The 71,298-nt window shown below is 38.0% G+C and overlaps 4 protein-coding genes, 1 long non-coding RNA gene and 4 pseudogenes across 7 annotated transcripts in view; 3 read left to right on the top strand and 6 right to left on the bottom strand.

Moving 5' to 3' along the window:
* Window positions 1-9,812: 9,812 nt before the first annotated feature.
* Window positions 9,813-12,005, bottom strand: LOC147530736 (silicon efflux transporter LSI2-like; annotated as a pseudogene).
* An 11,503-nt stretch (window positions 12,006-23,508) lies between these two features.
* On the top strand, window positions 23,509-25,701 carry LOC147530735 (uncharacterized). The gene is made up of 5 exons (XM_086647002.1): window positions 23,509-23,602; window positions 24,798-24,850; window positions 24,982-25,038; window positions 25,118-25,267; window positions 25,354-25,701. Exons 1-5 carry the CDS (start codon window positions 23,509-23,511, stop codon window positions 25,699-25,701), a joined length of 702 nt encoding a protein of 233 aa, XP_086503128.1.
* A 217-nt stretch (window positions 25,702-25,918) lies between these two features.
* LOC147530734 (uncharacterized) lies at window positions 25,919-31,333 on the bottom strand (annotated as a pseudogene).
* Window positions 31,334-34,339: 3,006 nt separating this feature from the next.
* LOC147530733 (uncharacterized) lies at window positions 34,340-35,371 on the bottom strand. The gene is made up of 2 exons (XR_015228237.1): window positions 34,540-35,371; window positions 34,340-34,483 (listed from the first exon to the last, which is right to left on the bottom strand). It is a non-coding gene; the product is annotated as an uncharacterized LOC147530733 (long non-coding RNA).
* Window positions 35,372-36,121: 750 nt separating this feature from the next.
* LOC147530732 (uncharacterized) lies at window positions 36,122-38,625 on the top strand. The gene is made up of 3 exons (XM_086646999.1): window positions 36,122-36,247; window positions 37,400-38,136; window positions 38,329-38,625. Exons 1-3 carry the CDS (start codon window positions 36,238-36,240, stop codon window positions 38,623-38,625), a joined length of 1,044 nt encoding a protein of 347 aa, XP_086503125.1. The 5' UTR covers window positions 36,122-36,237.
* A 1,400-nt stretch (window positions 38,626-40,025) lies between these two features.
* Window positions 40,026-46,414, bottom strand: LOC147530731 (putative L-ascorbate peroxidase 6, chloroplastic/mitochondrial; annotated as a pseudogene). Its single transcript, XR_015227449.1, has 10 exons — window positions 46,322-46,414; window positions 44,983-45,133; window positions 44,536-44,652; window positions 44,372-44,472; window positions 44,193-44,280; window positions 42,405-42,472; window positions 42,176-42,262; window positions 40,514-40,588; window positions 40,359-40,436; window positions 40,026-40,265 (listed from the first exon to the last, which is right to left on the bottom strand). The product of XR_015227449.1 is annotated as a putative L-ascorbate peroxidase 6, chloroplastic/mitochondrial (transcript).
* A 169-nt stretch (window positions 46,415-46,583) lies between these two features.
* LOC147530730 (uncharacterized) lies at window positions 46,584-48,816 on the bottom strand. The gene is made up of 2 exons (XM_086646997.1): window positions 47,524-48,816; window positions 46,584-47,437 (listed from the first exon to the last, which is right to left on the bottom strand). Exons 1-2 carry the CDS (start codon window positions 48,814-48,816, stop codon window positions 47,249-47,251), a joined length of 1,482 nt encoding a protein of 493 aa, XP_086503123.1. The 3' UTR covers window positions 46,584-47,248.
* Window positions 48,817-54,814: 5,998 nt separating this feature from the next.
* Window positions 54,815-57,227, bottom strand: LOC147530729 (uncharacterized). The gene is made up of 2 exons (XM_086646994.1): window positions 57,182-57,227; window positions 54,815-55,245 (listed from the first exon to the last, which is right to left on the bottom strand). Exons 1-2 carry the CDS (start codon window positions 57,225-57,227, stop codon window positions 54,815-54,817), a joined length of 477 nt encoding a protein of 158 aa, XP_086503120.1.
* Window positions 57,228-71,002: 13,775 nt separating this feature from the next.
* LOC147530728 (protein CELLULOSE SYNTHASE INTERACTIVE 3 pseudogene) overlaps window positions 71,003-71,298 on the top strand; it is a 4,645-nt pseudogene continuing 4,349 nt past the window's right edge. Inside the window, exon 1 of the transcript XR_015227447.1 lies at window positions 71,003-71,069. The product of XR_015227447.1 is annotated as a protein CELLULOSE SYNTHASE INTERACTIVE 3 pseudogene (transcript). The remainder of the gene's footprint in view (window positions 71,070-71,298) is intronic.

Below are 71,298 nucleotides of genomic sequence, written 5' to 3'. Positions count from 1 at the left end.
TACATAATGATGTATCTCAAAGATCAATGTTTTGTAGTAACCATATTAGTTATGTTGGAACAAAAGGTTGGTTGGGTTTCATTCAGCTTGCAACTAGTTATTCTTGTTTAACATTGATAAGTGATTCATTTATCTTGTCAATACTAATATTAATTTTCCATATTAATATTTATGATAAACTAGGCATTACTCAAAATTCTAGAAAGGAGGCTAGGCAGGTAACCCGTCAAAAAGTTGGGGGGCTATTTATTTTCAATAAAGGATATTGTCTAGAAGTCCTTCTCAAAATTGAAAATATAGTCCTTCGTAGAGATAAAGTTACCTATTTAAAAAATAATAACAGTATCTTTCTTAGAAATAAAATAACCAATTTAAGAAAAAAAAGAAACAAAATAAATTTTAAGGTTTAAAAAAAGAAATTAAAATCTCTATCTCTCAATAAAATAATAACTAATTGAAGGAAAATGAAAAAAAAAAAAATTATCATACAAAAAAATGTGGGTATCCGAATATAACAATAAAATTTTGTCACATTCGATTTGATGGGCCAAAGCATACCGTCCCTAAGGTAAACTACCTACCTTTTATTTTCCTGGTCTTCAGCTCTCTAGATTGGGTAACTTTCTAATTGCGAAAAATAAATAAATTTGGGAAACTTTCTTAAATTTATTTTTTTTAGTTACCCACCTTTTTTGGAAACACAAATCCTACTTAAACTCTGTTTCTCTATTTCACTAGGCAAAAAATCCCGATACCCTTAGAAGGATCTCTCAGAAAACCAACCAACAGGACAAAGGAGTTGCAATGGCACGATGGCCATGAGAGGAGCTAAATGTCTTTGAAGAGTTCGTGAGGCTAGCTTTTCAAAATAGCGACCATGGTTTCATCGATTATAAGGACTACTGTCTGTTCTTGCAAGCTTCTAATCTTCCAAAGCACACTGTCGATCAGGTAGTTGTCTTTATTTTTTAGGGTTTGCTATCTGACTCAATTTTATCTCTAATTTTTATTCTTCATGTAAATAATTACTTTGTCAGTCTAAACAAGTAAGATTTTAGAATAAGTAATTATATTATATACTTGAAGAAGAAAAAAACTCAAATGTTACACCTAAATTGAAGTCAGATTCAGATTCAGACATTAAAATAGATCATCAACATTTTATACACTGCTTCAATCCTGTTTTATCTAGAATCAATTAGACACATAGTAATATTATCAAAGTTTTATTTTATTAGTTTGGTTGGTACTTGGAGCAGTTTCTAACCCTAATTTGAACATATGTGTAGATATGGTTGGTGGTTAATCGAAAGAAGCCAGAGGAAGAGGGAGTTGTCATTGGACGGGAAGAATTTCTCGAGGCTCTTCAACTTGCAAGTGTGGCACAACGATATCAAAAAGAATATAGACTTTATATGTTTGGCATCAAAGTAGGTTACCTTGACGTTTATGACGAGGAAGTATTACCCAAGTTTGATTTACCTAATGTCCCACCACCTAATATTGATTTTTTTTCTGATCACACGACATGGGAAATAACATGTACTCCAAAACGTCCTAAGATATTGCGTCCACCAGAGTATGTACCACAGATTGATGGTCAGAGGCTTGCTCAAAAGGCTTTTGATCTTTATATACGCATAGGCGGTGATCCTATTAAATCGTTCCCTGGGTTTGGCTGCAAAGGTACTTTAAGTCGTTGTACGATACATATACCTGCAGAATGTGAGCCAGTTCAGAATGTGGTATATATACCTCCACTCGGAGATGACATCAATCATGGTGATTGGAAATGCTGGGAGGATGTGCATGAAAACGTAAAAGCAATAGTGCTGAAAGAGATACCTTCACTACCAATACCACCACCAAAACCAAAACTATCACCGATGGAAGAAGAGCGGTTGAGGGAAGAAAAGCGTCTGAGGGAAGAAGAGATGTTGAAGGAAGATCAGATTATTCAAGAGCTGATCAGGGAAGAGTGGTTGAGGACCGAACAAAGAAGACTAGGATTCTTTTAGTAGCAGCTCAAGTATGTATTAATATTTACTAGGTTTGTACTTCTGGTACTATATATATGTGAAGGTATCTAAGGATTCCAAGCAGACTAAGTTTGCTATGAGTTTTAAGAAAACCTATGAGGGTGAGGGTTGTTCACCTTTAAAAACACTTTCTGATCTCGTCTGTTGCTTTTCTCTCTAACAATGCTCTCTTGTTTTATTAAATTTTGTGTCTTGTTATGTTTTTGTGAGAGTAAGGGTTCCCTAACTTCGTTATGAAACATCTCATAAAAAAAAAAAAAAAAAAACTTCGCAATGAAAGATACTACATATTAGTTATTTTGGAACATAAGATGTACATAATGATGTATCTCAAAGATCAATGTTTTGTAGTAACCATATTAGTTATGTTGGAACAAAAGGTTGGTTGGGTTTCATTCAGCTTGCAACTAGTTATTCTTGTTTAACATTGATAAGTGATTCATTTATCTTGTCAATACTAATATTAATTTTCCATGTTAATATTTATGATAAACTAGGCATTACTCAAAATTCTAGAAAGGAGGCTAGGCAGGTAACCCGTCAAAAAGTTGGGGGGCTATTTATTTTCAATAAAGGATATTGTCGAGAAGTCCTTCTCAAAATTGAAAATATAGTCCTTCGTAGAGATAAAGTTACCTATTTAAAAAATAATAACAGTATCTTTCTTAGAAATAAAATAACCAATTTAAGAAAAAAAGAAACAAAATAAATTTTAAGGTTTAAAAAAAGAAATTAAAATATCTATCTCTCAATAAAATAATAACTAATTGAAGGAAAATGAAACAAAAAAATAATCATACAAAAAAATGAGGGTATCCGAATATAACAATAAAATTTTGTCACATTCGATTTGATGGGCCAAAGCATACCGTCCCTAAGGTAAACTACCTACCTTTTATTTTCCTGGTCTTCAGCTCTCTAGATTGGGTAACTTTCTAATTGCGAAAAATAAATAAATTTGGGAAACTTTCTTAAATTTTTTTTTTTTAGTTACCCACCTTTTTTGGAAACACAAATCCTACTTAAACTCTGTTTCTCTATTTCACTAGGCAAAAAATCCCGATACCCTTAGAAGGATCTCTCAGAAAACCAACCAACAGGACAAAGGAGTTGCAATGGCACGATGGCCATGAGAGGAGCTAAATGTCTTTGAAGAGTTCGTGAGGCTAGCTTTTCAAAATAGCGACCATGGTTTCATCGATTATAAGGACTACTGTCTGTTCTTGCAAGCTTCTAATCTTCCAAAGCACACTGTCGATCAGGTAGTTGTCTTTATTTTTTAGGGTTTGCTATCTGACTCAATTTTATCTCTAATTTTTATTCTTCATGTAAATAAATACTTTGTCAGTCTAATCAAGTAAGATTTTAGAATAAGTAATTATATTATATACTTGAAGAAGAAAAAAACTCAAATGTTACACCTAAATTGAAGTCAGATTCAGATTCAGACATTAAAATAGATCATCAACATTTTATACACTGCTTCAATCCTGTTTTATCTAGAATCAATTAGACACATAGTAATATTATCAAAGTTTTATTTTATTAGTTTGTTTGGTACTTGGAGCAGTTTCTAACCCTAATTTGAACATATGTGTAGATATGGTTGGTGGTTAATCGAAAGAAGCCAGAGGAAGAGGGAGTTGTCATTGCACGGGAAGAATTTCTCGAGGCTCTTCAACTTGCAAGTGTGGCACAACGATATCAAAAAGAATATAGACTTTATATGTTTGGCATCAAAGGAGGTTACCTTGACGTTTATGACGAGGAAGTATTACCCAAGTTTGATTTACCTAATGTCCCACCACCTAATATTGATTTTTTTTTTCTGATCACACGACATGGGAAATAACATGTACTCCAAAACGTCCTAAGATATTGCGTCCACCAGAGTATGTACCACAGATTGATGGTCAGAGGCTTGCTCAAAAGGCTTTTGATCTTTATATACGCATAGGCGGTGATCCTATTAAATCGTTCCCTGGGTTTGGCTGCAAAGGTACTTTAAGTCGTTGTACGATACATATACCTGCAGAATGTGAGCCAGTTCAGAATGTGGTATATATACCTCCACTCGGAGATGACATCAATCATGGTGATTGGAAATGATGGGAGGATGTGCATGAAAACGTAAAAGCAATAGTGCTGAAAGAGATACCTTCACTACCAATACCACCACCAAAACCAAAACTATCACCGATGGAAGAAGAGCGGTTGAGGGAAGAAAAGCGTCTGAGGGAAGAAGAGATGTTGAAGGAAGATCAGATTATTCAAGAGCTGATCAGGGAAGAGTGGTTGAGGACCGAACAAAGAAGACTAGGATTCTTTTAGTAGCAGCTCAAGTATGTCTTAATATTTACTAGGTTTGTACTTCTGGTACTATATATATGTGAAGGTATCTAAGGATTCCAAGCAGACTAAGTTTGCTATGAGTTTTAAGAAAACCTATGAGGGTGAGGGTTGTTCACCTTTAAAAACACTTTCTGATCTCGTCTGTTGCTTTTCTCTCTAACAATGCCCTCTTGTTTTTATAAATTTTGTGTCTTGTTATGTTTTTGTGAGAGTAAGGGTTCCCTAACTTCGTTATGAAACATCTCATAAAAAAAAAAAAAAACTTCGCAATGAAAGATACTACATATTAGTTATTTTGGAACATAAGATGTACATAATGATGTATCTCAAAGATCAATGTTTTGTAGTAACCATATTAGTTATGTTGGAACAAAAGGTTGGTTGGGTTTCATTCAGCTTGCAACTAGTTATTCTTGTTTAACATTGATAAGTGATTCATTTATCTTGTCAATACTAATATTAATTTTCCATGTTAATATTTATGATAAACTAGGCATTACTCAAAATTCTAGAAAGGAGGCTAGGCAGGTAACCCGTCAAAAAGTTGGGGGGCTATTTATTTTCAATAAAGGATATTGTCTAGAAGTCCTTCTCAAAATTGAAAATATAGTCCTTCGTAGAGATAAAGTTACCTATTTAAAAAATAATAACAGTATCTTTCTTAGAAATAAAATAACCAATTTAAGAAAAAAAAAGAAACAAAATAAATTTTAAGGTTTAAAAAAAGAAATTAAAATCTCTATCTCTCAATAAAATAATAACTAATTGAAGGAAAATGAAACAAAAAATAATCATACAAAAAAATGAGGGTATCCGAATATAACAATAAAATTTTGTCACATTCGATTTGATGGGCCAAAGCATACCGTCCCTAAGGTAAACTACCTACCTTTTATTTTCCTGGTCTTCAGCTCTCTAGATTGGGTAACTTTCTAATTGCGAAAAATAAATAAATTTGGGAAATTTTCTTAAATTTATTTTTTTTAGTTACCCACCTTTTTTGGAAACACAAATCCTACTTAAACTCTGTTTCTCTATTTCACTAGGCAAAAAATCCGATACCCTTAGAAGGATCTCTCAGAAAACCAACCAACAGGACAAAGGAGTTGCAATGGCACGATGGCCATGGGAGGAGGTAAATGTCTTTGAAGAGTTCGTGAGGCTAGCTTTTCAAAATAGCGACCATGGTTTCATCGATTATAAGGACTACTGTCTGTTCTTGCAAGCTTCTAATCTTCCAAAGCACACTGTCGATCAGGTAGTTGTCTTTATTGTTTAGGGTTTGCTATCTGACTCAATTTTATCTCTAATTTTTATTCTTCATGTAAATAAATACTTTGTAAGTCTAATCAAGTAAGATTTTAGAATAAGTAATTATATTATATACTTGAAGAAGAAAAAAACTCAAATGTTACACCTAAATTGAAGTCAGATTCAGATTCAGACATTAAAATAGATCATCAACATTTTATACACTGCTTCAATCCTGTTTTATCTAGAATCAATTAGACACATAGTAATATTATCAATGTTTTATTTTATTAGTTTGGTTGGTACTTGGAGCAGTTTCTAACCCTAGTTTGAACATATGTGTAGATATGGTTGGTGGTTAATCGAAAGAAGCCAGAGGAAGAGGGAGTTGTCATTGGACGGGAAGAATTTCTCGAGGCTCTTCAACTTGCAAGTGTGGCACAACGATATCAAAAAGAATATAGACTTTATATGTTTGGCATCAAAGTAGGTTACCTTGACGTTTATGACGAGGAAGTATTACCCAAGTTTGATTTACCTAATGTCCCACCACCTAATATTGATTTTTTTTTTCTGATCACACGACATGGGAAATAACATGTACTCCAAAACGTCCTAAGATATTGCGTCCACCAGAGTATGTACCACAGATTGATGGTCAGAGGCTTGCTCAAAAGGCTTTTGATCTTTATATACGCATAGGCGGTGATCCTATTAAATCGTTCCCTGGGTTTGGCTGCAAAGGTACTTTAAGTCGTTGTACGATACATATACCTGCAGAATGTGAGCCAGTTCAGAATGTGGTATATATACCTCCACTCGGAGATGACATCAATCATGGTGATTGGAAATGATGGGAGGATGTGCATGAAAACGTAAAAGCAATAGTGCTGAAAGAGATACCTTCACTACCAATACCACCACCAAAACCAAAACTATCACCGATGGAAGAAGAGCGGTTGAGGGAAGAAAAGCGTCTGAGGGAAGAAGAGATGTTGAAGGAAGATCAGATTATTCAAGAGCTGATCAGGGAAGAGTGGTTGAGGACCGAACAAAGAAGACTAGGATTCTTTTAGTAGCAGCTCAAGTATGTCTTAATATTTACTAGGTTTGTACTTCTGGTACTATATATATGTGAAGGTATCTAAGGATTCCAAGCAGACTAAGTTTGCTATGAGTTTTAAGAAAACCTATGAGGGTGAGGGTTGTTCACCTTTAAAAACACTTTCTGATCTCGTCTGTTGCTTTTCTCTCTAACAATGCCCTCTTGTTTTTATAAATTTTGTGTCTTGTTATGTTTTTGTGAGAGTAAGGGTTCCCTAACTTCGTTATGAAACATCTCATAAAAAAAAAAAAAAAACTTCGCAATGAAAGATACTACATATTAGTTATTTTGGAACATAAGATGTACATAATGATGTATCTCAAAGATCAATGTTTTGTAGTAACCATATTAGTTATGTTGGAACAAAAGGTTGGTTGGGTTTCATTCAGCTTGCAACTAGTTATTCTTGTTTAACATTGATAAGTGATTCATTTATCTTGTCAATACTAATATTAATTTTCCATGTTAATATTTATGATAAACTAGGCATTACTCAAAATTCTAGAAAGGAGGCTAGGCAGGTAACCCGTCAAAAAGTTGGGGGGCTATTTATTTGGGTTGTTACTTGCTAAACAAGTTAGGTTAATGTAGGAACATCTTTAAATCGGCAACACCCACTAGTTGAAGTTGCAAGAGGTTTAGTCTTCTATCTTAGAAGTCAAGACTTTAAACCCTTAGATAAACATCTTTAAATTGAATTAATGGTGCAATAGGGTCGATCATAATGGCCTATCTAAATAGGTTTTTTTCCCACATATAATTTTCATATTTTGATAAATCAAAGCTCAAGATGGTGTCTTCTCTTACTCTTTATATACATTTATATTATTAATGCATTTATCATGTTTTTGTAGTTAGACGAAATTAAGCTTTTAGTCTAACATTAGTATAACAAGTGCTACAACACGTATTAGGTAGAGAAGAAAGACCATGGCTCGATTAGGAAGTATAGGTTTGATGATGAAATATTGAAATTGAATTTTCTTTTGAGATAAACCAGAGTTTCATTAGTTCGATTAGGACGTACAGGTTTGATGATGAAAGATTGAAAGTTTGAAACTGTTAAGAGTATGTTTTAGTGGGAGGGTTGGCCCTCCAAAGTGATGGTTTTATCCCTATTTTTTTCTTCATAAAATGAGCATTCTTAAGGGATGAGATTTTAAACAACTCCCGACTAAGTGTTTGATTTTTTAGCACTTACAAGTGCTACCACTTACTAAGTGATAATCACTTAGTAAGTGATATCACTCGTAAGTGATATGGCGTTTGTTTTCTATCACTTCTAAGTGTTTGATTTTTGTTTTTATATTAATTTTAAATGTCATAAAAATGAAAAATTGTCTATTTTGACCTTAAAGTATTTACATATTAGCATTTCATACTAATTCATTATGCTCGCGAGTTTGGATACAAGAAAATTACGACTTATGAATATTTTATGTTGAAAATATTAACCTCAAGTAATTAAAAATTATGAAGGAAAAAAGAACTTACGTTGCATGATGGAGTTTGGGTGATTCCGTGATTAATGAAGGAAGAGATGTGAAAAAATTTAAGAGAAAAACTTAGGTGAAGGATGAGTAAAGAAGGAAAAGGGTCATTGATAAAGTCATAAAAAAAATTTTACTTATCAATTGTTTAAGTTTTTTTGTTTAGTTATAATTATATTGGTAATTATTATATTCGGTAGGGGTAAAAATATCTTTTTTAGCACTTAGAAAGTAAGTGTAGAAAAATAAGCTCCAAATTGGAGCTTACTTTTTTGCACTTACTTTGACCCCACTTACAAGTGATTTTCACTTAATAAGTGAAAATCACTTTTTTTTTTACTCTAATAATACTCACTATTTTTCACTTATAATTCTTTTCATTGGGTAAGTGAAAAGACAAACGTCCTAAAATGAGCTTCACTAAAAAAACACTTAACAAGGGCAAAAATTGAACAATATTGTCCCAAAGTCTCATGTGTGAACAACTCTCATGGAGAATATGAGGACAATCAATCAATTGTCTAATCTTTTCCTTTATATTCACATAAACAAATACCACAACTCTCTTGATGCTCATGAGTTACTAATAATTCTTCAAATTTCATAATAGGTAATATTCTTTATGGAATCAGCAGCTCCTAAATGAGATTGCTGATAGGGTGGTACTGGTAATTGGAGGGTGTTACCAATTTCTTTTGAATCTGAATCTGAAAATGAAATCAGATCCATCTTTCTTAAGATGAAGAAGATGAATCTGTTGATTATATTCAAGATGAAAAGTAAATGGAGAATAAATCTTGGAAGTTTTGGGATTCTTGAATTGTATAACATTTTGGCTGATGAGGATGAGTTTGTAAGGAAATGGTGGAGGGGATGAGAGAGAAATTGATTTTTTTTTCAAAAGAAGAGAGAAGTTGATTTGGGAAGTAGTGATGGAAATTGGAACGAAAGATATAAATAATTTAGAATTCACACAAGTGAAATGTGAGTAGTTCTCCTAAAATGATTCCTAAAAGTGGCTTTGAATCTGTCAACAACAAAAAAAGTGGTTTCGAATGCGATAAGCACATAGGTGGGAGTCATGGGACCTAGGTAGGTATATTATATGGTTCCAAACTAATAAGACTTTAAAGATATAAGTTGACTCCAAAAGTACGGAGAGACATACTATCTTAAACTTCATCGCTTACCTCATCTAAAAGTGGTTACTACTATTAAGTTTGTAGTCACTTCGCCAACAACCCTTGGTTAGAGTAGTAAAATGTATAGTCTTCCACCTTTGAGGTCAAGAGTTCGAGGCACGCTAAATAATTCAAAAAAATAAAAAGTTTGTTGTCAATTCAACTGGAAGTGTGAGAATTAATTTTACAATGAATATCTAAACTTATTCAAATTCACCGAGTAATGTTAGTTTGAAGATATTTGAGATTTACCCAATAAACTGTCCATGCTACCGAATAAATTATTCAAATTCATTTGATTTTTCATATACGCAAAAATACAAACTATAAAATAACAATAAAAGGAATAGCTAAGCTACTTCTCCACTAACCCTAAATTCTAAATCCATAAGTATCAACCCCTTATCATTAACAAACCAATTGCAGTGACAATAAGAGTAGAGGGAAGTCCAAACTGAAGATGGCTCCAAAAAGAAAGATTGTAACCAAATAACTGAGCTGGCCGAGCTTGCTCACACACTATCAAGTTTGTAGCTGATCCTAAGAGTGATAAATTTCCTGCAACTGTACTTACCCAAGCCAATATTAGCCATGCTTTCTTTTCCTCTGACACAGATATCGCCCCGACCAGGCCGCAACTCTGGCATTCTATTAATTCAAGAAACGGTACAAAACATTAGCATTCTATTAATTCAACGGAAAGAACAAAATAGTTCAATTGTGGTGACCAGAAGCAAGTATTACATTTACAACTTGAAGTAGTGTTGGGGGTGACGAGTGGAGCACTAAAAATGGTGAATCTAGACTTGTTTCAAGTCTTAGAACTCTTACCTACAACGACATATAGTAGCTTTCAAGCACAATAACAACAGATGGTGGGACAATTGTGATCTCAAACCTATTAGAGGCAAAGGCCTGCAACTAATAGGAAGAAAATTAATATAGTTCAAATCAAAATTTTTGTTCTTTTTCTGTTCGAATTAATGATGTTCTTTTGTGCAACTTTGAGTAGTTCACAATGTACACTTGCCTACGTATTAAATACGTTATTGACATCTTAAGCTCGTTAATCATTCTTAAATGGGCTAATAACTAACGAAACCATTTATATTGACAATAGAGCAAGAATGATGATTAGAATTACTAACCAGTAGGTACATTTGAAGCCACATTTGAGAGGACAAGTACAACAAGAGAAAGCACTACAATTCCACTGACGTGATCAATTCGTGCATGTGGCTCCATAAAATCCTAAATAGTGTTTGGAATCCCTGTTCTGTTGAAGCCATCACTCGTGATAAACATTCCACAGAAAAACAGCAAGAAGAATACGAAACCTGATTAATGGCTACAGACAATTCATAGTTGTATCTCTATTATGATATGGAGAACGAATTGAAACCAACAATCTACTACGTTTCTTATATAAACATTCACACACATACATGTAGATAGGTAGACAGATCGACAAATATTCTTTTGGTGCAAACGGAGTAAGGGAGGTTTATGTTTGAAAATGTTACCTTGTCAAGGCTTGCTCCGACATCTTTAAAATCAAGAACCACAAGAGCGAGGGAAGCAGTTAATGCTGTCCATGACATGTTTAGACCCATGAGAAGAGCGAGTAGCATTCCGACAATAACAATGTAAACTGATGTCTTCCATAATAATCTCTCCCATCTCATAATAAGAATCTCCTTCTCATCCAATGTTTGCAAAGTAGATGGAACATTGAGAGAATGATTAACGATTAGATTTTTGGTCCTTCCTTCACTACTCCCGCCCCTTCTAATCGTAGATGCAAGTTTTCCCCACGATGAGAAGAATCCGTTCTACCATCCTCTTTTGATGTGTTTGAAACTCTTCCAGACTCAGTATCTGCACCAATTGAGGCTCTTAGCTGTGAATTGATCTCACTGCTCAAATTTATTCGCTTTCTAATTTCCATATGCCTAGATTCCGCCAAGTGCTATTGATGATCTGCTTATCACTTCTCTAACCAATGTGAGGTTTCCTTCGGGAGAATTTAAAGATGTGACGTGTGATAATGTGGTAGGTGAGAAACAATGAGGACTCACATCTTCCTTGACATATTTAATTTCCAATAGGGATGCGTCTTCTTCATCCTTTTCAACAGATAATAGTCTCCAAAACATGCATAGAAGTAAAAATGGTATTCACAACTACACAAACAAGCATTGCAGGGAGAATACCCAATAAGAATTTACCGAAAAAAAATCTTGCTCAGAACTGTTATAACTAAATTCTGTGGATTACTGATTGGAGTAGCGGAAGACCCAACCCAATTTTTTAACTAGACGCCAAGGCTAGTAATGACGGACGAGGTGGAAGATTGTTTCGTCTTGCAATCTTCAAAACAAATTCCGTAAGAACGACACAACAAGTATCATTTGTGAATAAAACACTCGAAATAGCAGAAATGAAACAAAGTAAGACAAAGTAAATCTTTAGGACCCAAGCTTTTCCACGTTAACAACTTACCCAAGTACTTGAACATATCGATCGGCTTTTTCCAGGTAGAAATTTTTACAGTTGAGCCTAGAACTACTTTTACAGTTGGAGCCATGACCATTTACTTTACTCTAAAATTCACAAAGTTTACCAATTCCTTCTCTTTTACAAAAGAAAATTTAGATATACAGGTTTTGATTTCAAACCTTACTTGGTTCTGTTTTATAGATTTGACGAGGGTGACAGGTTCTATAATCTCAACAGTTTGGAATGTAACCTGATGGATGTTGGGTTTATACAATGGTTGGACCCATTACCATCTAATAATTAATTGAGAGTGAGCCTCACCCACTCACTACTAGTCAAAACTATTTGTCTTCTAATTAGCACATGGGTGGGGTCCACCTCTAGAAGGAAGATGACATTCAAAGCTTTCTTTCTCTAGACAATTAATGTCCCACATCTCTCAACTAGTGAAACTAAAGGTGTCTCATAATAAGTTGCTTGACAACTCATTGTAAAGCACATGGTGGTGTAGAGAAGGCTCCCACACGCGCCGCACACACGTGAGGCATTTGGGCTTTTAACTAATTTGAACTCTTTGGCTATTTGGGCTATTTGGGCTTATGGGCCTTTGGGTCGTGGCCCGTGAGCCCGTGAGCTCGGGTGCTCGGGAGCTAATAGTGAAAAGACTCTTTTGCCACGAAGAGTAGTTTTGCTTAAACTCGGAATTTGACTAAGTCGTGGGATTAACTTAATCAGTATTTGAGTATATCTGTAACTGATCTCGTAGGGTTAATCAGTTTCCGAGTTTATCTCCCATTCCCTTAACTTCTCTACCACGCTTCCTAGGCGGTTAGGGTTTTCTCAGAGGCTATATATACTGGCCGAAATCAAGAGAGAAACACACACAACTCAATTTCGACTATCTTCCTCTTTCTGACTGTTTAAGTTTTTCGAGTTCCGTTATCTCCATTACTATCTCTGTTAGTGCAGACAGAGGAAGTAAGCTGTGGTCAATCCATGGGGAGTGATCGGAATCAAGTAATTAGCACCCCGGTTACTCCGAAATCACTTTCAAGGCAGTGTGACCTCCATACCACGACACAGTGAATAAGTTATTTTCTACCCGACAGTTCCATTGATCTACCCCATATTTTCAACAATTTGAAAGTGATTTTCTGATCAATGGCTGCTGTTAATCTCAAAACCCTACCTGATATGTCAAAGATGATCCCTCTTGATGGAACTAACTACAAGAGGTGGTCACACAAGCTGCTTATCTTCTTCGAACAACTCGAAGTTGATTATATTATGTTCGAAGATTTATCCACTGGTTCTTCAATCGACATCGATATTACCCCTGTTAAGGATAGGTCATCTACTTCGAATGATGATGTTGTCAAACAACAAAATCGTTCGAGGACATCAGCTGAATCATATGGACAACAAGTTATTCAACTTGTTTGTAACCTACAAATCTGCTAAGGATATCTGGGATACCCTTCAAAAGAAATATGGAGCTGACAATGCTGGAAGGAAGAAGTACATCGTGGGAAAGTGGTTACAGCTCCAAATCAACGATGACTCTTCAATCATGGAGCAGGTTCATGTCTATGAGAACCTGGTTGCTGAAATACTTGCTGAAGGCATGAAGATGTGTGAAATCCTTCAAGCCAATGTTCTGCTGAAAAAGTTTCCTCAATCCTGGAGTGACTACAGAAACCATCTGAAGCACAAGAAGAAGGACATGTCTCTTTAGGAGCTGATCAGTCACATGAGGACTGAAGAGGCAAATCACCTCAAGGATAAGTTTGCTAACCTCTCTTTGAATTCCCTACTGCTAACTTGGTTGAATATGTTCCCTCTGGAAACAAAGACAGGTAAAAACTAATAAGAAGAAGAAGAAGTTGAAGGATATAATGCCTAAAGTCTGAAGGAATGGTATCCTTCCGAAGGAGTGTCCTTCGACCAAGGATGCAATGCGTACAATTTGGCGAATAGGATTTTAATGACCTTACTCGGAAGATCATTAGTCCGGTTTAATTAGGGGTCGTAATGCTTAGCTAGAAGCCAACTACGATCGTCGAATCAAGAGTTGATTCGCGGCTAACATAGACCGGATCCTACAAGGGTTACACATCAGAGTAGTGATTTTAACGGAGAGAATTTACTAGATGGATAATGGCAAATAAGTGGATTGGATCCATTATTGGTAAGTCCTGAAAGATTCGGAGAAGTCCGAAGAGATAAAGATGTCCGGGCCCAAAAGGGAGGCCCGGAAAGGCTTTAGGAAGGCCGGCCATGTGATGGCCGACCTAGGCAATAGGGCCGGCCATGTGATGGCCGGCTAGGCCCTAAGTGGGCCGACCAAGGAAGCCCATAAAGGGCTATGTTGGCCGGCCACTTTAAGTGACCCAAAGGAGGGTATTTTGGGTGTTGCCTTATAATTAGGTTTATGGAATCCTAGTTTGAGTCTAATACCTCTTCTAGGGATTTCTATATATACCTAATTATACAACCTAAAGGAAGAGACAATTTTCAAGGAGTTGAAAATTTTCTCAGAGTGTCTGAAAGAGTTTCAGAATATACATCTTAGAGAGAGAGAGAAAAAAGGAGTTTTCTCAAGTATCTAGTCAAGAAGAAGGAGTTCTTCATCTCAACCTTCAAGAAGGTCCTAGCTGACTGAAAGGAGGGAGTTCAAGTCATTACTCGGTGTCTCAAGTAGAGGAGCTACACTTGGAGCTCTTATCTTCCGAATACTGGTCGGGATTTAGTTCGTGGGCAAGCGATTAAGAGGTAATCATCTTTCCAATCTAGTTCATTGGTATGTTCATGTATAGATCCTGGAAACTAGTGTTAAACATATAGATGTTTGAGATTCCGCTACCAACACTAGACAATTAGGTGTATGAGATACCCTAGTACAATCCCCTTCAGAAGTCTGGAAAGAGTAAGACTGGAGGAGTCAAGTCCAACTCGAAGATCCAGAAATCGAAAGGTCTCTGCTATGTCTGTGGAAAATCAGGACATAAGGCATACCAGTGCAACCACAAGAAGGACCAACGCTCAAACGTTGTTGTACTGAATATTGTTGAACCTGAAGAGATCATTGCTGCAGTAGCCGAGACTTGTTTGGTGGAAACCAAACATGAATGGGTGCTAGACACAGGATCTTCCAAGCATATGTGTGCAAACAGAGAGATGTTTCAAACCTTCCAAGAGATGAACGATGGATCCAGCGTCTACATGGGCATCTCTGCAAAAGCTGGAATCACGGGCAAAGGAAAGGTTCTTCTGAAACTCACCTCTGGAAAGAATCTATCTCTAAACGATGTTCTCTACGTGCCCACCCTAAGAAGGAATCTGATCTCGGGATCTTTTCTCAACAAAGCTGGTTTAAAATTAGTTTTTGAGTCTAATAAAATGTAATTTCTAAGAGTGGGGTCTTTGTCGGGAAGGGATATTTGAGTGGGGGGATTTTTGTAGTGAACGTCGATTCAGAAATTAATAATACTTCTAGTTCTGATTATACCGTTGAGTCTTGTAATTTATGACATGGTAGATTAGGACACGTTAATTACGCTTCTATTAAGAAACTTAAAGAGAATGGAATCATCAGTGCAGACGATCTTGATGATCACACTAGATGTCCCATATGTGTAGAAGCTAAACATGCGAAACTGTCCTTTAAGAATGTCACAATTAGAACTACAACTAGTACACTCAGACTTAGCTGACTTCAGAAACCTAGCTAGCAGAGGAGGTCTGAGATACTACATTACCTACATAGATGACTACTCTAGGTACACGAAAGTTTACCTCCTGAAGTCTAAGGATGAAGCTGAAGAAGCTTTTCTGAATTATAAGGCTGAAATAGAAAACCAACTAGACAGAAAAATAAAGAGGTTTAGGTCTGACAGGGGAGGAGAGTATAACTCTAACACCCTTAAATCCTTCTGTGAAAAACATGGAATCATCCATGAATTTAGTGCTCCTTATACGCCACAACAGAATGGTGTTGCTGAGAGGAAAAATAGAACACTCAAAAACATGATGAACGCCATGCTTCTAAGCTCAGGCTTACCCGATGAACTGTGGGGGGAGGCGATCTTATCTGCCTGCCACATACTCAACAGAGTACCTCACAAAGGGCTAGACAAAACACCTTACGAATTATGGAAAGGCTATGCACCTAATCTAAAATTTCTAAGAGTGTGGGGGTGTCTGGCCAAAGTGGGTATACCTGACTTTAGGAAAGTCAGTGTCGGACCAAAGACAGTTGATTCTGTATTTATTGGTTATGCTCAAAATAGTGCAGCATATAGATTCATGTTATTGGAAGATGAAACAATAACAAAATCTAGAGATGCTGAATTCTTTGAACATGAGTTTCCTTTGAAACTACCTGTTGAAAATATCTCCATGAATGATTCGTCACTTACTTACTTACCCACAAATGAAGAAGTGCCTAACAGTATGCTCCCATCTAGCTCTACCACTGATAGTGTAGAAGATGGAACACAATTTAGGAAAAGTAAGAGACGTAGGATAGAGAAAACTTTTGGTCCCGATTTCATTACTGCTTTTCTATCTGAAGGTGTAGACTGGCTTAACGATCAATTTGTATCTAGTTTCTTAATTGAGACTGATCCAAAGACTTATCATGAAGCCATAACTTCAGTAGATGCAAGCTTATGGAAAGAGGCCATAAAAAGTGAGCTAGACTCTATCCTAGTCAATCATACGTGGGAGCTGGCTGACTTACCTAAAGGGTGTAAACCCATTAGCAGTAAGTGGATCTTTAAGAAAAAGATTAGGCCAGATGGGACCATAGATAAGTATAAAGCCAGACTGGTGATCAGAGGCTTTACACAGAGAGAGGGACTTGACTACTTTGACACCTACTCCCCCGTGACTAAAATCGCCACAATTAGGTCTCTTATCGCGTTGGCTGCCATGCATGACCTGGTAATACATCAAATGGATGTTAAAACGGCCTTCCTGAATGGAGATCTAGATGAGGAGATTTATATGTCTCAACTAGAGGAATTCGTAATCTCTGGTTAGGAGAGCAAGGTATGTAGACTGAAGAAGTCCCTCTATGGTCTAAAACAGGCACCCAAGAAATGGTATGAGAAATTCGATGATACCATGTTGAGCAATGACTTCACTGTGAATAATCAGACTCATGTGTATATTCTAAACAGTGTACGTCTGGATATGTCATCATATGTTTGTATGTTGATGACATGGTCATCTTTGGTGCCAACGAAGATGATGTGAATGAGGTAAAAACCTTTCTGTCATCTAAGTTTGAGATGAAGGACTTAGGAGAGGCAGATGTCATATTAGGGGTCAAAATCAAGAGAACTCGAGATGGCATCTCTCTAAGTCAAACCTCATTATGTTGAACAGATACTGAGAAAGTTCAACTCCTATTATGTGAATCCTGTGAGAACCCCCTATGACCCTAGCACAACTCTAATGAAGTATGAAAGACCAGGTGTCTCACAATCTGAGTATGCTAAGATCATAGGAAGTGTGATGTTTCTGATGAATCACACCAGACCTGACATTGCTTTCGCAGTAAATAGACTCAGTAGATACACACATAACCCTAGTGAGGAACACTGGAGAGCACTTCATCGCCTGCTTAAGTATTTAAGAGGCACAATTGATCTAGGCTTGCATTATGGAAAGTTCCCAGCAGTGCTGGAAGGCTACTGTGATGCTAACTGGGTCACTGACAATGATGAAGTCAGTTCAACTAGTGGTTATGTTTTTGTGTTGGGTGGAGGTGCTGTATCATGGAAGTCTTCCAAACAGACATGCATAGCACGTTCCACTATGGAGTCTGAGTTTATCGCTCTTGAACTGGCAAGTCAGGAAGCAGAGTGGTTGAGGAGTCTCTTGGGAGACACACCACAATGGGGAAGGGAAACTACACCAATTTCCCTTCATTGTGACTCACAGGCTGCCATTGCAGTTGCAAAGAATAATGTGTTCAATGGCAAGAAGAGACACATCAGGATAAGGCATGTTGCAGTTAAGCATATGCTGAAAAATGGTGTAATAGCCTTGGATTATGTGAGGTCAGAACAGAATCTGGCAGACCCACTTACTAAAGGCTTAACGAGGAGACTAGTTCTCGAGACGTCTAAGGGAATGGGGTTGAAGCCTCTGTGCTGATTTTCCATTCTTGTGACGTGGAGCGGAGTCAGCGAGAGTAAAACTAGTAGAGCTCCATTGAGGGGTCAGAATTTGACCTAAGGATGAGCCTAAGGCTCTGATGTAGAAACGCAGCGGAATTAAAAGAGATGAATAATTAAATAAGAACGATGAAAATAAAGATCAAATAACTCTAAATAATAAACTTGATTAAAACTTCAATGGGGTTTTTCTCTCAATCTGAGAATAATAGACAAACTAGATATCCTTTTATAGGATTCTGGACCTTCCTAGATAGACTTGAATTAGACTTTCCTAAATAATTAAAATACTGCAACTGCCTAAATAACTAGACTCAAATCTGGACCTTTCCAATTATTGAAATATTAAAATAGCATAATTATCTAAACCTAATTTATCTAATAATCATACTAAAATACGGACTTCCTAAATCTACTCTCTCTGGCCGGTTGGTCCATGACCGGGTTCGGTCATGGAAAAAGTCTCCACGCCGGGTGCCCCTGCATCAGCACCCCCTTCCTTCAAGAGGTTCGTCCCGAACCGTTTGTGAAGAAAATGTAGTTCCTCCGATCCATCCTCAATTGGCAATAACGTCACCATCTTCTTCTTCCATGGAAATTCATAAACATTCAAACGACCACGGTAAGTGGCATCAACATCAGATTGCCATGGTCGTCCTAATATGATGTGGCATAAATCCATATCGGTGACATCACAATTAACTGTAGACAAATAAGAAGAACCAATAGAAAGATTAATAGTACACATGCGATCAACCCGAGTAGTAGTACCCGATTGAATCCAAGCGGTCTTATACGGGTTTGACTTAATCATTGTAGGAATACCCAAGAAATTAACAAGTTTTGTAGAAATTAAATTTTCTACACAACCATTGTCAATTACTATAGTACACACTTTATTCAGTACTGTTCCCCGTGTAACGAACAAATTCTTTCGTTGAGATAAATTCCTTTTTAACGGTGTGAAAAGAACTCTCCTAGTAAGTAACATAACCCGGTCACCGTTGTCTGGAATAGTGTTAATTCGTTCCAATTGATCTTCATCCGAATCTGAATCTGATTTCTTTTCTACAATATTTGCTTTACCGCGAGAGGGGCAAGCATTAGAATAGTGGCCTGTTTCAAAGCAACGATAACACTTAACTGGTGGAGGTTTTTTATAAGGATTATCTGACAGTGATTTAGAACCGTCCTCCGCCTGTTTGGATTGATCTAATTCATCCGGTACAGTTCGAACTGCTTGACTTCTCGTACTGTGTCCTCGGAAAATAGAACGTGAATCTGATTCAAAAGATCGGGCTACACTAATACATTCAGAAACCGAAGTAAAAGATCTTAAATTAACCAAATCTTTAATATCATTCCGAAGTCTGTCCTTGAATTTCTCTACTTTCATTGATTCTGAATCTGGGAGATTAAGTCTCGTAATTAGTCTTTGGAATTCTGAAGCATATTCCTCCACTGAACGTCTTCCTTGGCGGCAACGTAAATAATCAACACATAATTAGTTCTCATAATCCGGAGGGAGGAAACGAGAGAACATTAATGGTTTCAATTCTAACCAAGAAGAAATAGGTGGAAGGTTTAATAAACGACGATTTTCAGATTCCTGTTTCCACCAAGTAAGAGCAGTTTTAGATAAATAACCAGTTACACAACGTACCTGTTCAGGACCTTCAACTTGCATAACATCAAAAAAAATCTCGAGTCGTGAGACGTAATCTAAGAAATCCTCAATATTAATCGAACCATCATATGATGGTACTTCCATTCGAATACGGTACGATGAACTAGGGTTTGGATATTCGATGTCCGTTGGTGTAGTGTGGTGTTCACGTTCGGTTTGTGTTGGTTGGACCACCAAGGGGGGTCGTTGGGGTATGATGATTGGACGGTTGATAGGAGTGGTAGGGTCTCGGGTTTGTGAATGGGTGAAGTTGTGTTCTCGGTTTCGGTTTAATGGGTCTCGGTGACGTGAGTGTGTGGTGTTGTCGGGTTGTAGAGGTATGTTGATGGTCGACTCGGGTTCATGTGGACGGCGGTGTTGTAGAGGTGGTGTAACCGGATCATGACCCGTGGGGTTGTAGCGTGGTTCGGTTTGGAGGTTGTGGTGGGTTTGGTATGGTGAGTGGGTTTCGGTTTGGGTGGTAGGGTGTGAAGAGTATCGGGTATACGGGTTAAGGATACGGGGGTCTTGGTAGGTTGTAATGGTTCCTAAAGGGATGATTGGTTGAGGTTGGATGGTGATGTTTTGGTTAGTGTTGATATCGATGTTGGTGGGGAAGTGATGGTCGGCCGAGAAGTGGCTTTCGTGTGGTGGTCGATGTGGTGTTGTAATTGGCTCGGGGAATGAGAACGATTGAGGTGTGGACGTGTGGGTATAGGAGGGGTACGTAGGTGTTTGAAAAGGTGTGTTTTGGGAAGGGTGGCTAATGGTGTGACCAAATAGTGGTGTCGTGGGTTCGGGAGGGAAACCGAGAGGAGGAACTCGGGTAGTGTTGGTGGTAGTCGTTAGTTGTGAGGGTTGTTGATGTGTGATAGTGGTGGGAGATGGAGTTTGGTTTTTACACATACCTTCTAGTTGTTTGGAGATGATGGTGATGGAGTCATTGAGTTGATTGAATCGTTGATCGATTTTATTGAATTTTTCTGTTGTTTCCTTCTTGTACTCATTGAACCCTTCTTCCAACTTTTTACCTGCAGATAGCCCTTCTTTAATGTTGTCCTATTCAGAGGAGAAGGTTGGTGTTTTCTCCTTAGTTGGTGTAGCTGAGATAGTAGTATTAACCATGATGATAAAAGTGATGAAGACCGGAAAGAAGTAAAAAAAAAAAATTTATGGCTCTAGATACCACTTGATGTAGAAACGCAACGGAATTAAAAGAGATGAATAATTAAATAAGAACGATGAAAATAAAGATCAAATAACTCTAAATAATAAACTTGATTAAAACTTCAATGGGGTTTTTCTCTCAATCTGAGAATAATAGACAAACTAGATATCCTTTTATAGGATTCTGGACCTTCCTAGATAGACTTGAATTAGACTTTCCTAAATAATTAAAATACTGCAACTGCCTAAATAACTAGAATCAAATCTGGACCTTTCCAATTATTGAAATATTAAAATAGCATAATTACCTAAACCTAATTTATCTAATAATCATACCAAAATAAGGACTTCCTAAATCTACTCTCTCTGGCCGGTTGGTCCATGACCGGGTTCGGTCATGGAAAAAGTCTCCACGCCGGGTGCCCCTGCATCAGGCTCTTAATGTATTCATAGCCCTTTGTGGTGGTTCTAATGAGACGGACTTCATGAATACACCGATAGCTGATGTGACACGAAAATGTCACATTTGGAGAGCCTAACTAAGCCTAGTTAGTTTGTTTTGAGTATTATAATAATATTTTATGTGTTTTTAATGTTAGGTACCTATTTTGGAGTTAAACATGTAAATCGGAATAAAGGGAATAAATTGTCACTATCATTTCATGTGCCGAAAACGAGAGAAAAAGACTTCAAAAAAATCAAATGACAAGAGGAGTTAATGACGAGTCTGACGGTGAAAACGGAATTCAATTCGGAGTTCGGACGGGGAAGATGTGAAAGATAGAAGCCAAGGTGTTTTCTTGAAGGTTGGTTCTAAATGTAGAGACAAGATGAAGGCACTCCCTTGATTTTTAATTAAAGCCCAAAGCCAAGTCCAAGCCCACAAAAGAAAAGAAGAAGAACAAGACAAGGAAGAATCTTTGAGGCACTCTCTTTATGGATCCAAGTCTGAGTCAAAGTCAAAGTCTTGACCTAGGGTTTTAGTAGTTTAGGCTACTATTCATCATCTTCTTCATTCATCAACCAAAGAAGAGAGAAAAGAGGCAAAAACTTTTCTAGGGTTTGGTTCTTAGAGTTTGAAAGAGAGGGTTTGAAGAGAAAGACAACAGAGAAGAAGGAGGATCCGACCAAGCTAGGTCGGCCTAGTTAGGCCGGCCAAAGCTTGGCCGGAATAGCAACTCGGGAAGGCACAAGTAATAGCCCACGGGATGCAACCACAGCAGCTCCAGCGAACGCGACCTGCAGCACGGGCGCAACAACAGAGCACGGCAACAGCAACAACACGGGCTGTGCTTCACGGGAGCTGCTGTTCGGGCGGCCATTAACAGCAGCTCGGACCAGCAGTTGTGGAGCACGCTCGGGAAGCTTCCCGAGCTCGGACAGTGCACGGATGGATGCGCATGCTCGGGACAGGGAAGCCTTTGGCCCGGACCTATGCTTTTTGGGCGGAATTCATGCATACTTTGGCCGAATTTTTATGAGTCTTCCGGCAACCTTTTTTATCCGAAACCTTAAGGCTTTTACTCCCCATCATCTTGGCTAGCTTCCCATATGGTTTGATTTGATTTTGGGTTACAAATTTCTAGAGAGAGAAAGCTAGGGTTAGCTTTAATGGAGGTTGTGTTCTAAATGGAGAAGATGATGGTGGTCGCTATGGGGAACCCATAATTTGCTAATGGGAGATCGACTGAACCTTAAAGACTCATATTTTCCGACGATCTTAGCCTCGAACCACATCGAAAAAGGGGGATTCTCTTACCATTTTCTTTCCATTTCTTATTCAATAACCATATTTAGCTAACTTTAGTGTGTCGATTATATGAGATGAAATGTGATGAATTCGTGATTATGTTTAATATGATTTGATATTTTGATTATAAATTGATGTTCATTAATTTCGATTATCGTTTCGATCGTATTTTCATGTGTCTTGTCATACACTTCGCATAGTTAATAGACGAAACGAAGTATTCGATATCGATCGTAGTCTAAGTCATAATTTCATGTGTCTTGTCATGCACTTCACATAGTTAGGCGACTAGACGACACTTAAATGACTCGGGATTAACCGAATTAGGCGTTTGTTTGACTAAGTATGATCTCCGGATATACGTAGTACTTAGAAACATCTACTTTAGGAGTCGAACATTCGATTATACTTTGAAACATTAGATCGGACTACATATAGTCGTAGGTTTATCATTATGGATTCCCGGACTTCGACACCTCTCTCACTTATTTGTTGCCCGAATCGAGTCTTACCGTCTCCTGACTCTTGTTCCTCCGACACTTCTCTCGAATCTCTCTCGCCCGTTTACATACATTGTTTAGTTAGTTTTATTTGTTTTCTTTTATTTCTTATGCAACATCATAACCCCTCATTTATCCTTGTTTCTCTCCTTTTTAGTCTAAGTTAGCTTTTAATATCTAGACCGAGGAATAAAACCCTTCGATATCCAAACTACCTTCCTATTCTTGGATCGATCGCGGTTTTGCCGGATTACTACTTGATACCTCCGCTTGGGTGTGCAACCTTTTCGGGTTCATCAATAGCTAATATATCCATTACCGTAATGGTGGTCCTATTGAGACGGACTATATGGTGTTTAGCTGTTGATGATGATGAGGATGAACTTCCCAAAGTTCCTAATGATTTCAGACCCAAAAGTTCTTAATGGTGGCCCAATTTCCACCCCTATTTACAGGCCTAGGCTCAAGAGAGGCCCAAGACCCAAAAAAAAAAATAAGGGGCGCCTATAGAGGAGAGGAAGCTTTCAAGTTACAACCCTTGGTCCCTCGTCTTTCATTTTGATTGGTGGGGACGTCACTCACCTTCTACCTCTGTACGTCCTAACATAAAGCTCAAAAACTTTTTCTTCAAGTTCTCCATTCCAGTGAAAACCCTAACCACTATAGCATTATCTCTTCTTCCTCTGATCCTTTTCTTCGTTATCCTATTATATCTTCTTTACAAGTAAGTTATTCGACTCTTTCTCTCTCTTTACATTCATATATTTGTATTTCTTGTACTAACAGATATCTAAGGTTTTAGGGGTTTTTTTTTTTTTTTTAATAGTTTTTCAAGTTTTAAATACTAGAGAATGTCAATAATGTAATCTACATTGATGGTTTTAGGGTTTGAGTAAGTAAACCAACTACTAGAACCATTAAAGTAGTTAGATTTGATTGATGCTAAAACCTTGCCCTCTCTGACTCTCATTTAGAATAATAGTTCATATTGTTTATAGGAACAGATCCTTAATTTGTTTTTATTTATATGCAGTTGGCTTTTCGAAATGATTTATCCCGATGGGAAGGTGCATTTGGTAATTTTTCTTCTGTTCTAATTACAAAAAAAAAAAAAAAAAAAAGTTACTGGGGAAAAAATTATTGAGATTTTACTAACCAAAAAACTTTGTAGCATGCGGTCCTAGAACAAACGGGTAGTCTATATACTGGCACAAGCGGAACAGTTGGAATATGGAAGCCACGAGTATTTCACAAGGAGCAGTTTTCGTTATGCCAGGCCTGGATTACGAGCGAGCAGGGACCCAACTTCACGTCCATCGAGGCCGGCTGGCACGTAGGCGATTTTTCTTTTATTTTTTTTCTATCTTTTCTTTTTTTAATAATTTAGTTGAATTAAAAAGAAGAGGAAGATACTACTTCTAACCAAAGTGTGTTTCACCATATTTTTCACAAATGTTTATCTTTTTCTGAACCAAGTCTCTAAAGCCATTTGGAGATCGATCTTAAAGGTTGATCCGAGATCCAAACATACGTCTAGAAACACGTCTAGTTGCCTTTACCAACCTTCAATTTAGTCTGTATTTTAAACTTTGTCCTTATATATCCTCTCCAGTCTCCACACTGAAAAGTTGTAAACCCATTTCGTTGTTTAGTGATCCAACCAAAGTATGTTTCACCATATTCTTCAGAAATGATCTTTGGCCAAATTTTATTATTTTTTGAACCAAATCTCTAGAGGCATTTCGAGATTAGAGAGTTGTTCACAATTCTCAAAACAAATGTCATTTTTATTGCAGGTGATGCCAAGAGAATACGGAGGAGACCGTATGACCCACCTTTTTGTGGGATCAACAGTAAGCGAGTTACTTAAAACATTATTTACGATAAAAATCGATTTATTACCATATTAATTCTGCTCTTATAATTTTTTAGGCTAAAAATTATGATGATTTCTGCTATAACTATGAGGCTCCCGGTTATATTCCTATTCCATATGCTCCAGTCAAACCGGGAGATCCAATACAACTCACATCTCTTCCCGATGATCCACGTGAAGTTCAATGCAAGATTGAAATAAAACTGGTACCATAACTGCTTTTACATTTTATTGTTGAGTTAGTTTAGTTCTTTGTAAAACTAATACCTTTCTTTGTTTTGTTTGTCTGTAGGACGACTCAAAGAGAGTTTGGTGTGTGTATTATAACGATGTCATGGTGTGTGGATTTCGTGCGAGCATGTTTCCAGAAATCCAAAATGGTGCCACCAAAGTTCAATGGGGGGGAGAAGTTTGTATGAAGGTACGTACACCACTTGAAAAATACCCAGAAATGGGAAGTGGATCTTTTTTAAGTAGAAAAAAACTCACTTGTAGCATGCAAGAAGTTACAGTGAAGGAGTTCGGAGATGAGGAATATAAACCACTTAAACCAACAAAAAGGTATACAACACCTGAGTACCAAATTGCGACGGGAAAAAAATGGGAAGGCTACACGTACATTGGAGGAAGGGTTTGTTAGGATACTACTTAGATTATGTAGAATTGTAGAAGAAGGGTAGGAAGGGTTTCAAAGGATACTGTTTAGATTACGTAGAATTGTAGAAGAAGGGTTGAAATGATACTATTTAGATTATCTGGATTTATAAAGACATCTTTGGAAGTACTATTATTATGAATTTTGAATTGATTGAATCTGTGAATTTTTGAGTTGAATTGATATATAGGTCACCAAATTTTTGAATCTTTAAAGTCAGAGGAACATCGTTCCTTTTGTTCATTCAGGTTCAACCTGAGCAGTAAAAAACTCAGTCATGCTATTCTCTTACTTTCTGCTTTCTACATAATCATGCATATAATCTCTATCGACTTCTTCAGTCAATGGCTAGTGGGGTCAGGTTGACACAGCAGTCGGGTTGTACCAAAACTGGAAGTAGGCTCCTAACATGGCCTCTCCGGTGTATTGTATTCTGACTTGCTCGTAAGCTTCCACGGTCTCAGCTGTAAAATTCTCCAAGGTTTCGAAAATTGGAATAAGACTTGCTTGTAAACTACTACAGTCATGAACTTGTTTTGCAGTTTCTTCATGCCTGCCTTTTTCATCCTCAAGTCTCTTCCTCATGGAATCTAGATCCACCTTGAGATCAACCAAAGCTGACACACCACTTTCAGTGAGAACAACCGATTTGCTTGACTTGTCCGATACCGTATCGACCTCTTTTGGGATTTTGTTTTGCTTATTCTGCAGAGTTCTTAGCCGTTTCTCAAAATCTTTTGAGAGGTAACCAGCTTTGAGTCTCTGTCGTTGTTCCACTCCTTGCCTCTCCAATAATTGATGCAAGCTCAAAGCAAATGCATTCATGGTGTCGGCCACTTCAGATCCTGAAAGCCTGTCAATTGTTTGATACCAATCATTGCAGATTACAAATATGGATGGAGCTCCCATCCTGCTTGGGGAGAAAGGCACGACTCCATCCGTGGTTTCTTCTTCCTTGGCATCAAGGCATCTTAGAAGCCAGCCATTTAAGGACTCTATATAACATCTCTGGTTATTTATCCAATCACTAAAATGGCTACTCCAGTTCAGGAGCTTCACCTGTAATTTCACAGTAGCTCTCAAGCTTGAATCCCTACTGGCACCAGTTCTTACCATGAGAGTATGTCTTTTTCTCCCTACAATGGCTTGCAACTGCTTTCGATGGCAATTGAGCATGTTCTTCCACATTCGCATTGATCTGCAAATGTCATGAGCATAATAAGAATAGGGAAAGACAAAATATCCCACAATTTTACATAATTGTAGCACCACCTAAACAATGTCCACCCGGTTTGAAATTTAAAGAACAAAAGTAGGTATAAAACATTTTCCTGATCACAAACATTAGATATGGTGACCACAGCTCTAGAGTATGTACCTTCTATAACAAGAAACCCATGAGAAAGTTAATAGCACTTTCCAACCATAGGCTGACATTTTTTTTTTTTTAATCTAGACAGGAGTGACATTAACAATCTAGACGGGCAGTGGCTCGGGCTCAGGTAGGCCGAGCAGTGTCCAGTCCATATCCACAAGAATTTAGACAGAGTCGGGTGCTACCACTCAGGACAACTTTTCTTGTATGTACGATCATCCAGTTGTTAAATCAAGATTTTCAAGTGTGACATTGTCACTCAACTTTTGTGTGTCAATGCCAAATATAATTTAAAATTTTCCAAATTACTTCTAGGAGCTAAGGTTCAGACATACGGTCATGCATTATCATTACGAGTTACAAATTCCACAACTAGTTATTGCTTTCTCTTTCGATCCAAGCTAACCCTTTGAAAGCCAAACCTGGACAGCGCAGATATTTTTTAAGAGCGTCTCTACTAGATGAGAACCCAAGAAACAGGACTAAAGAAAAGGTAAAAAAGAAAACAATACTTGCAAGCAGAACTTAACATAAATAACAGGATTAAGATGTAAAAGACACGCTTGACATTTCATTGACGACTAATTTGTGTAACTACAGACGCTAACAAGAGGGAAAAAGTTATAGTTCATACCCGTGAGTCAACTCTGTAATCTGAGGTTGCAATTCTTTGTCCCTTAACTTGTGTATCCTGCGTGATATGGCGTCAATAGACGTTATAGTTACATTAATTTTGGTGAGCAACTTCCTTATAGAAGCCTGGGTAGCATCAATCTTATTGGACTCTGCACCTCTGTCATCCAAAATTTTTAACCTCTTGCATTGCTTTTCGTAGACAACCCGCAATCTTTCTTCATCCTAAAAGCACCTAACAAATTAATCAAGAACTGAAAAGAGGCTGACGCGAACTTGTAACAGCAAATCAACTGATGCCACAATTAATGTAAAAGAATGCATCTACAGACACCTTCTATATGCATTATGCAGGTTCCTAAAGAAGGATATACCAAATTCACTAGTGAGGGAAAGGTCGTGATCAGATATAATCGTTGTAACATAAATTTTGCCCAACCTCAAGACATTTAAACAAAACTTTTCTAGAGCAGTAATATCAGAAAGAAATTCTAAGTATAATAGTTTGGAGCGTATTGCAGGTAATGTCTAATGTTTCTTCTCGTTTCTGCCTTTTCCCTTCATGATCAATCATATTATGTTCAGGTCTGCCCTCCCCCACACCACCACCTTCTGCCATTAGTGTTCACAGAAGCTTCTCCAAAGGTTTACAATCTTAAAAAGTTCAAAATAAAGATAAAAGACAAACTAGAATTATCTAAATTCATAGTCAAACTTAAATAAAGTATATAGTCCTTCAAACTCGTAATTGGAATTCCTTCAGTAGATAACTCCTAAAAAGCACCCCTAAGACTTGCCATCCACGGAATCTATCTATTGTAGGACCCCTTCAACATATAAACCTAGTTTTAAGTCTGCCACTGGAGTGAAAACCCGAGGTGAGCAAATTTTGTCTTTAGTTGGGATCCAATTCTTAGTAACATGTAACTTCTTCCTTTGGGAGGCGAGGCCTGTGAGCATGTTCAGCTACCTCGCCAAACCTTGAGTCCTTTCTTCAGGAATTGTGTAAGCTCTTGTACTGCTTATTCAACAGTAATAGTCTGCCCAACCAATATCCCCATGGAATCTCAGTCGGGGTATCTGAGCGAGAAGCATTTAGAGTAGTCGGGCAGAAAAATATTTTTGTAGTTCGTTTTCATTCAATACATTCATTAAAAGTTTTGTAGAAAAATAAAAAAAGACCCTTCCCCAGTTTACATTAAATATGATCTTGTAATACGCTATGTTCTTCATATGTATTAGAAATCCAATTCCAATCAACTGAGGGGAAGGTATAAATTATTCAGTTTACAGTCCTCTACTAATGTTCACTGTGTTTGGTGTCCTTTTGCCACTAATAGAGCTAAACATTCCACTAGTAATTCAGACCATAAGAAATTAACTGCAGAAACCCCAAGTAATAAATGATTTAGTAGTGTTATCAATTGAACTGCAAATCGTACCTTAACCTCCTTGTAAAGCTTTTTTCTCCCATGTGTAAAGTCTTTCTAAAGTTAATGAGAGGTTGCCTGACTTCATTTTGAAATCCTCGCATTCTCCATAGTTGGCCTTGGCCATTTTCAGCACACGTGCCACTAAAACTGTGACCTCCTACTCTGCTGCTGAGAATGTCTCGACATAGGAGGAGATACCAAACTTAAAATCCTAGAAGACATCACTGTAGAAGACCAATAAGTTCCAAACTCATCTTATAGATAGCATAAACATGAAGATGACTAGGAATTTGTAACCATGTGGGGAAAGGCAAATATAAATAATTGACGCCACGAGAATAACACACATGCTAACACCTAAAGACTATATTTCTTTTTGAATTGGTGTAGTGGCTAATAGAGAAGCAGTCAACAGCCCAACTGAGGAACCTGCTCCATGTAGTGGAGAGATACATGCAACCACGTTATCAATGCAAACTTTACCCAAAATACGTTATCTAAGTTCTGTTTTCTCTTTGTCACTATATTTTATCTAAGGACCTCTGCTGCAATTCTAATTTGGAATGGCCTAGTGAAGTTTTATATCGGATAGTACTATAGAAGAAGATAAACTTGGTACCTTTTAGAAGAGTCGTTGTAGACTGATACCACATTTTGCCCACCTCAAGCATTACAGCAACCTCTTTGCCATAACCGGAAGCTATCTCAAATTCATCCCTTATTTCCTTTAAAACCTCTTCAATGTCTCGTGCAACATGGGTCGATAATATGGTAGAAGTACTCGGTATTGAGGAACCACCATCATCCTGAGGAGCTGACTGCACTTCCACTTCAAAACTCACACCTTTCTTCCTTGCTACTTCCTCCTCCCTACTACTTTCCGATATAATTATCGTCTCAGGGCTGCTCTCAATATCATTCTTCTCTATTGATTTCACATTCTCTTCGTTTTGTGAGAGAACCGTTCGAGAAGTGCCCTCACCAGATGAACCGGGAACTATTCTAGAAGTATCCACACCAGAATCAGGAATTGCTCTTAATATCTGTTCCTCTGACTTTTGTTTGGCCTTTATTTTTATTGCAGCTGCTTTAGTAGATTCTTATTGCATTTCATCTTCCAATTCAGGAATTCCCTCTCTTCTTCTTACTTCAACAGAATAAGGACTACTACTAGTTGATCCAATTCCATATCTAGTTCTGGGATAAAAACTGGGATATAAGCATTCTCAATTGAATCAAATGGGTTTAAGAAGTTCCAACCAGAGACTTCAGGTACAGGAGGCAGCGGAGAAGGAGGACGACTTGCAGGATTCATCTGAGGCTGATTTTTGTAATAATACGGATCTCGAACAGAATCGCTATCGTGATACCGATTCTGAGGAGGAGAAGAACCAGAATAACCCATTGGAGGAAACCCAAAGTATCCTCCTCCTCCGCCACCACCCACTCCACCATGTTGTGGGTACCCAGGATAAAAGTTGGAAGACTGAGCTACTGGTTCCTCATAAACCATTAAAGGTATCTCTGTGCCTGACCCTTTTCATGTAATAAGAACTATAATTAATTCCAGGGGTTGTTCCAAAACCCATACCTTGTTGAAATTGTTGTGGGTTTTGTGGATAATAATATGGGTAATAAGGTACTGGTTCTTGCTGCCATCCTGTTTCTTGTTGTTCAAATTGTTGTGGGTTTTCAGGAATTTCGTCATGAATGTGATGATCAGAGGAAATTGATGAATCTGAAGAAGACCCTGAATGAAAATGCAAGTGAGAATTTGAATCATTACCAATATCATCGTCATGAGAGCAAATATGAGATAGAGAAGTTGATGAAGATGAACTTAAATTCTTCTTCTTCCCGTCATCTGATGGAAGTGTTAGAACTGGAGATGAAGGAGGTGAATGAACACCACTACCACCACCACCAATCACTAACTCTTCATCAACAAATTTACGAAGTGCTTCACCAACTTCTTTTAGAGAACGAAAATAAGTAACATGAGAAGCAGCAAGAGCATATCTATGATCTGAAGCAGCTTTAATCAATTCCTTTCTCTCTCTACAACGAATCACTAATGGAAGATCATCAAGTTTAGATCCTCCACAACCCATATTACTATCAATTCTCAAAATCAAAACCCCTAAAAAAGTTTGAATTTTTCAATCGATCTCATCAAACTTTCATTCACACTTTTTCTTCAGCTAAAATGCTCATATCACCATATAAAACAGTAAAAAGCATAAAATAAACAAAAAATGAGGGAATGGTCCAAATTTTGCCACATCAATACGCGTTCAGCCCAAACTCGGACCGAAATGCGTTTTAGGTCCAAATGTCAGGGACAGCTAAGAGTTTTCTGTTTTTTTGTTTTTTTATTCCTCTTTTACCCCTCCGTGTTTTTGACGTTAAACACTCATTCCATCTCTCTAAATCCCGCAAAATCTCACCTGAATATCTCTAAACTCTATTAACTGACTCTTTCTCTCTCTAGATTATCGCAAAACAACATCTTTCTCTCTAAATATATCTAAATCCCGATAAATACTCTGTTTTTTCTTTGTTTCTCTCTCTAAAACCTTCTCAAAAACGCTGATTCTTTCTTATTTCGTTCAAATTTTGAAAATTTGGGATTAAGTTTTGGCGAAAATTAAAACTCCCGCCCAGATTTTTGAAAGATTCTATCTAAAGTAATTAAGCCCCCCACCCAGATTTTGGAAAGATTTTTGAAATCTGGAATTTTTTTTTTCTTTCTCTCTCTAAATTTTTTAGAGAAACAGAAGAAGAAGATATGTAAATTTTCTATCTATATATAAATATTCCGAAATCGATTATATTCTTGTCATCATCTCTATCTTTTTGAGAAAAGGAAAGTAGTAAGATTAGAAAGAGAAAACATGTTTAAACAGAAATAAAAAGAATAAAAATAGGAAATATGGGAAGAGAAAAATCTGGAGAGAAAATATGAAAAAGGAATAAAATTTAGAGATAAAGAAAATAGGAAAAATCTAGAGAGAAATCCCCAGTAAATTAAACAGTTTCCGGTAAACCAAAAAATTTCCCAACACTAAAGCGTCTAGTACACAAGAAATCCCCAGTAAATTAAACAGTTTCCGGTAAACCAGACAATTTCCCAACACTAAAGTGTCTAGTACACAAGAAATCCTCAGTAAATTAAACAGTTTCCAGTAAATCAGAAAATTTCCCAACACTAAAGTGTCTAGTACACAAGAAATCCCCAGTAAATTAAACAGTTTCTGGTAAACCAGAAAATTTCCCAACACAAAAGTGTTTAGTACACAAGAAATCCTCAGTAAATTAAACAATTTCCGTAAACAAGAACCAATCTGGAAAAAAAATTGAGAGAAATTAGTTAGAAAGAAATTCGAAATTAGTTAGAAATTGGTTAAAATTTGAGAGAAATTAGGAATTGGTTAAATTAATAAATCTGGAAAGTTAGAGAGAAAAAAATTCGAAATTTGAACCAATCTTGAAAAATTCGAAATTTGAGATAAGAAACAAATCTAGAAAAAAAAAAGAAAGAATTTTGAACCAATCTGGAAATATTTGTTTAGATTGAAGAGAAAATTTTGAAAAGAGAGGAATTTGTTGAGATTGGAGAGATAATAGGAATTAGAGAGAGAGAAAAAAAATCTAAATTAGTTAGAAATTGGTTAAATTAGGAGAGAAATTAGGGTTTGGTTAAATAAATCTGGAAAGAGAATTAGAGAGAGAAAGTAAAACAGTAGAGAGAGAAAGTAAAATTCGGAGTGGAGAATCCCGTGTTTTTCAGAGTGGCAATTCCGTAATTTTCTGGATGGCATTCTTCGTAAATTCGATAAAGAAAACGGATCCTTCCGTAATTTTCCATCCACCCTCTGACGCGTTGGACTGGGAACGCATTTTTGCGTACGAATGGATTGGGCCCTCTTTTTCGGCCCAATTTTGGACGTCCCGCCCATTCCCTCTAAAATAAAAAAGTTAATCACTACTACCAGATCTCAATAAAAACGTCATTTTCCTATTCATGAATGAGAGAAAACCCTAGGGCAAAGGAAAAAAAAAGAAGTAAAGATCAAAGAAATTAATGCTGAATTTAGTAAGAGAGAGAGAGAGAGAGAATAAGAGATGAGTGGAATGGTATTGGAAATCTGACCGTTGATTTTTCTCTTCTCGTTTCCGTCCATGCGACACAAAATCAGAGAGTACTTTTTAGAGAGAGAAAGAGAGTAGTTTTCTAGAGAGAGAGAGAGTAAGATTAATTGAATGTTTTGGAGTTTTCAGTTTTTTTTATTTTTTTTTCTTTCACTTCTCTGGCAGATTCAACTTTGGGTCTCGTGCACAGAAGTTAGTGAGAGAAAGTGAGAGAGACAGAGAGATAGTGAGGATTCTAGTTCAGACTTCAGACCGCCATTTGAGACATTGGGTTTGATCTAAGAACGAAACTAACCAAACCGGACAGGACATAATCGAACCGGTCCGACTAAACCCTAGTAATTAATCATCACTGACCTCCATGGTTCCACTTCCACCCCATAACCTCCTTTATTCTTCTCTCTCTATAAAGTTCAGAATCTTCCGATTACCTGCAAAAGTTCATGGTACAAATACGTGGCAGGTCTACTCAGACTTTTTCACTAAATACGATTTTGTCCTCATTCTTATTTGGACCAAAATATGTTGTATCTTATTGGGAGTTAAGTTCTGTTTGGTTCAAGTGGGAAAAGAAAATTGTGTTAATTTTGAAAAAGCAAAACTCTCATTCTCTCTATGTAGAGAGCAATATATATGAAGAAGAAATTTTGATTGCAAATAGACAATTGATAGATTTTTTTACAGAGTAAACAACATTTCGAATCAGAAAATGAACGAGGAATGAGAAAAGGAATTTTAAAGAAGAAAAAGGTATTTCGGTTTGGTTTTAGATGACAAAAAAGAGATATTTTACCTAATTTTCATGCAAATGAAATGTGTCGTTGGCCTTGTAAAACCAACTAGTCCACAGATGAAAAAAACCATAAGATAAAGGTGAACACGATGAAAAATGGATGCCGGTGGGCCCAACACTATGTGGGCCCAAGAAAATAGTCATAAACAGATCAAGAGGTTGGAGTTCCTTGTAGTTGACATGTACTAGGTCTTCTTCTCAAGAGGATCAAAATTCAAAACTAATAAAAAAAAAAGATTGAAAAAGTATCCCAACTGTAATTTTCTCAAAAAGTGTTCAAATTCAAAAGGATGTGTTTGGACTATAGCTATACAGTTACTTTCGTTTTAGACTTCGGAAAACGTATGGAAGGAGATTAGACACCCTTATTTGGGAGTTTGACTACCAAAACTCGTACTATTTGTGAGGATCCGGCCTTCCCTTTTTAAGGATCTCACCCATCTTTTTCAGGAGATACTTTCTTCTCCAGTGACTGAGATTAGACCTCTGAACTTGTCTTGGTTAAGGTTATACTTATTAAATTTACCTTCAAATTTAGGGACACAAATATTTTCTTCTTTGTTTTTATAATATCCCTCTCATTCTAACTTCTCCTTTGGATTTCAAAATTCGATAGATTTGTCCGTGCCTAGGGAGCATGGGCCATACCCTCATAACTCCATAACATTTCTCAAATTCTAAACTTTTTATAAATTAAGAGCATGTGCAGCTCAACCCCAGAGCCATTAAAGATATGACCTTACTAGGATAAAAAAATGTTACTTGGCTCAAAGTAGACCAACCTCTGCCAACTACTAACATGGTTCGTCCCATGTGGGTCAAGCATGTCAGAGAAGGCACCTAGCCCATCGAGTCCAACTACACCAGTAGTTGGCTTGTGCTCGCCCGGGGGGCTTGTACTCAGAAGTCTCGAATAAAGCAGCATAACTCAAATGGTGAAAGGAAATGGAAAAAAGTGAACAACAAAAGCAAGAATTTAGGACAACTTCAAATATGGATGTGAAAAAAACCAAGATTAGTTCATAACAAAAGATGTTAAAATAGCCAAAACATCAACCACAATCATGATATTTAAAAAGTAGTTGGATTGAAGAGGCTTATCTGCACTGCCTCCAAACCCTTCATACTCTGCTCTTATCTTCTGCTTCATCGTATCTGAGAGCTCTCTCTGCAATTAAAATATGCAAGATTCATTGTATATTTTATTCCTTTTCTTCACTTTTCTCTTCCAAAGTTTAGCTATTGAGTTCAATTTGTTTCGAAGCAAATCTAGTTATGTATATAGATTTGTAACTATACTCCTAGTGATGATCATGATAGGTGGGTTGTTGTGTTGTGGTACATGGAAGGAAACATGTCGTTTTAAGACGTGTAACCGCCATGACTCGCATTAGCAACTTTCTTATTGATGATATTATGATGTACTAGATATGGATTGAGATGTTTTGTTAAAAATGCGCGCATGTCTGTTTTCTTAGTCTTAAGCCCTTAATCGAGTCTTTCGAAAAGCCAATTTTATTAAAAATAAATCTATTTTGTTTTGCCTTAGATTGTATGGGCCAAGTGGGAGAATGTAAGATGGATTGTACATTTTAAGTGTGCTCTATGCAAAATAGAGCAAGTACAAGGCCCATACCTATATGTCCCATACAATCAAGGCCCATAAAGGATTGGGCTTAAGAAAACTCAATCCAAGATAACCTATACGCATAAGAGGACACTTGTCTTGTGTCTACACCTAATGGCTTGTTGTTTGACACATAAGAGGACACTTGTCTTGTGTCTACACCAAATGGCTTGTTGTTTGACACATAAGAGGACACTTGTCTTGTGTCTACACCAAATGGCTTGTTGTTTGACACATTAAGGGACACTTGCCACCCATGTAGCTTCTTATACAAACTCTATGATGGATTAGAGACTTGTATAAATAGAGATGGAGTTTAGAGAAAGAAAGCTAGGGGCTCTTGCTCTAGAAAGTCTAGCTCTTGTCCATCACTTAGAGAGCTAGTGAAGAGAAAAGAGTCTTCTTCATCTCTACTTACTTTACTCCATCTCATATAGAAGCAAGAAGGTTAAGGATTGAAAGAAGAGAAGAAAGTTGAAGATAAAGATTAAATAAACCATCTACTACAATGGAGAAAGGTACATATACTTTATCTTGATTTCTTTATTCCTACTCATGTATCTTGTAACAAGCATGAGATTCAAAGATTAAGGGATTAGTGTTTTCTATTGGTTGGTGTGATGAAACCAACATGAAAGAGTTAACATGTGGTATCAGAGCCCATGGTTGATGAATCTCATGTTTGTTCTTGAAATGAGAGTAGTTATTTATATAGATTTATAGTCTCATGCATGATTTAGATATGATCTTATTTAGAGAGATGTTAATATACAAGCATGAGTTACTATTATGTATAAGAAGTTCATGCATGTGTATATTATGGTTATTTATGGAAAATACATCTCTATAATTTTTTCCGGTGATCGGAGAAAGGTTTTCCGGTAGACCCTTAATTGCTTGTAGAGATTTGCGATTAAGTGTTAATATGTGTATTCATGTATTATTTTCTTCATTAGAGAAAGGTGGAGGCAAGTTATGTCATAGTAGTTCATTATTTTATTACTTTGAAATTAAGTAATATGATAAAAATTTGTGAAGATATGAATAAGGTTAAACCAATGTTTGGTAATTATTGGTGTCATGGTGAGAACTAATTAATGGTCATAGTTCTTACATACTTGCTACTACTCCTATGTACATGAATACATAATTAAAGAAACATGAGTATGTGTGATTAATTAAATACCTTAATGTTTGTATTTAGTGTGACTCATGATTTATTTAAATAAAATGAGATCTTAGTGAACAATAAATTATGTGTTTAACCATTATGAAAGATTGCCAAAGCAATCTATGGAGTAGAGAAACACATATGTTATAGTTCATTATAGTCTTATGCATGAAATGTTGTGACATCATTAACTAATTGGTCGATTATTATTGTCTTATGATTTGTCCAAAGATGAATTACAATAATTAATCGATGTGTGGTATTGTATGACTTAACTAACTTGATTTGTGTTGCCCAAAGGTGACAAACCCTTTTGCGGTTAGATGATACAATAAATGAATGATTAATGATGATCACTTGTGTTGTTTGCACGTACGTCTTAATTTAGTCCCAAAGGATAAATTATGATGGTGTCATTTTTGTTTATAGGATAATTTGCTATCGATCCTAATATTTTTATTAGTTGCTTATAATATAATGTGATGGTTGATGTTTGCAGTTTCAGCTCCTATATCACTTCATTCGCAAGCTGCATCTGTTCCCATGCTCACAGGCTCAAACTTTTCTGAATGGAGTGAACATGTCAGATTCACCTTAGGTGTTCTTGACTTGGATCGCTCATTATTGTATGATAGACCCACTGCTCTTACTGTCTCTAGTAGTGTGGATGAAAAGAACTTGTTTGAGGTCGGGGAGAGATCGAACAGATTAAGCCTAATGTTTATGCGAATGACAATTGCGAGCAACATAAAGTCTTCTCTTCCTCAAATTGATGATGCTAAGGAATTCATCAAGGCAATTGAGGAAAGATTTCGTGCTGCTGATAAGTCTTTAGCGGACACATTAATGGCTCAACTAACTACCATGAAGTTTAATGGTACTAAGGGAATGCAAGAGCATATTATAGAAATGACAAGCATTGCAGCAAAGTTGAAAGGACTTGGTATGAACGTGGATGAACCTTTCATTGTTCGCTTTATTTTGAACTCCTTGCCTCCTCAGTATGGTACATTCCAAATGAATTATAATTCACTGAAAGAACAATGGAATGTAAATGAACTCTCAAGTATGTTAGTTCAAAAGGAGACAAGGCTTAAGCATCAAGAAAGTTTTTCAGTTCATATGGTCTCTCAAGAAGTAAAGAAAAATAAATGGAAGCCAAAGAAAGGAAAGAAAATTAATTCACCAAAGTATGATGGACCTGCTCAAGTATCTCAGGGCCATATTCAGAAGAAGGTTAAATGGAAATGTCATTTCTGTAGAAAGAAATGACATTTTCTAGCTGGCTGTCCAAACCGTAAGGCTTGGTTTGAAAAGAAAGGTGAGCTTTTAGCTCTAACAAATTTCGAATCAAATCTTATTGAAGTTCCTTTTAATACTTGGTTGATTGATACTTGCGGTAATATTCATATTTCCAAAATAATGCAGGGATTCCTTACAAGCAGAACCCCAAGTCCGACTGAGCATTTTATTTTAATGGGAAACGAGTCCCCTTCTGAAGTTTTAGCTATAGGCACTTATCGTTTGGTTTTAAATACTGGTTACATTTTGGACTTGGCCGATACTCTTTTTGTTCCTTCGATGTCTCGAAATTTGATACCTATGTTTCAATTAGATCTTTTGGGGTACTTTTTGTATTTAGGTAACCAGCGTTTTGATCTTGTTAAAAACTCTTCGGTTGTGGGTTCTGGTATTGTAAGTGGTAAACTTTATAAACTGTCTTGATGATCAGTTTGCAAAAACTCTTTTAACCCTGCATTATAATGTTAATTTTGGAATTAAACGTAACATGATTAAAGAAAATTCTGCTAACTTGTGGCATAAAAGATTGGGACATGTCTCGAAAGAAAGAATGGTGAGATTAGTGAAGGATGGGATTCTTACGAACCTAGACTTCACTGATTTTGGGACATGTGTTGATTGTATAAAAGGAAAAACAACAACACACACCAAGAAAGGAGCCACAAGAAGCAGAAATCTTCTTGAGATCATTCATACCTAGGTGGGTTGTTGTGTTGTGGTACATGGAAGGAAACATGTCGTTTTAAGACGTGTAACCGCCATGACTCGCATTAGCAACTTTCTTATTGATGATATTATGATGTACTAGATATGGATTGAGATGTTTTGTTAAAAATGCGCGCATGTCTGTTTTCTTAGTCTTAAGCCCTTAATCGAGTCTTTCGAAAAACCAATTTTATTAAAAATAAATCTATTTTGTTTTGCCTTAGATTGTATGGGCTAAGTGGGAGAATGTAAGATGGGCTTGTACATTTTAAGTGTGCTCTATGCAAAATAGAGCAAGTACAAGACCCATACCTATATGTCCCATACAATCAAGGCCCATAAAAAAGTGGGCTTAAGAAAACTCAATCCAAGATAATCTATAAGCATAAGAGGACACTTGTCTTGTGTGTACACCTAATGGCTTGTTGTTTGACACATAAGAGGACACTTGTCTTGTGTCTACACCAAATGGCTTCTTGTTTGACACATAAGAGGACACTTGTATTGTGTCTACAACAAATGACTTGTTGTTTGACACATAAGAGGACACTTGTCTTGTGTCTACACCAAATGGCTTCTTGTTTGACACATTAAGGGACACTTGCCACCCATGTAGCTTCTTATACAAACTCTATGATGGATTAGAGACTTGTATAAATAGAGATGGAGTTTAGAGAAAGAAAGCGAGGGGCTCTTGCTCTAGAAAGTCTAACTTTTGTCCATCACTTAGAGAGCTAGAGAAGAGAAAGAGAAAAGAGTCTTCTTCATCTCTACTTACTTTACTCCATCTCATATAGAAGCAAGAAGGTTAAGGATTGAAAGAAGAGAAGAAAGTTGAAGATAAAGATTAAATAAACCATCTACTACAATGGAGAAAGGTACATATACTTTATCTTGATTTCTTTATTCCTACTCATGTATCTTGTAACAAGCATGAGATTCAAAGATCAAGGGATTAGTGTTTTCTATTGGTTGGTGTGATGAAACCAACATGAAAGAGTTAACATTAATATCTTTTGCTCGTTGTCTAAATTTGACTCATCAGAATTTGAACCATTTGAATCAAATAGACCCACAATCATCCAGAATTAGCCATTCATACGAGTCAGACATTACGAGTTAGACGAATACAAAGAATAACTCTGACTTGTGTCAACTTCAAACATCAAGTCAGATTTCAGATCTGACTTAAAGAAAAGACGAAAACTAACTCAGTAAGAAGTTATGCAGCAACATCTGCAATAATAACAAACCTCAGGTGGATCGAACTTTGCTCCCTGGTTGCTGAGTTTGGCATGGGCTTCAGCGTAGTCCTTGAAAAACTCTTCTTAATCAGTTGCATATTTCTCAGCATATACCTGCAAAAGAACATTGAATGTCATACTCAAGAAGTAACTACAGTTTGTCTTCGAACATTCAAATTGTCTAAAACAATGAGCAACTCCTGTTACCTTGAATGACGGATCTTCAAATATAACAGCATCAGTTGGCAAAACCAACAAATCTCCATCCCTTCTCTCTTTGATATCCTGAATTAATCAACTAAGATGTAAGAAACTGGTAATTATGCACAATATTATTTGACAAGAGAGGGAGTAGTCCATACTGTGAAGTAGCTGTTATCAAACTTCAACCATTGGGCAGTCCATGATTGACCTCCTGGTGCTCCTGGTCCGTCTTTCTGTAACGGAAGGAATAATATAAATTCTTAGCATGAGAAACTTTAGTGATTAAATAGTACAGGTATATCCTCAACCATGTAATTGTGAAAGATATACAAGATCACTTACATTAGAAATACTATAAAGGGAATCTAAGAAACTAAAACTTGGAATCATCCAGCGCTTTGGGGAAATCAAAATAGTTTCTGGGGAAATAGGTAAAAATCCAAAAAAACAGAAACCAAACACATCCTAAGTCGCCGGCAAAATGTCGCCGACCGGAAGTGTCCGAGACGGCCGGCGACTCTTATCTCTTTTCTCTCTCTATTTCTCTTGTTTCTCTCTTCTCTCTCTCTCCCTTCTCTCACTCTCCCATCTCTCTCTCTCTCTCTCTCTCCCTTCTCTCACTCTCTCTTTCTTCTCGCTCTATAAATCCGGCGAAGGAGAAGAACCCCTTCGCCGGAACCCTAGTTTCCAAGAAAACAAAGTACTAGTGAAAATGAAAATAGCTGCTATTTTAGCTCTGTTCTTGACGATTCTTTCATTTCTTTCTCTCTCTAGTAAGTTTCTTTTACAAAATAAAAATGAAAATAGCTGCTATTTTAGCCCTTTTATTCACTTTTACAGATGCAAAGAACTCAATCAAGATTTGGGTTAATTATGGGCAGCTAGGGAATAATCTTCCATCACCAGCAACCTCTTTTCAACTTCTCAAATCAATGAAAGTAGGTCGAGTCAAACTCTATGATGCAAATCCAGAAATCTTGAATGCTCTCTCAGGTAAAGACATACAAGTACCAATCATGGTTCCTAATCAAATTATTTCCAACATTTCTTCAAACCAATCACTTTCTAATGATTGGGTAAGAAAAAATCTCCTCCCTTTTTACCCTAAAACCTTGATTCGATGTGCAATACTTCTGTTCAAGATAAGGAAACCTGGTTCAATATTGTTCCTGCTATGAGAAGAATCAAACAATCTTTAAAAACCCTAAATTTGTTGAAGATCAAAGTTGGAACAACAGTAGCCATGGATGCATTAGAATCATCTTTTGGTTCCCAGACGAAACCGAAACTACGGTTCCGACGAAGGGGTTCCTCCCCTTCGCCGGAGATATAGAGAGAGCAGAGATGAGAGAGAGCAGAGAGAGGAGAGAGAAGAGAGAAAGAGAGAAGAGATGGAGAAGTGAAAAAGAAGAAGAAGTGGTAGGGTGAGTCTCGCCGGAATTTACAATGAAGGTCGCCGGAGTTCATGGTGAAAGTGGGAGAGGAAGAAGAGGGAAGAAGCTGAAAATAATAAGTGTTTGGAGAAAACAAAAAGTTTTTATTTCCACCCAAAACTTATTGCCCCAGAAACTTCGCTTATTTGCCCAAAACACTGGCCTATTATTAGTACTATTCCTCCTTGTTCATATTCATATACCTCATATGTACCCTATTTTGGATTCTGTGAGTTTGGAACAATATCCCTGGACACGTATTACTGATTTCATATTTCCTATAGTAAGTACCTAAAACCAGAATGAAAGATCCCGAGCACAGATTTTGGTCACACATCTGCATTCCTTATTCAATATAGAAAAGCTTCCAGAGATTATTAAACATACAGTATATTTTGTTTCTGCCTTTCCCCAACCACTTCTTTCCGGTCTAGACCTCCCCAAAGTATGTGCGCCAGAAAGTGCAACTATTTCCTGCAAGTACATGAGCCGTCCAACATAAGGCAAGAAACAACAATACAAACAACTAATTCCTGCGTCAGCCAGAGCAAATGCTGACTTAAAAGAAGACAATTCTGCTAACAATCTAGGAATAACGACTAAAAATGAATATAACCTTGTCATTTAGTCCCATTCTGTAGAAGACATCACGAAGATGACTGGCAGGTGAAGGAGGACCAGCATCTGCATATAAAATGAAAGATCAAATGGTTACTTGCCAACAATAGTCACTAGTTGATAGGGAAGTAAAGATCAAGAGGGGTGGGATGAGTAGCAAAGCAGAGAAAAAGAATCCACTGAAAAGCCTATAAATTGCAAAATATAAGGTTGCAAATCCATCGAACTGTCCAAGTGAAGGATACCATCTAATGGGACCTGCTTGTTAAGGGCCCATGGTGTGGCACAGCGGAACAACACAATCTAAACGAATAGCTCAAATTAAACAATCAAACTAATAAGAAAACGACGAAATCCAGAAGATAAATTGCAACTGTGAAACTTATTGATTAGATTATGAATAGGAGTAACCCCCTTTTTCTAGAGAATTGACCTAGCCTAAAAGAAGGCAACTTCTAAGCTGCTTAAAAGTTAAAACTACACTTTCCATAATCTGATTATAACTCCCTAAACTAGGAAACTTAATATCTACTACTGTTGAATAAATAGAAAAATATTATCTTCATTAAATGGAAACACTAAAGTATCTTGATTGCTAAGAATCAATAAATTATTACGGGCACCCCACGTGGGTCCTCTCTCTTTTGGAGTTGTCACTCGTCAGCTACATGACTACATCAGCCACCCCACTTTTGTCGATTCGCTCCTAAGCTCGTGAAAACTAGCTCGTCCTTGAGTTGGTTACTTGGTTCTGCACATACGCCACTGTACCTTGGAAAGAACTATCCTAGAGTTAAAATGGAATTCGCTCGGATCAAGGGTTGGAAGTTGCTCCCACAGACTACAGATCTAAAATTGAAGTGGCCTGACTTACCCTACATTCGATATCTTTTAAGAAACGGGAAGTGAGTTTAAGAAGAAGCACTACACGAGCAAGTTTAAAATCTTTAACAAAAGGATGCTATCCTCAAAGATTTATACAATAGCCATAGCTACGAATTCCCAATTTCCCATCATCATCTACTACATGTATCACTTTGAGTCCAGTGTTGTAGAACTCGAACTCAACTTTCACTTGCATTTAGAAAAAAATGGGTTTGTGCTGACATAATCTTAATTGATCCACGTCAATAAGATTAAATGACATCTAGATTCTAGCTAGCAGTGTGAATCTATCTAAAGAAAATATATTTCTACTTCTGTGGAGCTTTATAATTTTGTACCTACATTTAAAACATGATATTCACCCTTATTGTTTTCTAGCTTCTAGGTTGTTTTTTTATGTGTAATACAGTGTGTGTGTGAATTGTTAATAACTGGTCCTGTGGCATCTCTAGAAGCCTGAAGATGTACCATGTTCTATTGCACAACTAATAACTATCAGTATCTGCTTCCAATCACATAATAGGTAGAGATGAGCCAATGACTAAATACATGGGTCATTTTGTAATTACTGTTAGAACTCAAGGAGGGGTTCTATCACTGAATAACTATAAGAATTCCAAAGTCCAAACCTTTGACAAACCTATAGTCCCTCTCCAATTTCGCCAGCTATTTGACCAATATATGGAGAGAGAGGCCATGCCAGCATATATAGGTTGATTTAAAACTTATGAAATGAGTCCTCTTGTACTACCTGATTCTCTAAATCCGGCATCACATGAAACTATAAACAGACGATCACAGTGCAGAACTCTCTAGGAATTAGTTTAAACAAGTATGCTACCAGCATGATTGTATATACATACTAAACGCATGTTTATCCACATCGGCACGTTTATCTTACCAGGAAGCCTTCCTTCTTCTGGACACTGCTCAGGTGCTGAAACATCTGCTCTCCCATACTTCATGGGAATCTTGGGGCCTCCAGCCTCCTAAAAGTCGTTAATACCTCATAAATAAGAATCATCTTTCCACAAAACAAGTTGAAATATCTAATAAATACACATTAAGACTAAGATTTACCTCAACAGCTATAGCACTGCCCAACTAGAACAAGTCTGTATATGTTACACCTGGATACTTGTCTTTGATAGGTTGGAGTAGCTTCAGTGCATTTACAATACCTGAAAAAACCTGGTTATTACCAATTTCAACCAAGCAAGATACTCATTGAGGAGAAACTTTACCTGCATTAGCTGCATGTTTCTGTTTTCAAATCGGAGACTTCCATTAGCTCCACCTCTCTGTGGCCATTCTTGAATGTTCTTATCATAGGTACCAGCATCGTGCCATCCCAATCGAACCTATCATTTAAACAAAAAGACATTAAGTGATAAATCAGAGATTCTTATCAGAATTTTCAAAATTTACTTTCTGCTCTATTGATACCTCTACAGTTATTAACGGTCTCACAATTAGTTTTCTAAGTAGAATCAGTTGTCTTTACTAAAGTTCCAAATTATGCTATTCTGCTTAAAATTTGATGAAATGGATAATCATCAATGACAAGCAAAGAACATATGTCTACTTTCAGGCGAAGGCTTAATCAAACTTCCGTTAATAACTTCAACTAAACGAATTCAACATTAAGATCAAGATCAATCTAGATAAAGTGAAGATTAAAGTGAAAATACCAGGAGTGGATGACAGAAGGTTGTCTTAAGAAGCTCCTTAATGTCTTCTCTAGCACCTTTCAACTGATCGGGATCTGACGCAAAAAAATTTCGGACTAACAACGATTGATCCAGTACTAGTCACTTGATTCAACGATCTCCTCTGATGTTTCTAAAATTGAAAAAGAAAGTAAGAAATTAGATATACAGATAGAGCAGGAGCGAATCAGATAGAGTAGAGAGAGAGAGAGAGAACCTGGTTATCGATGTATTTCAGAGAAGGAAGAGGAGAAGAAGAGAAAGAAGATGAAGATCTGAGAGAAGAGAGAATAACAGAAGAAGATAATGAAACTTCCGATCGTCTGGAAGAAGAGGGGGAAGAAGAAGAAATGAAGAGACGAGAAGCGCCGGTAGCAGCAGTGCCAAAGGAAGCCATGGATTGGTTGTTGATTGGTAAGGCAGACACTATCTGTTGCTCCGCCTGCTACTCCTTTACTTTTACTTTTCTCTCTCTAACTCACCCTCTTGATGCTCAAATCTTTGTCCAACTCTCAAAAACGATAAGTCGCATTTTCATCCATCTGAATTCTCTATATATGGTGGCTATTTCTCCTCGACTTTATTAACCAATCACTGAATCAGGTGAGCACATAAAGAGCTCTTGCCTCTGCAGTCTACCTAATGGGTGGATTTGGTGGTGTAAAATGGGTAGTGCTACACCTCTTTCTCGGGGCGAGTCTGACTGGTGTATGGGCGCACTATCGGCCCTTCTGCCCAATAGACCCAGCCTGCCGGGCCTGTTATGGGTACCCCAAGTACGGAAAAAATAATATGTTAGGGTTTTTGCACGAGGGACATTACATGAAAGAAAGAGATATGGCACAAGGTAAAAAGAGAAATAGAAAGAGTATGAAAGAAAGGATTGGTAGTGGCGATTCTAGAAAGAAGGGATAAATAGAGAAAATGTGAGGTAGAAAGATGTACATAACAAGAAACATAGACTCTAAAAGAGCGCACATTTGCAATTGCATGCACGGACCGATGTCAGTTCCCATAAGCCTGTACAGCCTTTGGGCACTCCAAAGTCGGCCCTGGCGAGCTCTTTTGTTTTGAGGGTGACCCGGTGAAGTCTCGCTAACCTATTTTGACACCAGTAAGTAATTTTTAGTTTAAACAATTAAACGTCTCCAATGTCAAGCCCAACATGTGTTAATTCTCTCACATGTCAAGTTTCATAGAAAATCTCTACTTAATCTGTCTTACTAGACTAAATAAAAATGTTGGAGGACCTCACCTATTCATGATGCATGATTCAAAACACAAAAATTTTTGCTCATGTTGATGATCTTGATTTAGTTACGAAAAGGTTTATCTCCGTAAGTGTGAAAGGTGTCTCCTTCACTCGCAACCTCTTCATCAAATCTACCTCGAGAGAAACGGCTTTAACACTCATTTGAGCGTCTTTGGAATTTCTGATGTAGATTGTTGCGGAAGCGAAATAATTTTAGAATCCATTACTAGAATTAAGAAGAGAGAGAAGAAATAACTAAAGATAAACTAGAATTAAGAAGAGAGAGAAGAAATAACTAAAGATAAACTAAAATAACCGTAAAGAAAGAAGATGCAATCAAGGGATTTATTTATAACTCAATTCAATTGTGTTTAACAAGACAGACTGGACTTCTCTTATATAGAGATTATACTTTTCCTAGTTAGACTCAAATAAGAAAGAAGATAACTACTAAGGATACTTTCCTTGATTGCTAGGACTCTAAACATGGAAACCTGAAATACTAAACTGGAAACTTATACTAATATAGGATCCTGGCCTTTAGGCCCACTATTGGTCTGGCCGTGAGGCCCACTACTTGGATGGCCGCCATCATACTCCCCCTCTGTGGAACAACTTGTCCCCAAGTTGGTGTTGTCGGAAAGAGGATCATCGGGATAATACGGATAGAGATCAGGGACGTTGAAGATGTTGGAAATATTGAACTTCGGAGGAAGGTCAATCGCAAACGCATTGTCGTTAATCTTGGTGAGGATCTTAAAAGGAACAAACTTCTTCGGACCGTTTTTCTTGGAAATGCCGACGGGAGTTCGTTGCTTGGAAAGAAAAACCATAACTAAATCGCCAACTTCGAACTCATTAGAGAAAGTTCTTCTGGATCTTTTCGAAAAAGACAACATTGGTGGTACCACGTACAATGTTTTCACCGAGGCAATTCTTAGTTCCCACTTTGCGCAAGAGTTGTCGGAAATTTGAAGAAGAAAAATATTGACAATATCACCAATTATAATGTGAATCATATATTGCCAAGATACTCGCAAAAGCAATACCAACGTATAAACGTCCAGTAAATTGCGACATCGCCCATCGTCTTTTAGTTTGATGAAAGAGGCCACATGTACTACCTTCTTTGTTCTCGGAAAAACAATGAATGGCGTTCTCCCATCCGAAACGTAGAAGACAGAGCTGTGAAGAACTGGAAAATACCATATTCCATCATCTTTGAACAAAAGGAGTGAAAATACCACATAATATTTTACGGAAAAATCAACCTTGAATATCTTCGTCCACTTCGTCACTATCTCTGTTTCTTCCCGCTTACAAAAAACTTGCATTATCTTTCCACGTTCGTCTTCGTGATGCTTATAAACCAAAACTCGATCATAAAACGTCAAGTTAGGAAATACATGAGAAAAGTCACCACATGGAACCATCGTTGTTTCAGCTGAATTGTATTGTTTAGTAAGGACCATTGTCTTCACTCGAAGTAATCGAGTAGGGAAAAAATCTCTTAGAAACATTAGATCGAACAGGTGATGGGCGTCAACTTCTACACCCAACTCCATTGCTTCATTGAGAGAGGAGGTTCCTCCTGCTGCATATAGTTTCTTGTGTTGTGTACTGTTAAGGGGTTTTGACGTGGTCGTGTTCGCGCCCTTCTCTTGCCTGTCCATTGGATGATTTTCATCATCTCCGCTTCCTTCAGGTTGTTCATTGTCTTTAGATATTGCTCCAGGTTCATCATCCTCGAGCATCTTCTCATCAAAACCCAGAGAGCAACTCGAAGGACCTTCAATATGGCTGAAACCCTCAAGTGAAACTAGGCTGCCAATGAATGAAGATTCACCCTTGTAAACTTCACTAACAATGAACTTTTCTCCAAACTCTGTCACGATTTTTGCCTCAAAGTTATCACCTCGATTTCTAGTGAGAGGCCTTGTGTAGCATGGGATTTTACCCTCAATCCAATCATGGAGAATCATCTTAGCTGCAGCTTCAACATCCACATCACCACTCTTTTGAAGCTTTCCTTGAACAGTAGGCACCTTTTTTAGGAAGTAATCAACTAAATCAAAGCTTGGGATCTTGTATAGAGAAACCAACTTCTTGGTTGGACAAAGTTTGAAAATATCATGACTGTCTGACGCTATATTATTCTCAACCTCATATATACCATCTTGTTTTTTTCTTAGAGTTAACCCATACGCCATACTCGAAACATTCTCGTCGATAAGAGATGGAGCTTCGAGTTCGAACCGAAGATGAACAAGTGTCATGATTTTATCAACTAAGGTTTTTACTGGAAGACCGAAGCATTGTTCCCTCTTACGGATGTCGGATCGTAAAATCTTCTCAACTAGATTCCCAAGGATTATCTGAATTTTAGTATTTGAAATCAATGAAGATAAAGCTGGACTAGGAAGTATTTTACGATTAGAAACAACTAATTCTTCTCCCGTGGTTAAATACTGATCAAATAATTTTTCCAAACATGGTTTCTTCATACCACGAACAAAATTTAGGTTTGATGACGAAAAATTACTTCCTTCTTCTTCCTCGGTCATTGATAGAATTTTGTTCCTTTTGTGAAGAACATCTTCTTCACTATCATCGATCACGGCGATAGAAGTAACCTTGGAGAATTGTCTACTTGATTCAATCTTTGTTTCTGCATATAAATTAGGGTTTGGACCGGAGAACGGCGAATTGTTTCCTTCTTCCTCCGTCTGAAAGAACTCATTTATCTTATTGTCGCGAACTTCTTCTGTAACAATGGTGGTCGAGAGAATATGAGATTGTTGGTGATGATCGGTGATAGGTTTGTTGGCTTGCCGTGATGGTTCCGTGTTGGAAGTTTGAACCGAGAGATCGGTTTTCTCCGTTAACGGTAATAGTCTAAGGGTACGGTTCGACCAAGAAAACTCGAATATGTTTGCCCGACAATAATATGTGGCGTCGACGTCAAAAATCCATGGTCTTCCGAAAATAAGATGACAATTATCCATATCGACGACGTCACAACAAATTGAATCACGATAATAAGAGCCAATGGAGAACGGGAATGTGCATTGGGTTCTTACCGATAATTCTTTTTGATTAGAAATCCAACCAACTTTGTAAGGATTTGGGTGTTCAGTTGTAGGTAGTTGAAGGGCATTAACAAGTCGTTGAGAAATCATGTTTTCTTCACTACCATTATTGATGATGAAATCACATACCTTCCTATTGATTGTAAGTCTTGATTTGAACACCTTATTCCTCTCTGGATGATTTGTTGGAAAAAAAATTTCAGGATTTTGAAGGCTCATGATACCAGCTGATGTAGATTGTTGCGGAAGCGAAATAATTTTAGAATCCATTACTAGAATTAAGAAGAGAGAGAAGAAATAACTAAAGATAAACTAGAATTAAGAAGAGAGAGAAGAAATAACTAAAGATAAACTAAAATAACCATAAAGAAAGAAGATGCAATCAAGGGATTTGTTTATAACTCAATTCAATTGTGTTTAACAAGACAGACTGGACTTCTCTTATATAGAGATTATACTTTTCCTAGTTAGACTCAAATAAGAAAGAAGATAACTACTAAGGATACTTTCCTTGATTGCTAGGACTCTAAACATGGAAACCTGAAATACTAAACTGGAAACTTATACTAATATAGGATCCTAGCCTTTAGGCCCACTATTGGTCTGGCCGTGAGGCCCACTACTTGGATGGCCGCCATCAATTTCACTTTAATTATTATCATAAAGAAAGAGTCAGTAAACACAAGTGATAGGTTGAAGGAGAGTGGAGGGTGCAAATGAAACTCAGGAGTGGGATCAATGGTGGCCTAGTTGGAGTTTGATGGATTAGTGGTAGATTGAATGAGAAAGGGACATATTAGAAAAGCACAATATACACTTTCAAAAATATAGACAGGAGTCGCATCAGGAGTAGAGGAGAGTGAGAAGTGTTTTTTATCCTAAAGTTCCATAAATTTTTAGCCAAAATTTATGTGACATCATTTTACCATATAAGCCGGATAATTAGATTCTGAAAGTCTTCCTAAAGTTCCATAAATTTTTAGCCAAAATTTATGTGACATCATTTTACCATATAAGCCGGATAATTAGATTCTGAAAGTCTTGATGAACTAACCTAAATATATACATTGTGTCATTAGAATGTTGAGTGAGAGTTCATGTAAATAAACCAAGTAAGTGATTATAGTACTTTCTAAAGAAAATTGCATAACCCTAATCTGAGACAGTACATATAATTTTCATATGGTTGGAGACTAAACATAAAAATGAATAAAAGGTTGGTATATAGTGTATACTACAGTCACGAATAAGCATCTCTAGACCGCTATATATTCGCTTGTAAATATAAGTGTACACGCTGAACAAAAAAAAAATACAAGTGTACATAATATAATTGTATTTAGTTCATTTGTTAAAGGGTAGTTGTGTCATTCTTTAGTGCATCTTGATCTTTATAATTACATTCGCATCAAGAGCCACCTAGGGTTAATCAAATTCTTCTCGTATTCAGTGTCTTCTTCTCTGTTGTCTCCTTCTTTTATCAAATGGTTGAATCAACTCAGAATCCTTCATCTCCAACTGTCATCTCTACCGAAACCCCTCCCTCCCTTCTTTCGGATCCCTCTCTTTCTAACACCTCAAATCTCATTTCTATCAAACTTGATAGAACCAACTATCTTCTTTGGCGCAGTCAAATGCTTCCTATCTTGCACAGTCAAGATTTGTTCAAGTTTGTTAATGGCTCTTGTCCTCCTCCCTCAGAGTTTCTTCCCGCATCAACTTCTTCTACTCCGGTTCCTAACCCTTTTGTTTTTGGTATCGCATTGACCAAATGTTGTTGCCTTGGATCAATGCTACTCACATAGAACATGTTCTCTCTCAGATTCTTGGTCTTACAACCTGATGCAGGCGCATAACGGGACGGACCCGCGATCCCGCGCGTCCGAGGCCTAGTCGGCCAATCTAGTTAGTTTAGGAAGTTTTAATTTAAGAAGGATTCATAATGAATCTAGGTTTGGGAAGTTTTAGGTATTTCTATTATTTAGGAATCCTAGTTTATGTCTATCTAGGAAAGTTTAGTAATCTATAAAAAGGAGGTCCAGTCTTGTTTATTATTCACATTTAAGAGAAAAACCATTGAAGTTAATCAAGTTTTAGTTTATTTATCGTTTTCTTTACAGTTCTTTGTTTATTTTATTGTTCTTATTTTAATTTCGCTGCGTCTACATCAAGTGGTATTCAGAGCCATCAAAATTCTGGATTTTTTTTTTTCGTGAAGGTTAGTTTTTATATCAATGGATTCTTCGTCTTATAGTGATGAAAGTTTTTTTGAAGAAAGATCGAATTGCGAGGAAGATGATTTATCTTACCAAGAAATTTATTTCAATGATCTAGAAGATAACTTCTCCTACTATGAGGCAGAAAATTTCGATGAGTCGAATATGGATGATTTTGGATACGAATGGAAATATTCAAAACATAACTATCAAGACAAAATTCCAATTACAGAAAATCATCATAACCAAAAGAAGCATTCGACATGTTCGTATGATTGGGAACCCGGAGACGAACCAAGTAAATCATATTTTTTTCCTTCCCCTCCATCTTCCTATTGCTCCGTAGAACAACCAAATCATAACAAGTCTTTTGGAAATCCCTTGCCGACGTCACCCTCACCACCACCACCACCACCGTATTCCACTTATTATTTTACACCAAGCCAAAACCCTGAATCTTCCCCAAACCCTAGTCCCACGATAACCACCCTAGTTCAACCAAACCGTACCCAACCCCATTACACACCGGAACACCAAAACCCCGTTAGGTCTTACCTGTTTACTACAACCCGATACAGGATGTCTAGTAAACCCATGACCTTGCTAAACCCTAGCACCATCCATCACCCATCTTTCCCCAACCAAAGCCTAAACGAAACTTCTCCAAACCGAAGCATATTCGGCCACCCTATACCACCCTACCAAACCCTAGCTGAAGCAACACCAAACCCTAGAGAAACTGTCCAATAGAACCTACCCACTCAAACCCTAGCATATCAACACTTCTTTGCCCATTACCCTAACCTGCCCATCCACAACAGTAACTCAACGGCCCCATACCCACACACCACCAACCACCTTGCATACCCTACCCATCCGGCTGCAAATACCCGTCCCTATCAACCTAACCAACATTCTCCATGGCCCATTCCGGAACCAATCACATTGAAGAGAAAAACCATTGAAGTTAATCAAGTTTTAGTTTATTTATCGTTTTCTTTACCGTTCTTCGTTTATTTTATTGTTCTTATTTTAATTCTGTTGCGTCTACATCACAACCTCTCAATTAGTTTGGGAGGTTTTGGAAAGAAATTTTTCCTTTGTTAACCCAGTCAGGTTGATGGATCTTAAGCTTCAACTTCAAACCTGCAAAAAAAAAGTTCGCAAACCGAGGGTTTTCATTAGTCTTAGGACCCCCTCCAGACAGACAACCAGTTGTCTGTCGATGTTGTGGTCAACCTGGTCATACTGCTCGTCAGTGCTTCAATCTCCCTCGACAAAATGATATAGCTCAATTACGGTAAGATCATACCAAAAGGGGATTATCAAGCATCCCAGTTTCAAAGGGGATACAATCAATAAAGATTGTCATCAGAAACGAGATTCAAAAGCTAGGCACAGTTCAACAAAACCTGCCTCTTTAACTTTGGTGCACCGATTCAGGTATCAATTTTTACATCACCGAAGATAGTTATTTTAGTAACGAGTTCTACCCGTGATTTTGTTGTAAATCAATCTGAATACAAGTGCATTCCGAGTTAATGCAGAAAAGCACGGAAGCAAACACCTTAATGTCTTTCGTATTTCTAACCAGTAACATCTGTTATCCAAAACAGATCATTCGTAATCGAATCTCTTTATTAATTTAATTAATATTGGAAAGAAGAGGTATCCCTTTTCATGATTTGTTAAAATCAAATAAACTTTGATTAAAAAATTGGATAACAAGATAAAATAAAATAAAAGTTCGAAGATTAGAAAAGAAAATTAGTTTAATCGAGGCGAGGATCCATCTTTCCATAAGACAATTTGACGCATTGTATTATGCCACACATTTTTGGCATTCCTTTTCCTAGGATAACAACCGTTAACCTTTCAGTTAGGCAATATCCCAAATCTAAAAGTAGTCAAACTCGAAAATCGACTAACCTTGATGCAAATTGATATTAAGTTGCTTTTTAGTAAAATCTATTTGTTAACCCTTGATTTTCCCCTGTCGAAACACTCTATAATGTTATTATTCTAATGCTCTAATCACTGGATAAGACCGAAACGAAAACGATGAGGAACTCAGTTCCTACTTATAAGAAACGACTATACACAACTATTGAGGATGCTTCTGTTGGCTGGGGACACAGCGCTTGGCTGTTCAAGTGCAGGGATGTGATGGTTTTTAAGGGAAACAACATTTATCCCAAAATATCATGGCCCATTTGATTTGGTTTGTTGTATTGGCAAGGAAATAGTCGGTGGAACGTCGGCCACACAGTCGTACCAAAGTTTGGACTGAAGCGGTAAGGCAGATGGTCGATCCGTCATTTAGTGTTTGCCTAACAGATGCACCAAGCGACTTTATTTGTTGCTAGATTCTGGCAATCCAGCCCTTCTATAACGTTGTCCGAAGTACGCCTAGAGAGCACATCACGCTGGCCTCGAATCGTGGTGCTAGGGTGCAAAACGTTCACAGCTAGATCTAGATGTTCCCATTTCCCATTCCACCTGCAATCTAACTTGTCTGTTTTAATCTTTGACCATATCCTAACTAAACCTTAGTTAGCTTTGTCATAACATCGATCAATCGAATTTGAGCAAGTATTTTCTATAAATTGAAGAGCTCGGCTAGGCTAGCCCAATGATGCATCTATCTCCTAGTTTCAACCAATCACTCTATCCAAAGTCAACTCCAATTCTAACAAAATAAGTCGTAAAAATTATTACCAGTTAAACTTTGACTAACAAATAGATAGTAAATGTTGTCGGGCTTTAGGCTCTTTATTGTCAAGTTTTAGGCCTCTTTAATTATTGGTTTCACTTAGGCGGTTATCGTGTTCATCACATCGCCTCGATGTATGAATGCCCTGTAACGACTAACGTAGATTGTTGTCAGAATTCTCAAAAAAAAAAGAAGTAAAAAAAATACAGTGATGCTATTCTAGAATGCAAGAGGTATGTAAGACCAACTTTTCTTTTTTTGTTAAGGAGACCAACTTTTCTAATTGGATCACATGGTTGGGCCCAACTTGGAATTAACCCTAGTAACAATAATTGTAAGTCGACGTACTATATCCCTTATCTGTCATTTGACACTGGAGTCGACGCCCATTTTTCTCCGACATCCCCATTAGGTATTAATGTTAATTAAACCAATTTTTTTTTTTTTTAGGAAAACATAATACATTAATAAACAGAGGTTACACAGTACTCCCAAATCGACCAAGCGAAAAGGGTTAAAACGTCACACTAGTCTAACCATGGTACTAAAACATGAAACCCGCCAAATCAAGGGGTGAATTTTCAGCTGCCAACCCGTGTGTCAGCGTGTTGTTCTCACATGGACAATATGCAAGAGACACGTTCAGTTGACGCGTGCGAGCCCGAAGATCGTTGATTTCATCTTGTAATCTCCACTGGATAGTAGGATCATCGGCCGAGATTAACTCTAGCAAAACCCTAGAGTCTCCTTCTATGATATAAAGCCAGTCCCTCATCTCTTCCGCCATTTCGACCGCCAACCGAAAACCTAACATTTCGCTATGAAGTGGCGATATCGGCTGAAACTGATCTGTTCGAACATCTTGAATCCTCCCATCCTCATCTCTTGCCACTGTTGCGCATGCAGCTCTTGTTTCTTTATATGAGCCATCGAAGTTGATTTTGATGGTACCCATCGGAGGAGGGCACCATAGATCTGCATTTACAGAAGAGTTAGCTAAATAAGGGCTTATAGTAATAGAAGCAAACCTGAGCTCTTCGCATGTCTTCCATCAGCATCTTTTGAGATCCGGAGTTACATTCCTAAAGATAAGTTCATTCCTAACTTTCCACCAATTCCACATTAGTGTTGTCATGCTATACCATTTGTATTCTCTGTTATGTTGTGATTCAAGGAGTAACTTGAGTCGATCTATGGGGTTTAAACTCATCTGGTTCTGATTTTCTTCTCCAGCTAAAACCAATAACTGTTGGAACCTAGGACATCTTCCAAAAAGATGATCTATTGTCTCAGACTCGTTTGATTCACACATGCGACATGTTTGAGGTATAGTATCTATTCTTTTTCCTATGTTACTGAGGTTTGCTGGGCCATCATGAATGAGTTTCCATATGAATATTTGGGTGTTAGGTTTCATCTTCCAAAACTTCTTCCAGGGAAAACTTTAGGCTTTTTCACTTAAGTTTGGTAATTTTTTGATATCAGTATAGTAGGACTTTGGTGAAAATTTGCCATTGTCCGTTGGACACCAATAAATTGTCCTTTTGGGTTCTTGATGTAATCTTCATCCCTGTGATAGCTTGAACCGTATTGCTGTCGAAATATTGATTAATAAGCTGCACATTTCAACTGTTAGTATGTGCAATGATTAAGTCTGCAACCCAAAAAATATTCGATGGGAGATCTTTTTTCATGGTGGGTCTGTGATTTAGTGTGGTTGGGATCCAGGGGTCTAATTGAATCTTCACAGTGGTGTCGTCACCGATGATCCACAAAACATTCTTCTCCATGATTTCTCTTGTTTGAAGAATAGATCTCCAAAAAGGAGAGGGATACACTACAAAAATAGAGTTTGTTAAATCTTACCTCTCTATCGCTCTTTAAAGAAATCGGTTCAAGCTCCGGAAACTTCTTTGAAGATTTGGTTGATTTTTCTTCGGTTTCTTCTTCAAAATCAAATAAATCGAGAATATAAAGCAGAAGTTAAAACAAGAAATTAAACGAGCGGAATATATATATATATATATATATATATATATAGAGAGAGAGAGAGAGAGAGATGAGTGATGGAAGGCTTTACATTCGCAGGAACTAGGGCAAGAGACAAACGAAGACCATCAAAGGAGTTACTTATCCCCAAATCCTTCGACCAAGAGAGGAAAAGAGAGATGCGTAGATGTAATAATAGCCGAGTACGAGCTAGGCATAACAGGGTGCGGGCCGACGGGCTTCAAAAACATCTGTCGGCCAAATTATTCTACCGACGGTTTTTATGGTCGTCGGCCAAGTCGTCGGTGGTACAGTGGGTTAGAGGGTCACCGAGGTGTTATATGCCGACGGCTTTCTGCCAAAACCGTCGGCATAGGTACACTTATGCCGACCGCTGTAAAAAACCCGTCGGCCTTACTTTTATAGCCGACGGTTTTTTAGAATTCCGTCGGCAAACGCCGTCGGCAATAGAGCGTATTTTTGTAGTGATATGGAGGGGGAGGGGACGACCAAAAGTCATCAAAATACATGTATTTGCCCTTAAGAATCTTGACCCAGACTGCTTTTGGGTTAGTCAAAAGTCTCCAGGTCATCTTGGCTATGAGGGCCTCATTGACCTATGCTAAAGTCCTAATACCCAGACCACCTTTATGTTTAGGGCTACTGATAATGTCCCATCTAATAAAATGCAATTTCTTCTCATTTACATCATGGCCCCACCAAAAATTACGTTCTGCTTGTTCTAGTTTGTCTATGACCCCTATAGGCAGCAATTGGTAACTGAAAGGGTAAGTGCAATATGGCCCAAGAAGAGATTTAATCAGTACCGTACGTCCAGCTTGAGTGATCATTTTTTGCTTCCAGTCTAACAAAGAATTTTGGAATTTCTCGACGAGCTACTCATGGCTTTTAATGCGATTACCTGGTTTTAGAAGGAGTGCTCCGAGATACTTTGCCTGGTCCGTCATGATTGGTGCTTTAAGTTGATTTAGAAATTGTTGTTGAATAGGCTCTGGTACTCCTCGGCTAAAAAGAAAGGAAGACTTATCGAAATTCACCTTTTGCCTCGAGAATTCTTCATACTGAGCAATGAACTGTAAAATATTATCTAGATTTTTTATATTAGCATTTCCGAAGACAATCAAGTCGTCCGCAAATAATAAATGTGTAATGCTCGGACATGCTTGATTGATCTTATGCCCTGTAAACTTCTTTTGATGTCCATAATGAGAAATTAAGAAGGAGAGCGATTGGGAGGTAAGAATAAAGAGATAGGGTGATAATGGGCACCCTTGTCTCAGGCCTCGAGAGGCCGAAAAGTCGCCAACTAACTTCCCATTCACCTTAACTTTGAATCGGGTAGTTGAAATACAACACTTTCAATTTGAGGATCGTACCTTGAAGTCCCGTGGCCAAAAGGACTTTGTCGAGAAAGTCCCAGTTGACTCTGTCATAGGCCTTGACCATGTCCATCTTGAGAGAAAAAGCTCCGTTTTTCACTTTAGACAAATTCATAGAATGAAGAAGTTCCTGGGTAATGATGATATTATCCATAATTTGACGCCCAGGAACAAAGGCGTTTTGGGTCCACGTTATATTGTCCTCGAGATAAGGTCTCATTCTATTCGCAATAATTTTCGTGATGAATTTATAAACTGAGTTGCAAAGAGAAATCGACCTGAAGTCCGAGGCCTTACTCGGGTTCTTGATTTTAGGAATTAAGGCAATCGTCGTCTAATTGAGAGATGGATCAAATTCACCTGTGATAAAAGTATGCTTAATGAAGGTAACAAGTTCAGCTCCTACCACCTCCCAATTATGTTGGAAAAAGTAGCAAGGTAATCCATCCGGGCCTGGGCTTTTCATCGAACCCATCTCCATGACGACAACTTTGATTTCCTCTTCTGATAGGACCCTTGAGATATGGTCAGGGCTTCGGCTGAAAATACCTTATATGCATTGATAATCTCAGTTGGTGGATCAGTCACCTGTTCTGCCTGAAATAAATTCTAAAAAAATGTTATTAGTTCTTTTGAGATATCTTCTTCGTTTGTTGAGACTTGTCCTGAGTTGGGACGGAGTTGGTGTATTCGTTTTTTCTGTCGCCTTGTAGACATCGCTAGGTGAAAAGCTTTTGTGTTCTTGTGTCCATTATGGGCCCACTTTGATTTTGTTCTTTGTTCAGCCTTGGATTTTTGAACTTCCTCCAGATACATTATCTCTTCTTGAATATAACTCTCTGTGTTGAGTGAATCCTCTGTTGGTGTGAGATTTTGGATATCTGCAAGTCGTTTTCTCAAAATAGTCAGTCTGTTCTTAAGGACACCAAAAGCTCGTTTGCTCCATATATGAATAGAATTTTTAACAGATAAAATTTTATCTAAGAAAGGCTCCGAGCTGTTTTCCCAATGCTCGAGGAAAGTTTTCTTATAGTCACTGTGTTTGGTCCAGAAAATTTCGAAGTTGGAAATAGTTTTAACAACATTACCCTGAACTTTAAGTTTGAGCAAAATAGGTGTGTGGTCACTATTATACCTCGGCAGATGAAAGACGCCGGATTCGGGAAATCTAAACAACCAGGAAGCATCACATAAAGCACGGTCTAGTCTCTCCCTGGTCAAATGATGTAAGGCTTTACAATTAGTCCAAGTGTAGGCTGGTGAAGGGGAATAACCTAGTGTATCTCATACACCTAATTGACTAGTGTTGGTAGCGGAATCTCAAACATCATATGTTTAACACTATTTCCAGGATCTATACATGAACATACCAATGAACTAGATTGGAAAGATGATTACCTCTTAATCGCTTTCCCACGAACTAAATTCCGATCAGTATTCGGAAGATAAGAGCTCCAAGTGTAGCTCCTCTACTTGAGACACCGAATAATGACTTGAACTCTCTCCTTTCAGTCAGCTACGACCTTCTTGAAGGTTGAGATGAAGAACTCCTTCTTCTTGACTAGATACTTGAGAAAACTCCTTTTCTCTCTCTTTCTCTCTGAGATGTATATTCTGAAACTCTTTCAGACACTCAGACTCTTGGGAATTTTTCTTCTGAAATTGCCTCTCCCTTTAGGTTGTATAATTAGGTATATATAGAAATCCCTAGAAGAGGTATTAGACTCAGACTAGGATTCCATAAACCTAATTATTAGGCAACACCCAAAATACCCTCCATTGGGTCACTTAAGTTAGCCGGCCAACATAGCCCTTTATGGGCTTCCTTGGCCGGCCCACTTAGGGCCTAGCCGGCCATCACATGGCCGACCTCCCTAAAGCCATTCCGGACCTCCCTTTTGGGCCCGGACATGTTTATCTCTTCGGACTTCTCCGAATCTTTCAGGACTTACCAATAACGGATCCAATCCACTTATTTGCCATTATCCATCTAGTAAATTCTCTCCGTTCAAATCATTACTCTGTTGTGTAACCCTTGTAGGATCCGGTCTATGTTATCCGCGAATCAACTCTTGATTCGACGATCGTAGTTGGCTTCTAGCTAAGCATTACGACCCCTAATTGGACCGGACTAATGATCTTCCGAATAAGGTCATTAAGATCCTAATAGCCAAATTGCACGCATTGCATCCTTGGTCGAAGGACACTCCTTCGGAAGGATACCATTCCTTCAGACTTTAGGCATCATATCCTTCAGTCTCCCACTTGTACTTAGAACAAGTGCAATGCTCGATTCCCATGTTTTTTCGTATCTCATCTGATCTTTCATATTCATCAGACTCTCTTGATCCCGAGAACAACTTCCAATCCAAACGATTAACTCTTAATCCGTTTGAGCACGGCCATGCATTTTTCAGTTGTTTCTCATCAAGTGGCCTGGAGATACTTTATCCTGATTTTACTCAGGAAAACATAATCCATTCTTGTACTCCCACTCAATTTTATGTCTATCCTGTCTCCCCCAGTATGCCGCTTTTATAACCACTTTTTACGGATGGCGTTTGACGGTACCAAAGTTCGACATTCCTTCCATAAACTGAGTGAGTACTCATGTTTTGAGGAATCTCTCCAATTTGCTTAAATGAGAGTTATGACATCTTGTAACTTCAACTCTTGAAGTACTCTCATTCGGCGGGTTTCCAGTGTATCAACTATACACCCATGAAGTTGACCTTTGAATACTCCTATTCCCATAACCCAAGAAACAGCGCTATCTTGTCAATCACTCATGCTAGTCTTCCTAAGTCATTATTGTCCAACTAATGACCTGGACTAGGGATAGTAGGATGATGTGCTTCCATGTTCACTTAGTAAGGTTTCTTTCATTAGATCACGTATCTAATAAACCTACCTGGAACACTCCATCCTTTTGGACTGTCGTCTAAATTCTAAACCACAATTTAGACGACGAAATAAACCCAGTTTATTTCGGATAACAAGAGTTTGTAAAATTTGAGCACCCGCGTGAACTCCTTCACGTTCTCAATTTTACAAGTCTTCTTAGGATTCTCCTCCTGGATCCTAATTCCTTAGACCCGAGCATCTCATGATCGTTCTAAGGTGACAGTTTAGTTTCCTTTTCACTTCGCTTTGTTATTATCTTGCTTTCGAACTCTTCGTAAGCTGTTATGACAATATCAGTTTTTCTCACACTGAAATTAGTACTTCCCAAGTTCTAATTTTACTTTCTTATCTAGTAGAGTTAAGTAACGACTCCCAGCATGGAAAACTCTTTCCCATCTGTTAGCCCTTCCTAAAAGATTCTTATCTTTATTTTCGGAAGATTAGTTTTATGACTTTCTTCAATCTTCTGACTTGTATGGGCGACGACATCCTTTCGTACTCCAAGTACTTATAGATGTTCGGGTAAACAACAATCATCTCATGATCGTTCTTATGTTTTCTAACATAAGTGTCTCTCCCGTGTTTATCATGGGAGTTGGGTAGAATTTCTCTCCAAGAGATCTTCTTATTCAGACCTCTTCAAAACTCCTTTTGAACGAGTCTTTATCATCCTCTGGTCTATCTCCATAGACTTTTGATGCCTATTGTTAATTCACCCTCGTCTTCTTGTCCTTTCTTGTATGTCTCCCACATACAGGACCTGAAACAACTCTTGTTTCACTCCCACTTACCTTCTTGTCTCACAAGATTTAACCATTCTTACTCTTATCTCTTTGGATTTCCCATCCAATTTCAGAGTGGTTTCTGTTATAGTTCTTTTGAATCTTCTAAAGATTCCTTGGGGTTTTTGAGCAACCTTCTTAACTCCTTAAGAAGTTTCCAGGCGATCGTCTCTTTGAACCATTCAAGTCGACATCCCTTGACACGTAAGCCGAGTAACTCTTACTCTCTTTCGTTTAAGCCGAGTAACTCTTACTCTCTTTTGTTTTAAGCCGAGTAACTCTTACTCTCTTTTGTTTTGAGGCAAGTAACTCCTTACTTCCTCTTTTGTTGATCTTTATCGAATCCCATTCGATTTTCCTCCCACTTGTATTCTTAGAAGGACCCTCCTTTTAATGAAGACACCATCGAGAGCAACAATCTCATTGTGTTCCGATGTTGACGAGAAAACCCCGTTCTTCTTCTTGAAGAACTTATGTCTAATACGCTTTAGACATTAGAATAATTGACAATTTTAGAACTCCTTCTAAAATAATATCCATATCCAGATGGACTCAATTATTCACTATAGCTTTTTAGGTTTTTAGTGGTTTGGCAGATACGTATTAGACTTTGTGTTTTGGAAGACCGATGACTATCGAACTTATGATCTCATCATATTCTTTAGTCATCCAGACCCACTTCTTGATTTAGGATTTGTTTCTAAAACTTCCCCACAATCAAGTCTTACGTCCATTCTAATCATACTAATCGCAGACTTTCATGTCTAACATTATTTTCTACGATTAACTGAACTCTTGTACTCTTACAAGATTTAGAATGACTAAGTCAGATCATCCGTTAAAATTATTTAAAAGTTAGATAGGCTCTTTTTAAGAACATCATAAAATATCTCATATTTTATTCACTCCCATAATCTCATTACAGAGTCATTGTTCTAAAAAGAAAAAGAAATACTAAAACTACTTTAAAGTATTGCCTATCGAGTCTATGATCCTTCTTGAGCTTTTCCAGCAACTCTTGCCTTCTCAGCTTTCGACAGGTTCATCTCCTCTTCAATAAATACTCAGCTCCCTCTTGCTCCTGTCATTCATAATGATAAGAGTCTTTTAGGTATCACATACCTCGAGGAATGTGTATTTAATTGAATAACTTTTAATAATTTTTACCTTGACCGGAACTCCCAGCTCCGTCGTTTAGATCTTCCAAGAATCGCGGGCAATCTCTTAATCGAATATGAGATGTACTACCGCACACAAGACATCTCTTGTTAGGAAGGATAGTTCTGGGTCTTGGTGCTTTCCTGCCCATTCTCTTGCCAGACGGCTTCCTTCTCCTAACGTCTTCCGTTCCCGTATTTACAGTCTCCTGAACTCCTAGAATCTCTTCTAGAGCTTCAGGGGTGCTGAATCTACTTTCAGCAACTTCCAGAATCGCCAGTAGACTTTCGAAGGATACCCGTCCAAACTTTTCTTCAAAGTTTGCTACTACATCCTGAAACCTTTCATCCAATGAATTCAGGATGATGTCAACCGCCATTACGACTGGCATAGGAGACCCCATCCATTCCATGTCTTTGAAGTGATCAATCATCTCCAAAACATGATAACGGACGGGTTTCCCTTTCTCCAGTCGCATTCCCAGTGTCACCATTGTGATTCTAAATCTTTCTATTCGACATTGTGTTCCAAACACTTCTCTTAGTCGTCGAATAATGGTGTATGCCTCCATTTCAATGAACATATCTATATATTTTCTTTCCATGGCCATTAGCATTAAACCGGTTACTGGCGCTGACTTCCTTCGAATATCGTCTACTTGCTTACGTTCTTCATCAGAAGAAGTTTCTGAAAGCACGGGGATCGGAATGTCCAATATTTCTGCGCTTTCTCCTAGAACCTTTCTCAGGTTCCTCTCCCATTGAACGAAGTTGGTATCGTTCAATTTCTCAAGTATGGTGTAGAGGTTGAAGATGTTTGTTGTCATAATTAAACTACATGTAAGAAATGCGAAAGTGATTAAACTTGTTATCCTGGCAATTTTTCTTAATTTACCTATATTATTCTACTTTTGTTGTCCCCTTAGAATAATATAATTCCAAGATCCCATTCCTTCGAAATTAAGCGTACTTTGGCACTGCCCTTAATTCGTCGTCCTGGGTGAGTAACTCCTTACTGATCATATCTCATATGACTCTTGGTTAACGATTTAAACATTAAATCGTCCTTTAGCCTCGAAGTCCAAAACCCTTTTGCTGACTCGTTTGAGAATAACCATTTAGACATGTAGACCTCTTCATAGATCTACCTGTATTGTCCCGAGGTAAAAGATGACACCCTGCTTTGGCATGACCCACCATCGATGAACAAGGGCTCAACAGGTGTCTTAATCTGGGTAGGCTTTACTCAAAATTCTTTTTGGGACTTATTACGTAATTTATCAAGTTGCGTTACTGTGAACTCTTGCATAACCATTCATGATTTATTACGTAAAAGTTTATGTGGGTTTGCGTAATGATTTGTTAAATCTTAGTATTACCCCTTAAAAGATCCCATGTTTTAAGTTTATTTCTTGTTCGCCTATGGTTCGATTGGATCCATATCCAAGAACCTCTATTGACTACTCCCACTTGAACCATGATCTCATCATTCAGTTCGTCAATAGATTCTAAGACCCTATACTCTAAGTATTATTCGGACACAACTCCTTGCGCTTAGAACAAGAAACGATAATTCTATCTAAAGGTATACTATTCTACGCAATCACATACATCCTTACATACAAAAATATGACAATCATAATAAATAAAGTATGTATCCTAGATTCGTTTCTAGGTTTTGCTATCGTATAGCTATTCGCGGGAATTTGTGACATCTCTATGTATTATGTTTCTAAAGTTTCGTATTCTCAATACTCAAACTAGAAGCACATTACGTTTCTTCCTTAATTGTTTCCAAAATCAATATAAGGAAAAACTCCGTTCGGGTTCTCCTCTAACCCGGGTCTATGTCGGAAAAAATTATGCTCGGAACCGGGAGAAAAGTCTGAAAAACTCCCTTTCAGATCATGGCCTAAAAAGCCCTTGAGTCCCACTCAAAAAGATCTGAGTCAACCCTGGTCAAAGTCCCTTGACTGGTCTCTGGTCAACTCTTGACTCAGCCTGGTCAAGGTCCGGTCCTAGAGACAGCACCTTCCTGCCGTGCTTTGTCTCTCGGGCAGACGTGTCCTAGCCCAGCTAGACGCTTCTGTCCTAGGACAGACCATAGACATCTCGGGTGAGATGTCTAGGATGCGTCCCGGTCGCGTCCCAGACGCGTCCAGACCATCCGGTCGCCTGACATCCCTCTCGGGTGCTCAATCCGAGAGCTGTTGGAACTCCCAGACGCGTCCCAGACGTGTCTGGCCTTGGGACAGCACATGTGCCATCTCGGATGTTCGGTCCGAGATGCACCCGTGCTCCACAGTCGCGTCCCAGACGCTTCTGTGCACAGACGACGAGGCCATCCTATCTGGGATGCCTTCTGGACGCGTCCTAGACGCTTCTGGATGCTCCGGTCGCATCCCAGTTGCGTCTGGAAGCTTCCAGTCGCATCCGAGATGCTTCTGGTTGCTCCAGACGCATCCTGGATGCGTCCAGACACTCGTCCAGTGTCTCGGTCCTAGACCGAGACTCTAAATAGGTTCCCTCGAGCGCGTCCCAGACGCGTCAGGGATATCCGAGACGCTCCTATCTCGGAATCCTATTCCGTCTCGGACTGGGATATCCCAGACGCGTCCCACGCGCTGGGACGTCCGAGACCCGAGAGTCTCGGACTCCTAGTACGTGTTGGACTGGGATATCCCAGACGCGTCCTAGACGCTCTGGGATGTCCGAGACCCGAGAGTCTCGGACTCCTAGTCCAGCTCGGACTAGGATTCCCGGTCCTTCACGGACTGGGATTTCTTGTCCGTGTCCCTGTCTGTCTCGGACTGTCTGTCCGAGACGTGCTGGTCCGGCCCGGACGCGTCCTGGCCGGTCCGGCTAGTAGGGTTTCCAAACTTTTTGGAAATCCAACCGTTCCAACTGATGTTTCTTTTCTTTTTCTTTGTTCCAGCTGCTGTTAGGTACTGTTTTTGATCAATTCATCAACCAATCTTCATGGTTTTGATGATTTTTGTCAAAATTCTAATACCCTAAAGCTTGTTTATGAAAACTCTTTTCATAAAACAATGTTTCTAGGTCATGAATCTCATCCAAAACCCTAATTTGATCTCATCAAACTTATGTTTAAATCTCTATTCAAACATCAAAACACTAATATCTAGTTGTTCAAGTATGAATCTAATTCGTCTAGTCAAAGATAGTTCATGTAAACGGCTCGTGATGCCACTGAAGGGGAATAACCTAGTGTATCTCATACACCTAATTGACTAGTGTTGGTAGCGGAATCTCAAACATCATATGTTTAACACTATTTCCAGGATCTATACATGAACATACCAATGAACTAGATTGGAAAGATGATTACCTCTTAATCGCTTTCCCACGAACTAAATTCCGATCAGTATTCGGAAGATAAGAGCTCCAAGTGTAGCTCCTCTACTTGAGACACCGAATAATGACTTGAACTCTCTCCTTTCAGTCAGCTACGACCTTCTTGAAGGTTGAGATGAAGAACTCCTTCTTCTTGACTAGATACTTGAGAAAACTCCTTTTCTCTCTCTCTCTCTCTCTGAGATGTATATTCTGAAACTCTTTCAGACACTCAGACTCTTGGGAATTTCTCTTCTGAAATTGCCTCTCCCTTTAGGTTGTATAATTAGGTATATATAGAAATCCCTAGAAGAGGTATTAGACTCAGACTAGGATTCCATAAACCTAATTATTAGGCAACACCCAAAATACCCTCCATTGGGTCACTTAAGTTGGCCGGCCAACATAGCCCTTTATGGGCTTCCTTGTCCGGCCCACTTAGGGCCTAGCCGGCCATCACATGGCCGGCCCTATTGCCTGGGCCGGCCATCACATGGTCGGCCTCCCTAAAGCCATTCTGGGCCTCCCTTTTGGGCCCGGACATGTTTATTTCTTAGGACTTCTCTGAATCTTTCAGGACTTACCAATAACGGATCCAATCCACTTTTTTGCCATTATCCATCTAGTCAATTCTCTCCGTTCAAATCATTACTCTGTTGTGTAACCCTTGTAGGATCCGGTCTATGTTAGCCGCGAATCAACTCTTGATTCGACGATCGTAGTTGGCTTCTAGCTAAGCATTACGACCCCTAATTGGACCGGACTAATGATCTTCCGAATAAGGTCATTAAGATCCTAATAGCCAAATTGCACGCATTGCATCCTTGGTCGAAGGACACTCCTTCGGAAGGAGACCATTCCTTCAGACTTTAGGCATCATATCCTTCAGCTGGACCATTGAAACCGAGGTCCAGCAAGTTAGCCTCACTGATGAAATTTCGGAAATTAGGCATAAAGGGGATATTTGTAGAACCTCCCCACTTATCAGAACTAGAGCTCATGGCATTCAAGTCCCCAATGCAGCAGTAGGGATTGGTCACATTGGCAATTTTAAGGAGTAGATTGGACCAAAATTGTTGTCTGTCCTGCACTCTAGGGGGACCGTAGACACAGAAAAGGTCTCGCGGATCGGGTTGAGACAGGGTAGAAATCGTAATATGAATAAAATTCACCGACGAAGCGTTAACTTGAACCTCAAACTCATCAGACCAATGCAATAATAAACCTCCACTTCTACCCGTGGAAGGGACTACAACATAATTAACTAAATTTGACTTAAAAAACAAGGAAGTACAACATAATTAGATAATCTAGTTTCGGAGAGAAAAACTAGCTGTGGTTTTGTCGCTCCTAGGAACTGTGATGAGACATGAAAATGTCCCATCTGAGTCTCTTAATTTGGACAAGTTAGTCTATCTAGGGCAGTTACTCTCATGAAATTACTCATTTTTTTACTCAGGTACCTTTTTCAGAGTTATGTGTGCAAAGCGGATAAAAGTCGGAGAAAACGCAGACTAGGGGTATTTTGGTCATTTGCTGATTCTGATTTCATGATCAGTATTAGTCCTCGGATGGAAAGTAGAGTCCAAGACGAACCCGTAGGCGAAAACGGAAGTCAAATCGGAGTTCGGATGAGTAAAATAGAGCGAGTCAAAGTTTGGGTCAAATTCAGTTGACCAAAGGTCAAGAGGGACACGTGGCGCGCATCCAGGAAGTCATCGGAGGGACCAGAGAAATCGCGGGACACCTTCTGTCACGGTCAGGAGTACACCAAGCTATTATCAAAACACGGGATTATTTAACGGTCCCGATTTAGCCGAGACACGTGGCGACATCCAAGAGCAGGAGCCGTACCATTTTTCGTCCGGTCGCGACGCACTGGATTAGGAGCATATAACCTCCTCAACGGTCGGCGTCTTCTCATCGGGCTTTTCTCTCTCTTTCTAAGAAACCGAGAGAGGGAGAAGGAGATATTCTCGGAAAGAATCAAAACCGGAGAGAGAGAAGGAGTGAAGAAGATAGAAGAGAAATCAAAAACCGAGAGTTGAATCACGGTTGTTAGAGAACAGTCACGGTTTTAGAGAGAGAGAACCGAGAGATTCGATTCAATTCGAATCAAAACAGAAACAAAGGATTTTTCAGTTGGTTTTTCTATAAAAACAGAAGAGTTCGGCTGATTAAGGGCATCACAGTTTTGGGGACGGTTTTAAAGAAGAAAGTTAGAGAGAGAGACGGGAACCGAGATCATCACTATCTTCATCTATTGATTTCTTTGTTCTATTTAATTGTAGCTTCTTTTATTTGTGAGAGATAAAGAAATTACAGAGAGATAGAGAGTTTACAGAGAAAGAAAGAGAAGGAGATTGTAGAGAGAGAGAGACAGAACCGAGAGTTATATTAGATAGAAAGATAATTATTTTTGAATGATTCCATTACTATAACTCCATTCTTTTTGGTTTATATTAGATAGAAAGATAGAAAGGAAGAGTTATAGTAGAGATAGAGAGAGATTACAGAAAGTTAGAGAGAGAAAGAGAGTTGAAGAAGATGAGAAAATAGTTTTCTCAAGGAGAATCCATTTCCGGGAAGATGAGAAAATCGTTTTCTCAGAGGGTGCGTTTGGCAGATTTCCAGGAAAAACAGAAGGAAATCAATTCCTTAAGGTTCTGTTTGGCTGCAAAATCAGTAAGAAATCCAACTTTTTCTACTTTTCTCCCATCACTTATTTAGTTAAACTTCCATCTATCATCATGAGAAACTAAATTTCTTATCTAGGGTTTAGATGAAGTCATAATAACCGTTCCGCCTGATGACCTTCCAGAGTAATCGGTTGGATGTGTGGATCTGGTATTACTGCATAGTGTGTGACTTGCTGATCCATTTCGGTGGAGTTGTGATATTCACCACCAACATTAACCGAAGTTATACCTTCTGCTGTCTGAACTTTGATCCTTTTTATCTGTGACAAACTAGACAAGAGTTCACCAAAGTTAGTACGAATGTAGGACGTGGTCCAGTTGGCTCAGGTCCCTCAGTAGATGTTTCTGGCTCAATGTTGCCATTTGACTCTAATGAGAGTCGTTCCAGGCCTAAGGAGCCTAATTCCCGCCCTAGAGATCTCACATTAAATGGAACTTTGAAATTGTCTTTGTACTTTGGCTCCATAGCTTTCTTAACCAGTTGGTTTTGTTCAAAGGAAAGCCTTTGTTTGAGGAGGTCTCCGAAAGCAAGTATAGTAGGACAAAACTTAATAGTATGTCCAAGATATCCACACAATTAGCAGAATCTAGGGAGTTTTTCCACTCGTATTTCAATAACAATTAGTTTGGTATTAGAAAATTTCAAATAAACAATTTGCGGGAACGGTTTGTTAAATCAGAACTCAATATTTGCTCTTCCAAATAGACTCCATTTCGCAGCATCTTCTGGTGTTGTTTGCCTGTAATTTCCTAATGCAGCAGCACACCTGTTCACCGTTTCACAGTTGAGTAGACCAAACGGGATCCCATGAAATTGTGTCAAAAAACAAGAAGTATCAATTTTGAGATCTCCTGGAGGACAATCACTACGACGTGGTTGCAAAACAATAAGTTCCTCCTGGATAACCCAGGGGGAACTCTTCAAGGCTAAATCAAGCTCAGTTGCCGTGATGAATCGAATGATGAAGATATTCTCCTTGACTTCCGTTATCACAAATTTTTTGGGCCATGAATGACCCTGGCTAATCTCATCATTGCTTGTCCGATGTCTACTTTTTTTGTACTCTGAAACCACACTACCCCTGTTTTGATTATCTCGGAGTCCAAATTCGTATTGGCAGCCAGTTCTACCATCGCCGGTGGTTGTTCGATTGTTGTGAGAGCTTCAAATTGTTGTAGAAACAGGGTGTTTGATTCGACCATGATTGATAGGACAGAAAGGGAAATGAAAAGATAGAGAACTAAGAGAGACTAAATCTCGAGAATTAAAATCTCCTGAAGAGAGACTGAAATGAATTCTTCTTGCTAAATATTGGAATGGAGATGAATATTGGGTGGGGATCGTGGTTAAAACTGCCAAGGAACCGCTAAAAAAGTGGGAGGAAACTGCTAATTGGCTGAAAAGTAACTAACTCGGCACCAAAAGTGGAGGTTCCGATTCTTACTCCGTTCCCACCAATTCAACCTCTCTCTCTCTCCATCTCCTCTTTGATTTTCCTCAATCTAAAAGTTTGAGTTGGTTAATTTTCTTTTGGTTTAGAAAGAGAGAAAAATGACGACGATGATTCTTTGTGCCCTAGATTCTGATTAATCGTCTTATTCATATCTGATCCGATCTGATCTTTATCTCCGTACTCCCATTGACTTAATTCTTTTTTTTTTGTTTCTTGTGGCTCGTTCAGGAAAATTTAATTCATTTGTTTTATCATAACCTTTTTTGTGTTTAAATGATGAGGTTATAACATAATCTTTGTATTTCCAAAATTGTAGATCTGGATCTTCTTGTTGGTTGATTTGATTGATGAAATTTTTATTTGTTTTTATTAAGTATTGCTTGAATCTGAATCAGGGGAGTGCTTACACGTTAAAATGCCCAAATTTCCTCGTTTGGAAATAAAAGCGGTCACCACCGTAATCAAACTTTGAAAAAACCTTGTCTTTTAGTGATTCCACATCAACTGGGCATTTTAATGATGGGCCCGTTTCAGCACCTTTCCTATATTTTCATCTTCCCAACATCTGATATCAAGTTTGATTTGTTTATGAATCTCTAACGGTGTTGAATTATAAAGGGTTGGCGTCAAAATTATATCTTTTGGGGGAATTCTTCGACATTTCCAGGTATTATCTTCACCCGATTTCATTTATCTTTATTATGTTGGCTCTATGTTCTTATTAATCTCTAAATGTTTGGTATGTTTTGAGGAATATGTATTAAATTGTGTTCATTTTGGGTGTCGGTGATTGGAATATTGGGTGGATCTAATATGCTTCCTCTATTTATTTTGGAAATGGGGATGTCATAATTTTGCTGGGTTTTTTTTGTCTGGTTGATTTTAGGAAGAACTGTGAAGTTGGTTGATGAATTTTTATGATTGCTTATGGACTTGTATCATTTCTTGATGATCTTCTCAGTGGCGAACGTGAAAGCTAGATAGTGTGCTTAGTGTAGATGTCGAAGTCTCCCTTGCCTGAACATCGACAACATGTATCTTCGTCTTCTCCTCAGCCTAGGTAATTAATTTTTCATTGGCTTCATTCGCGATCATGAAAATTTTCTTGCTACTACTGCAAGTAATGTAAATATCACTGATTCTGAAATATTTATCTAGTAAATAAGCAATTAATTGATCTTCTCATGTTTAAACTTCAAATAATTATTAATATTTTTGTACTAGCTTCTCGTACTTGGAACTTTAAATCTTTATGAAGTATAAACAAGCTAGTGAATATACGAAGTGCG

The sequence above is a fragment of the Eschscholzia californica genome, unplaced genomic scaffold, assembly GCF_041429995.1.
Source record: "Eschscholzia californica isolate CP2 unplaced genomic scaffold, dmEscCali1.0.p SCAF_6, whole genome shotgun sequence".
Taxonomy (NCBI): domain Eukaryota; kingdom Viridiplantae; phylum Streptophyta; class Magnoliopsida; order Ranunculales; family Papaveraceae; genus Eschscholzia; species Eschscholzia californica.
Note: the sequence above shows the minus strand (reverse complement) of the source record. Positions and strands in the feature narration are given on the sequence as shown.

What these genes read in the sequence shown, in the direction of transcription:
- LOC147530735 (XM_086647002.1), top strand. Translation starts at nt 23,509, where the DNA reads ATGGTGGTCCTATTGAGACGGACTATATGGTGTTTAGCTGTTGATGAT. An exon ending in TAATGATTTCAGACCCAAAA is followed by an intron (nt 23,603 to 24,797) that starts GTTCTTAATGGT and finishes TATCCTCTCCAG; the next exon opens with TCTCCACACTGAAAAGTTGT. An exon ending in ACCTTTTTGTGGGATCAACA is followed by an intron (nt 25,039 to 25,117) that starts GTAAGCGAGTTA and finishes ATAATTTTTTAG; the next exon opens with GCTAAAAATTATGATGATTT.
- LOC147530732 (XM_086646999.1), top strand. An exon ending in AGGGCCATATTCAGAAGAAG is followed by an intron (nt 38,137 to 38,328) that starts GTTAAATGGAAA and finishes AAAATAATGCAG; the next exon opens with GGATTCCTTACAAGCAGAAC.
- LOC147530730 (XM_086646997.1), bottom strand. Translation starts at nt 48,816, where the DNA reads ATGACCGAGGAAGAAGAAGGAAGTAATTTTTCGTCATCAAACCTAAAT. An exon ending in AGTGGACGAAGATATTCAAG is followed by an intron (nt 47,438 to 47,523) that starts GTTGATTTTTCC and finishes AGTTCTTCACAG; the next exon opens with CTCTGTCTTCTACGTTTCGG.
- LOC147530729 (XM_086646994.1), bottom strand. Translation starts at nt 57,227, where the DNA reads ATGACGGACCAGGCAAAGTATCTCGGAGCACTCCTTCTAAAACCAG. An exon ending in AGCACTCCTTCTAAAACCAG is followed by an intron (nt 55,246 to 57,181) that starts GTAATCGCATTA and finishes CTGTAAATGCAG; the next exon opens with ATCTATGGTGCCCTCCTCCG.